Here is a 64,827-nt window from a genome sequence, read left to right on the forward strand (position 1 = left end):
GAGAGATGACGCTTTCTCTGCTCTGGCAGAGGGAAAATGTTTTTCTGTAACTTACCAGCTTTGAACTGTAAATAAAGTAGTATAGAGCATGTTGGCTCATACTTCTCATCATTCCGCTGTGCACTGGATACTGCTTATCAACAACATTTGGTTCCGGGCCCAGAAAAATGCAGTGTTTTGAGGATGCACTTCAGAAGTCGGGCTCCTGGCAAAGGAATAAAGGAGCAAAGAGGATCGGAACAGCGGCAGAGGCACGGATCGCAAGGTATCTGCTCTGCGCGTCAAAATGATTGATGAAGGTATGTGCTACTGCTCCGGGCAGCCTGCCAGCTTCTAATTAATGGCTTTATGGCTGGACTTTGAACTTTTATAGCCGGTTTTGCCGCGGCACAGGCAATTGGCTCAAAGGGACGCTATGCTGGGAAAACGAAAGTAAAGTGCTGTTGTTTCAAAGCAGCTGCAAATGTGACGCAGCAAAAATTAAAGGGCAACATTGAGAAAGCACTTGGGGACTATCACTTTTGAGCTTGCTTTTGGAATGCAGTTTGAAGCAGCTGCAGATAAGCAAAGCAAATAAACAGAAGAGCGGCGCAGGCTCAAAGGCAGAGGCTGTTTTGAAATTGCCTTTGGATTAAAGCAGCTTGATTTAAAGCAGTCATGATAGCTAGCTGCAGAAGGCTGGATGAAGCAAGTGGGGAATTTGATACCACTCATCAGCCAAATGCTCAACTCACAGTAGCTTGTGATACTGCCATGATTCAGAATGGAGCAGATCGGCGGGGTGCTGGCTGCATGGGAAATGGGGAGACTTCACAGTCATCATCCCATAGTGCAGTGGAACCACCAGATGGCGCCAAAGCTTTGAAGGCAGTGAAATGCTACTCATGTGGACGTCTAGGCCATATGAAGAGGGAATGCAAATATCCCAGAGCCAAGACAGAGCAGCGCAGCGGAAGCTCATCGCGTGGAAAAGGCCAGAGCAAAGGCAAAGGTCCGGTGTCCAGGACAACGCAGCACAAGGCAATGGTCTCACGCTACGCTCCAAAGGTTACAGAGGTTGCAGAGGTTGCAGAGGTCCAGAAGACGTCTAGATCTTTCTTCGTTGTTGATTCGGCTGCAACGCATCACATGTGCAACGATAAGCGACTGTTCGTGTCTTTTACACCGCAGGAAGGTGCGATTCACCAGGCGGATGACCACACAATCCCCAGTAAAGGCTACGGAACTGTTGTTCTTCACAGTTTGGACTTATCGATACAGGACGTGCTTTATGTGCCGGACGCGAAACATAATCTGCTTAGCGTTGGACAGCTGATGGAGCGGAAAATAGACGTTTCCTTTAAGAACAATAGATGCATCATCACCAAGAAAAATGATTATCAATTGTATGCTGAATTTGTTGATCGTTTGTTTGTTTTGTATTATGATGATGTTGTGCAGGATGACACTTGTTGCATTGCAGGTTCTAACAAAAGTTTGCATGCAGAATGTATTCATGATTTTCACAGGAAATTTGGACATTTGCATTTTGAGGCAGTATCTAAAATGCCTGCCTTGGTTGAAGGTATGACTATTAAACCCTGCAGGTACCACATGAAGTGCAAGGCATGCGCAGCAAACAAGGTGAAAATGGCTGCGAAAGGTAAGGTGTCTAGTAGGCAAGCTACAGAACCATACCAAATTATTCATGCTGATTTGGTTGGACCACTAGCGCCCTCTTTGGGTGGGAATAGGTACTTCATGGTTCTTATTGATGCATTTTCCAGGTATATTTTTGTGTATAATCTCAAGCAGAAATCAGAGGCTTTTCCTAGGTTCAAGGAATTCTGTGCTTGGTTGGGAAATGTGCATGGTAAGAAGATTAAGATTCTTTTCACCGACCGGGGGGGAGAATTCACTTCTCAGCAGTTTGAAGCTTTTCTGGCTGAGAAAGGAATTCAACACGATTTGTCTAGTCCTCGCTCGCCATGGCAGAATGGACTTGCGGAACGGGCAAATCAGACTTTGCTTCAAGGGTTAAAAACCTTGCTGCATGATGCAAATCTTCCAGAGAGTTATTGGGCCGAAGCTCTCTCATGTTTCACTTACAGTTATAATCGCAGGTTATCTTCAGCGATTGGTTGTACCCCCTATGAGAAGATGTTTGGCAAGAAGCCATACATCAAACACATGAAAATTTTTGGTTCTGACATGTGGGTTCACTCACCACAAAACTCCAAGTTAGACAAGCGTGGATTGCATGGTATCTTTCTAGGTTATCAGAAAGGGTCTTACAGAATAATGATGACTGAGTCTAAGGAGATTAAGCTCACAAGAAGTGTTGAGTACAATGCCAAGTGGGGGGAGAATGTGGGAATTTTCCAATGTTATCCTGATGACAGTGATGAGACTGAGGATAGTCAAAAGCAACCGCAACAACCCACACCCACTGATGAAGGTTCTGATTCTGAGTCTGAAACTGAATCAGATGATTCAGAGGATTTCAAGAGTGCGAAAGCCTCTATGCGACCCTCTGAAAGCTCTGATCAAGAATTGGAGGAACCATTGTTCACAATAGGTCGTTTTTCTCCTAAGAAGGAAGAGGAGAGTGTTGAAGACTTAAGGCTAATTCGCAGGTCACAGAGAGCCACAAAAGGCAGACCTCCAAAGAGATTTGCTGATGAGTTTGCTAAGATAGCAGTAACAGCTGTTAAAAGCTCCAAGAAGGTATTTGAACCTTCAAGTTTCCAAGAAATCCAGGATTTGGATTCAAAGGAAGCTGAGCCATGGTTAAATGCCATGAAGGCTGAGCTTGATTCCTTGGAAAGGAACAAAACATGGGAACTAGTTCCAGTGGTTCCAGGAATGAAACTGCTTGGAAGCAAATGGGTCTTCAAAGCGAAGACTGATCAAAATGGCAAGATAGTCAGACACAAAGCCAGGTTGGTAGCCAGAGGTTTTGCTCAGGTACCAGGTGAAGACTATCACGAGACCTACTCACCCACAGTGAGGTATGAGAGCATTAGGCTTATGCTCAAGCTAGCTGCAGAGGAAAATCTACACATTAGTCACCATGATGTGAATACAGCTTTTCTGTACGGATCTCTAGGTGAATCACTTTATATGCTTCCACCTGATGGCGTACAGGTAAAACAGGGATTTGTTTGTGCTCTGAAAAAGTCCCTTTATGGTCTCAAACAAAGTGCACGGTGTTGGCACACAAAACTCACTGAAGTATTGTTTTCTCTAGGTTTTAAGCAAGGGAAAGCTGATCCATGTGTATTTGTCAAAGAGGAGGGGCAAAAGAAACTGTATTGTTTGTTTTATGTTGATGATCTTTTACTCTTTTGGAAAGATGTCACAATGTACAATAACGCCCTAGCTCAACTGAAAGAGCACTTTGACATGAAAGATCTTGGTGAGGTAAACAACTACCTATCTCTGGAAATAGAGAGAGATCAAGATGGTAACATTCTAGTACACCAGTCACGGAAAATTGCTGATGTGTTAAGCAAGCTAAACCTGATGGATGCTAACCCTGTAGACACACCGATGATAACAAGTTATCAGGTAGATTACACTGAAGAAGCATTTTCTGACACTACACTGTACAGAAGTGTGCTAGGCAAGCTAAACTTCATTGCCAGATGTTCAAGACCAGACATTGCTGTTAGCTGTAATTTGCTAAACAGACAAGTCAACAATCCTACTGTTAAGGATTGGAAAGCTCTGAAACGCATAGCGCGGTATTTGAAAGGCACTATGCATTACAGACTGAGATTTAACAATCAGAAGTCTGGTGGTCTTGAGATATTTGCAGATGCAAGTTTTGGAAGTGACACTACAGACAGGAAAAGTACGTCTGGAGTTTGCTATAAGTACAATCAGGGTCTATTTGATTGGTCATGCAAGAAGCAAACAACAGTTAGCTTAAGTACTTGTGAAGCTGAACTGAATGCACTGTCTTATTCACTTAAAGATTGTGAATGGTTGTTACAATTGTGCAAAGATATGAAAATTCCTGTCAAATGTCCAATCCAGGTTTACCAGGACAACAAAGCATGTTTGGCTTTGCTGAATTCTGAAGGTTGTAAGCAAAGCACGAAGCACTTGCAATTGAAGGTGCAACATGCTAGGGAACGTATTCAGAAGGGACTCGTAACGGTGTCCTATATGCCAGGTAATGAAATTCCTGCTGATGTATTGTCCAAGATTGTATCAAGGGATCAACACTGTACCTATGTGCAGAAGTTGGGTTTGTACTGATATAGTACGAACACGCTGCCCAGTGATGTTCACAGAAAGGGGGAGGATGTTGGTTTCTGCTTCCCTCACTGAGCAGCAGAAGTGCTTGTCACGAGACAGGTTGTTTACATTCCACAGAGTCTGTACTGTTGGAGGTTTTCCCACGGGAACGGGAGACTGGATGTGACGTATACTGGTTTCCTGTTTTCCCCTGTTCTTTGCAGTTTCAGGTTTGTGATTCTCTCCGTGCTTTAGAGGAGAGATGACGCTTTCTCTGCTCTGGCAGAGGGAAAATGTTTTTCTGTAACTTACCAGCTTTGAACTGTAAATAAAGTAGTATAGAGCATGTTGGCTCATACTTCTCATCATTCCGCTGTGCACTGGATACTGCTTATCAACAACAACAACATCCTGAGTGCCAGCAGGAAGTCCCAGTATTCCCACCCCCCTGCCTTCTCTGTTCTAGGATGTGGAGGGACAGATGGGCCCGTAGAGATGGAGGATCCCCTATACTCTCCAGGGAGGTCTCTGCTGGTTGCGCTCTCCCCTCCCCCTCTCCCTCCACTATCTTGTAACTAGGCAATTCCTCCTCGAAAGATATAGCATCTCTCTCACACTTTCTCCTCCTAAAACTGGTGTAGACAAGGGGAGTGAAACTTCCCCCGCCTCCCCTTTGGATAGAAGCTGATCAGACTGAGTGTACACTTCCCAGTCTCCCTGTTCTGACTATTCACTGATGGTCTGCCTATTTTAAGAAAGTACATTTGTTCTTCTGTCTTCCCGATCAATTGATTTGTCCCAAGGCTTCATCTTCATTGCTAGGTGATGGCCAACTTTATTATGAAACCACACCACACATGAGGAATCTGAATAATCCCAGCACTTAGGACAGAAGATGTAGTAAACCCCTGAGGACACAGAAATTGGCTGTCTCTATACTGCAGCAATTAATCTAGACAATTTCCCAATCTTCACATTAAATAAGAGGCTACCATGCTGGCACTGCTGTCTGAAAACCCTGGCTACTAAGAACTATTGTGCAATCACAATTTCTTTGCCAAAAAAGCTGAAGGAAATCTTGGTTGCCATTTGTTGTGGTTTCTTTCCCTTCATTTTCTATTTCTACATAAACATAATCTGGAATAGTACTGTGGGACCAATCTGGTTTGTAAAGAGAAATCTTTTTTTCACCCTTTTAAGGGAGAATGTAGCCATTTTACAACTGTAGCCATCGAAATATAACAGATTGGGGGACACTTTCTTTTTAGTTAATGTGCATTTTAACAGGGTCAATTTTAAAGCATCATTATACTCTAAGTTGTATGAATGCAAAGAATGGAGAGGAGGAAAATGGCTCTGGGTTTCTCAGAACTGGAGATCAGCAACAAATTAAACCATCCCAACACATCCCAAGAGAACTGATCTGTAGCACAGCCCTATATTTCTCTGTTATTATGAAATATAATGTGATGAACTCTGCTCTTATTTTTAAAAATTGTGTAGCGGGGAAATGAGCTTTCCCCTCTAGACAACATTTTTCTGTCTTAGATGTAAGTCTTTGCACTTCCAAAATAAATACTACTGTCACACATTAATTTATAATCTTCAGTTAAATATTTAGTCAGGAGAGGGCGCTCATTGTTATGTTAAAATGTGAGCTGTAATTATAACAAAGGGGTGGAACTGGCTGCATTCATGTGTTTCTGTTTGTTGTTTTTTAAGCAAGAGGGAGAGGATGGTTTGTTTTATTTCTCAGAACAAAACCTATAGAAACTGGGGTCATCTGCTGTAATAATAATAATCACTACAATAAAGCTTTTCTAGGATAATTCCTATTGCAAGAACAGTGAAGCCAGGTTGTCTTCTTCTTCTTAAAAAATTCAATTTGTATGTTAATGGTTTTTTTTCTCAGGACTGCAAAGATAGATATTTTTTCCTGTGTCAATCGTGTCCTCTAAAGTAAACTTACTGTGTTATGCTAATGATATGGTGCTGCTGTCCTTGGCTTAGACAGGATTGAGATAGCTTTTGGATAACAAAATATTTTGGATAGCAAAATATTGTTGCGTAACACCCCAGTCTCTGAGCAGTGGAAGATTCCAGGGGTTCCAAATGCTGACCCAGGGTTCCTTTTCCTCAGAATGAGGACAGTGAAAACTGTAGTGTCCTTATGATATGTGGTATATTTATACATATATGCAACCTGAGCCTATAATGGAAGCGCTCACAGCATTAACACCCCAAGAGGGTCATGCTTCTCCCATAACCATAGTCTTGGAATCAGGCAGAAATCAAGCATGGCACTGATCCTTTGCTTTCACAGCCTTGCTTCCCGCTTTTACCTTATACACAAAGAGCTCTGGCTTTTGTCTTTCTAACTACCAGAAAGTTGATGGAGAGGCAGCACCCATTTGTTATCTGGCATAGAGCCACTTCCTTTGTTACCTTAATGGCCCCCCAAAAGCACTTTTTCAGGTCACGTGACTCACAGGGGAGCATCCCCCCGCCTACCAAAAGACGGTATCCTGGTTTTTTGCCTTGACATACTGGATCGTATGCTATTTCAGCTGAGGGGTGTGACAGAGGTTGTTTGGCAATGACTGAGCAGCATCGTGTACTTGAAAATATCGTGGGGGGGAATCAAGCCAACTGTGCACATGTTGTCTAAATATCTGTCTTATTAGTCAGCGTCTACAAAAGTAAATAAACCTCCAGGCAACTTACAACAGAGGCCAAAACAAAAGCCAAGAATGCAAGAAGCAAGCATGGGGGACAGTGGCTGGAAGAGAGGGAGTGGAGAGAGGTTCTGGTACTGGTTAGCATGAAGACTCCAGCTACCTCCAAGAGGCTGTCTTTTCTGGGAGGCATTTTCCTCTGGGCTAGGCTCCACTGAGTCTGTAGAGACCATCAACTTGCATGGCTGCAGCTACTCAGAGAACTCCCCAAACCAGCCCACTTTGCCTTGGTGCTAGAGGGAGGGAGGATAAAGGTCAGCCTGATGGGGATTACTGTCAGTGGTGGTGATCCCAGTCTTTTTGGGTTGTTTCTTAGGGATGCAACAAGGCTTGCCTTATTTTAATGTTTTGTGGGGCATGGTTTTTTGTGGGGCGTTGTTTGTCTGTCTCTCTTGGGGCGGGGAGGTGTTATATTTTTCTTCAGGCCATTTCTGGGGTTTGACATATTTTCATACCCAAAACAAATTAGGTACATATTACCTCGGCCGAGGAAAGTTAGGTGCACCGAAGTTTTAAGTCCTAGGAGAGACCACAATCTTCTCAGTGCCTTTGGACCACCACAGTTCAAAAAAGATGCTAAAAGCACCTCATGGGTTAGCATTTCCATACCTCTCTTGAAATCTTATCAAGATTTAGGATTATATGGCTATTCAGTCATCATCATTTTCATTTTATTACTCTGTTGTAAGGTACCCTGGAAGCATGGCACATGCAAATTTTAAAATTAACAAATTCCATATTGACCTAAAGGAGATTGCCCCATTTCAGAGATATCTGTGAGGCGGTATCTGCCCCTATACTATGGAATGCCCTTCAATACGTGAAGCAGCAACCATCAATTGCTTCCGATGTATTGTAGAGACATATCAGGATCCAGAAGACTGAGCCGTGTTTTTATTTATTTGAATTCTCTGGATTCCTGCTTTTATACTAGTTTTACTGGTTTTGCATTTTATGTTTAATGACATTGTTTATTGTATTCATGTTGGACACCACTTAGAGATTTATAAAATATTAAGCGGTATATAAGTCCTTTAAAATAAACCTATTTATTTGAGAAGTATTCAAGGAATATAGGATAGCTCATTCTTACTTCCTAGAAATACTATGCAGAAACATTATTGGTTTAAAAAGTAGCTAGATTTCCCCCCCTTCAGTTTCGATCAAAGGTGATTTGCGGAAAACACAGTATTTCATAAGAAAGAATAGAATAGTTATAGGATAGATAGGGATTATGAGTAACATTGTGTGTACACTGCTTCCCTAACCAGTGGGAATGCACCAGACAAAGTATAAATGTGTGAACACAGCTGAAATCAAGGTGTTTGGTCTTGCTGTCAATGCAAATACAGTATTTAATAATAATAATAATACCCCACCCCTCTGACTGGGTTGCCCCAGCCACTCTGGGTGCCTTCCCTTCCATACATATAAAAATATAATAAAACATCAAACATTAAAAACTTCCCAGTACAGGGCTGCCTTCAGATGTCTTCTGAAAGAGTACTTTTTGCTCCAAAAAACCTGTTCTGTTTTCTATTCTGAGCTGTGGAAAATAATGCAGTACAAGGAGAAAACGCTGGCTCTGTTGCTATAAAGTTGTTGGAACCAGTGAGATTGAAAACAGGTTTGACTGGTTATTGCATTCAAAGACATAATCCAATACTAAAGTCTTCCAATAAGTAGTGGGTGGAAATGCTTTTAATGAATGCAAGTGGGTTGGGTGCACACCAAGTACACACAAAAGTCCGAAGTATGTTATTACACAAGGGGACAGGAGAAACATGAGTGTGTCATTGACAGTAGTGGAGAACTATGTGTTACCACAATTCTCTTAGCTTTTATATTAAAAATGTTCTCAGACGAAGGGCTGTTTCCCGTAACATTATCAGCAATTGTAATGATAACAGTAAGCTGGAAGATTCTGGATTATTAATATGAAAGACTGTAAACATACGAGGTGGTATTCAACTAAGCTTTACTCAGAGTAGACCCATTGAAATGAAGAGACCTATTCCATAATTTAAATGAGAGTTGAATACCAGCCAAGCGGTAATAGCATTTAGGTCATCCAGGGATAATTTCTTGAAATGGTTGAAATTAAAAGTGGAAGCACTAGTTTGTACAAGGGGAGAGTTCATTACCTGTGGGTATGCTCAGAAGGCCTTCACTCGGCAAGGCTATGAATGGTGTTCCTATATGATCAGCTTAGAAATATTAATCCCCTGTGATTGCTATTAAATAGAAATTTTCTAGATTTTGGTAGAGAAAGCACTTCCACAAAACATTTGTTAGTACAGATCTAGATATGCATTGTCAGGCCAATTAAATATTATTTCGGAGTCATAAAGCAGTTGCTTTAACTACAGTTCATATTTCTTTATGACCCATTCAACTACTACATTACTATCAACTGAGCTTGAGGGTGGATGGATGGTACAACTTGGTGATAAAGGAAAACAACAACAAAAAAGTAAACATTTTAGTTTATTCCAGAGTATCTGCTATGTGACCAATGCAAATGTTGTTAGCAGGTGACATACACACAGGTAAGAAAAACAAAAATGGGCACATGATGCAAGCTACCCTTATTTCATCAAAATAAACAGGCACAGGCAGGTCACATATGTTTTTACTTATATTCCGCAGGACATGGAAATCACACAGAAATCAGAGACAGGTATCAAGTTAATTAAGGATAATTAAGCAAGATGATTAAGAGTTGCACAATTATGTGGATTCTGATTAAAATAGCGCTACTATTTCATTTAGACTTAGAAAATTTACACAGGCAGTGGAAAATCAAAGACAGGGCCCACATTCAACTAACTAATCTAACCAGTGGAAACCCATGCAAGGACTTCCGCAAGCACAACAGGGCTCCCCACCCCAATTTGCATTGCCCCTCCGAAATAGTGCGGGGTAGGGGGAGGAGAGAGTAGATCATTCCTTCAGGCAAGCTATGTGGAATTCCTCCCTGGATGTTTTCTCCCTCTCTTGCTCCTTTAACAAAATTTCAGGTCGGCCAGGCAATGGGTTGCCTCCAATGCTGCATGTGGAGTTTTACTCCTACAACAGGATTTCCCTTTCATGAATCTTAAAATTTGCTCTGCAGGGTCTGCCAACCCCATGGAGCCAATTTTGAGGGTGCACAGGGGGCTGCAAGGGACAGTAGAGGGGAAAGTTCCATTGTGTGAGTGGAAATCTGTTGCCGATCAGCAGCATTTAGTACAGCCCAATATATTTTATCACCAAGTCATCACAGGACAGGAGCTTTGATCCAGAGATGCCACTTTGCAAGAAGACGACACTTTCACAGTTTTTTGGGGGTTGGGGTGGAGAAGAGAACTGGTCTGAATTGTTAACATTTTGAATCAAGTTTGAAGGCCTGCTGATTGTGGGGCTGGAACTGGCCATGCTACCTAGTGGAATCTTTGGAGCCATGGAAATACCGTAATTTTTCCGTGTATAACACGCCCCCATGTATAACACAACCCCTATTTTGGGGGACTCCAAACTGAGGAAATGAGGGATTGCCCAGAGTTGTTGGCCACCGCTGCCAATTGCACGCATCGACAAAGCCAACAATCGTCTGTCCGCCAGTTGCATGCCCAATTGCCGCAACAGCCAATTGCCAGCAGACCTTGCTGCAGTCAACAATTGCACATCCAACATCTGAATCATCTGTGTATTAGACGACCCCCATATTTAAGCATTTTAAAAAAATTAAAACAACTCGTCTTATACACGGAAAAATACGGTGTTTTAAATTGAAAAAATATACATATGCCTTAAGTCTCATTTCCATACCAAAAGCTTACTATGACTTTTTAGGGGGGAGAAAATATACAAATTATACCTATGAAACTGATGGAAAGCGGGTCCTTGCAATAGAAAATTCTAAATGAAGGCAAAAAAATGGAAGGAATTTGCATAGACACAACCTCTGCTAATTTTTTTAGCAAAAGAAGTCCAAACAACTCATAGAAAACCCAGACAAGCCTTAAGCATTAGTGTCCTTGTATCATACTGATAACATAGATAAAATCAGTGGTCTTATTCCTAAGAAACGTTGTGATAATATCAGATAGTTAATTGATGAACATTATGATATAAAAGAGACCTCTGAATTTTTAGCACTTAAAAACAGTTACGTAAAAGGCAGAGTTAAAAAGTGCATTGCTGAAGCAACCTATTTTGGCTTTCTGGGAAAGAGTAGGATGGAATTTGAAAGTTGTTCTCAGATACTGTCTTGATGTGAAGATTCGGATGCATTTTTTGGTTCTCTTTCCCAAAACAGTCTGTTCCATTATAGCTTCTCAATATGTTGATTACTCCATCATGTAGAAACGGTACATAAGGGCCACAATAATTGCTGCTATAGCTGGAATCACCCAGTTGGACCATGTGCTAGAAGAAACAAAAAGTTACTTTGATACATTCTGATATATCAGAATGCAGACAAACCAAAAACTTAAGACTAGAATGGCAATGCTTTAAAAAATACATGGTCAAATATTGTTCCATAAAGAATATGTTGTTATGTTTAGATTAAAGGAGTAAAGTAGAAAGAACAACATTATCTAGGAATGTTATAAAGAGATAAAAATCCAAAATATAAAGAGTGCAATGATTATATCGAACTTAAACAATAAGGGAGTCGTGGGGTGGGGTGGTGGGAAGAGCTTTTATGTTTCCAAGGGCTAAATCAGAATGCGAGCCAATTGGGGGCGGGAAGGATTTATGTTTGTGTAAATAATAGTGCATTTTTGTGTGTTTTCGTTTGGGTAGGATGTACATTGTTTTGTTTTTTTTGCTCTTTCTTTTTGTATTAAAAAAACTTAATAAATATAAATAAAACAGAATAAAGTTACTTTGATACAACTATCCATTAGCTTTTATATGATGGACTTCAGAAAAACTGAACTTTTGGTTAAGGCTTTATCCTAGGTCTGACAGCAGCAGATCATAAACACTTTGAAGTGAAATACAATGGATAATATAGTCAAGCCAACTAAGTAAAGGTTGTATATGATTTTTGGCAAACTATAATGAAGTCACATTGAGCTAAGAGAGAGATGAGGAATTTGTGGCCCTCCATTTGTTGCTGGATTCCTAACTCCCATCAGCACAAGCCAATATGGTCAACTTATCAAGGATGTTGGCAGCTGGAGGCCACAGATTTCCTCATATTCATGACCTGGACAAAGGAATATTTTTCTGAACTACTGGTGGAAGTGCAAGCAAATATATAGCTGGATTGAAGACTTTAGGACAAAAGCCTGAGACCAAAATGAACTTTTTATCCAGAAGGTTGACTGAATTAGTTAGCTACACAAGTTTTTTTAAAACATTTGTTAGGAAATGTAATCCTGAAGTAAGAGTGAAAAAAGCAAATATAATGTAAATATTTTCAAAATATGTGGCCTTCCAAATGCAACCTAAGATTCCCAAGACCCAAGCACTGGAAAGTTTCTACGAGTCTGTTAGAGACAGTGGGCTTGAAGCAATGAAGCAGGCACCAGAAGGCAAGCTACACATTTTATATAAACAAATAAATATGTGCCAGATGCAGAGTTAGGGTGCTCTTTCAATAAACACAATGTGGCCTAGTCCTGTTAAATAAACAATTACACACATGCAAGCATTAGACTTCAAATATGACCCCATTTCCAATTGTCTTCAGATTTCTAATGTACCGTAGATTCCGGCGTATTAGGTGACTGGGCGTATTAGACGCCCCCCAAAAAATTGGCAGCTGCAATTTGGGGTTTCGTCTTATAATCCCAGTTGCCTAATACACTGGGCAACTCCACGCCGGGAGAAGGCCGTCCGGCATGGAGCGGAGCCCGCTGCCCCTGCTGCTGCTTCGGAGCCACCGCAGCAGCAGCGGGGGGCAGATATCCGGCGTATAAGGCGACCTCCGACTTTTTAACCTCTTTTTTGGGGTTAAAAAGTCCCCTTATATGCCGGAATTTACGGTATATATTAATGTTTTCTTATGATTTTTTTCTATGTTTTTAGCTATTCTTGTTTTTATCTGTGAGCCAAAAAAGCAGGGTAATAAAAATAACAATAGCATCATGAAAGTGTAACACAATTACTTAGTAAAGGTGAAAGCCAACATGGAGTGAGTAAACCTCCACTTGCATAACATGGCCTCTCTTTCCTCACCCCCTTGCTCCTCAAAAGCTTGTCAGGAGGGTTGGGTGACACCACCTCCAAGCAAATTTTGTGGGTTCATGGGAAACGGCGGGGGGGGGGAGAGAGAAACCAGAAATCCACTGAGTGAATTTATTTTTCACAAGCAATGAACGTCACCGGATGTCAACCTATCTGAATACCCAGTGCTTTTTTTTTTCAGGGGGAACTCAAGGGTACACAGTACCGGCACCTCTTTTTGTTTTGTTTTGTTAAAAAGTGTGACACCTACTGTAACAATTTCATGGTGAGTACCGGCACATATTTTCCTAGAAAAAAAGCACTGTGAATACCATTTTTAAAATGAAAAACAGTATTGGCTTGTTAAATGAAGACCATACAATACCTGGAATTAGAATCAAGAGTGGTAATGTAAGGTTCCTGAAAAACAAAGCAATACATTAGTTAGACTTAACTGGTCTCTCCTGACTATCCTTCTTGTCACAAAGCTAACTCATGCCAATTACTGACATGGAGTGTTCACCTATTGTTTCCTCAGATTTCCTCTGATATGGTGTAACCTTTCACATCTAACCTTTCATCATGATCATTAGCCCTCTGTGCTCACTTGCTGCTACGGCAGTATATGCTACATTCCCTGAATTTTGGAAATGACTTCTTGTTGCCATGCAAAAAACCCACCATGTTCTGGTTTAAAATACAGCAGCTAGACAATAAATGGCTGGGCTCATTGCAACATCTTACAACCCACAAGGACCCTTCTCAGCCTTGGGAATATATCAGTGTGTCCCTCACTTAAATCTTGCCACACAATTTATCCACAATTAAACTTCATACGATTAACCTTCTAGCTCCATTCTGTTATTCTTGCAGCATTTGTGGAAGATAAGCTAATTGCAATCTCCATGTTCAGAGACAGAAATGCCTATGGAAAACACATGCTGCACAAATGGGAGGGAATTAATCGCCACCATCATCCCCAGTTTCTTAGAGTCTCTTGAGTATTTGACTGCCAGCACTCAGGGGGGTAATGATGGACTTGGTGGCTCTTCAAGCCTGATTCAGGAGGGCAGTTCTTGCATCCTCTTAACAGTTTCTGCGATACAGAAAGATTTGGAGAGAGACTTTCCACTCAGCTCACATTTGAACTGCTTATCTGTCAAGGCCTGACAAAGTACTCTGATAGCAGAACAGAACTGCTAAAAAATCTTCAGGTGTAAACCATATCAGCATTCTCTTTCATGGACCTTTCATGGACCATAGGAAGCTCCCTTATTATATACAGTCAAAATCATGGTCTACCTAACTCAATTTTAACCAAACTGATTAGAAGGGTTTCTCCACAATTTCAGATTCCAGTCCTCATGATTCTGAATAAAGGGGCTGACATAACGGTGAGATACGAGACTGCCCGTGTACCACGTCAGACTAGCTCAGGGTTTCAAGGCAGGGGACATTCCCTGGAGAGCCACTGCCATTCAATGTGAACAATACTGAGTTAGATGGCATCTACTTTTTTCTTCTTCAGTGTGCTCAACACAGCACTTGAGTCTCATGGGTCAGACCTCTACTTTTGAAGAATGTCAGCTGTTGTTCAGTATTGGTAAGCATTAGAATACTTTGCAATATTGAACAGTATTATTTTCATATCTGAAAAAGCTTTCGAGTAAGAATTCCTGACTCAAACTCCTTTTTCAGTACTAAAAGCTGGACCAGATGTGCCAGATGTGCCTTTCTGTGCACAGAAGGGGTTATATTAAAAGCATCACTAAGGGAAGGGTGTTCCATCAGCACAATTGTTTATCCTTGTGCAGCAAAAAAGTTCTTCTCCTCTTCTTCCCCCACATGCCCCCCTATATCTGCCCTGAGGGTTTGCCCAACCCTTCGAAGTAGAATTGGGGGTGGCAGGGGCATGGAGGAGGGAAAGCCCTGAGTTATCTAGTTGAATACCACCGAAGGTGCCTTCTTGTTCAAGGAAGGATTGCTGTATGCCTTGTGGTAGAATGTTGCTTGAGGAGAGTGAAATCAGATGTTCTTCCACTTCTACTTGTGCAAAGACTTCTACTAGTGCATAGCCTTTTTGCACAATCAGAAACATGAGAATGCCTTCCTAGCACACACTGTGTGAAGCCTTACATCAGCTGGTTCTAGGCCACTTAGCATGCTTAAGATTTTGTAGAACTGTTCCCCATAAACATAAGACCACCCTCGCATAAAGTCCAGTCTCATATTTCCCACTATAGCACAGTAGATGCTGCTGGGAATCCCACAAGCAGGACACAAGAGCAACAGCACCCTGCTTGCTGTTCTTCCCAAGCTGATACAGGAAGGAGCAACAGATGTTTAACATTAGTTAAAGTTCCTGCCAGCACTGCACGTAATACAGATCACTGCTGCCAAACATTAACATGGTGGGATGGCTTTAAAGTGGAATGCTTACCGTTGGTTTCTGAACTTTTTTCCAGTCATCCTGCAACACAAAAACAGTAATAAGCAACACAATGTAGAATGCCCCAAAATACCAAAAGTTATTTATACATGTAAAACTAGTACAGTAAATTTCACCCTGTTGATTAGTGAATATATGGATACACATACATTCTAAAAGCATTTCACAACCTATCTTCTTTGTAGTATTTGCTGATAATTATCAACATGCTTCCTTATCCAATTCTATTCTACCAAACTTATTTTGAGTTTGCCTCCAGAAAAGTTGCTCCACATTATCTCCACATGAGATAAACATTACTGTAGCTTGATTAAATGCTCCCTGGTAGCACACAAGCTACTTTCAAGTCCTTCAGCATAACAGATCTTTTAGCATAACAGAACAGTTAAGTGAAGACTTTTAAAAAAGCAAAGGAAACAAAATTATTAAAAATAAATCTTGCAGCAATGTTTTGATGCCAAGATCAGTTTTCTACAAAGCTTCCAATGCCTTTTAGACACAGGGGTGTTATGAAACAGGAGGAACTGTTTGGCTCTTTTTAAAAAGCGGACTTTGTAACTGCATCTTGATTCCAGTACTAAAGTCATGAAGGTACTTTTGCATGGAACACAGCAAGTATCAGTGCACTTTGAACACCCATTACAGTAGTTTATCACATGCTAAACAGAAGCAAATTTCTTCATGTACCAGCTCCAGAAATATCAAACGCACCAGTCTAAACTTTAGTCTGGTAACTGCATGAAGGGGCTTGATTTAGAGACGTAACCTCAAAACCCTATACCGCTGTGTATCCTACTAAATATGATGAAAGGGAAGAATGCAGGAAGTGCCATGCAGACATACCTGGCAGAAATAGCTTGGCAACACTACTGATTCTCTGTTAAGTGTCAGAGGACTTGGGTAGAGTTTGTCGTTTACCCAACCAAAAGAGACAGCACCTTTGTGCGTGCATGTATGCATGCATATGCATACACACACACACACACTGGCAAGTTCTCTGATGTGCAGAGAATTTTGGAAACTGAAGACTGTTTCAGTTAGTGCTAGAATTTAATTAACAGCCATCAGGATAAGTCCCGTGGTTAGCTACGGGAACTGCATTGGTGGGATCTTAGCAAAGAGTAATTGGTTCAGATATAACATTAAGTGTTGTTGAAGGGCCTACATTTGTTGTCCTGGACTCAAATGTCTTGCAGTGCAGCAAATGTGTGTTCAGATCAGTCTCTTCTAAATCACAAGCTTGTTTTTAAACTTCTACTGCCACTGCCAATTTATTGCTATGTTTTATTTATTTTGCTTCTTAACTGTTATTTATTTCTCACTTTCCCAATCCATCCTGAACACAGGAACCAACTATTTTAAAACAAAAACCCTAAACCTAAAAAATAGCTTAGAACTTGCAGAGAAGCACTAATAAACTATACACTGAAGAAAGTCATCAACTGATTGGAGGAGGTACTGATAACCTGCTTTACTGCACAAACATTTTTAATCCCAAATTACAAAGTTACAACTTGACACAGAACACTGCATCACCGCATCCAATTTGATATGTTCATTAAGGTTTTAAAAATATGGAGAAATATACAGGTAAAAGAAAGCACACGTTCTGTACATGGGAAGTGCACTTACTGGATGAAGTTCTCCTATAATGAATGTATCTGACAATGTTCTGGCATCTGTGGAATGGCCAACATCTTCAAAACTTTCTGTAGCATCTCCTCCCGCTTGTTCCCTTAGAACCTCTTCACCACCTGGGTGCTGTAAGAAAACAACATATGAATAAGTATCCATGAACTTTACAAATAGTTTTTAAAGCTTTCTATCCCAATAGGTATCAGTACATGTTAAAGCTGTCAATTTCACAAATGGAACTGCGACAGATTGCATGCTCAACAAGGAATCTGGTAGTACCTTAAAAACTAACAAATGTATTATGGCATGAGTTTTCATGCATTGTCCACTTCATTAGATGCACAAAATGCTGACCTGTGCTGCTGAAAGTACACTTCTAAGCCAAACTGGCTGCCAATCACTATCAATGAATGACCCTAAATTCTAATATTAGATGCATAACAAGTGTGCATATGATTCTTGTTTTTTGGAAAAGTTGAGCACACAGAAGAACACTATTTTGCCCAGCAACTACCATCAGTATTGTAGATATTGTAGACATAAAGATATTGTAGACACAAGGAAAATACCACTAGAATATATCTGTGCCTGTGATTAAAACAAAGTTCAATCATCCAGCTTTATACTGTCCTTCATGAAAATGTATTTTTAATTGTTGGCTGGTTTATGTCTTACAACTGCAATATTTGCAGCAGCTTCTGATCAAGTCCCCCAAAGATGTGTCTTGTTCCTTTGAAACACAGGTTGGGACTGGCTACCTTGAAGCCTCACTTTCGCCCATATCAGTCTAAAGGCACTTTAAGAAGAGTTTTCACAGCCCTGCTGCCATCAGCATGCTTGTCAGTAAAACCAAACCAAATAGGCTGGCAAGCCACCATATCTGTGTAACTCCATTCCAGTTGGGAACAGGCAGGCCCCAACTGTGTAGGTGCTTCTGTGGGCATTAAAACTGATTTGTAACTGCATTTTCATAATCTGAAGAATTTAAAAGATCAAGCTGCAGTTTCTGTAGTGCTACTCTGTCATTTTATAGTTTTATTAGGCTGTTATGTTTTAAATGTCTTAAAATTAACTTACCTAGTGATGATTGTTGTTGATTGATTGTGCTGCGGTTGTGAATGTTGTGTGTGTGTGTGTGTGTGTGTGTATACACACACACACACACAAAGAGCCATGTGTAGGGGAAAGCTTTCCTAAAAGGCAGGGTTTAAAAAACACACCATTAAATAAATATGCACTCTCTTTCTCTCTGGCACTCCCACTGTGAAGTTTGACCCAGCCTCCCCCACTGGCAGTGGGCCCTCTGCCAGTGCAGAAGTCCAATCTGCCTGTGTTTAACTCATTCTTATTGCATAAAAGGGGATGAGTGAAGTTCTTAATCCACGTTATATGATCCTGTAAATGCTGCTCCACCTAAGTACTATAACATTCATTATATAAAAATAAAGATGTTTTTAACCCCGAGAGCACTTCATACGAGTCAGGCATTTGAAGCACTTGTTTAGCCAAGATCTTATTCCAGAATTAATTTCACACATAACTGACACTGCAGCTCTTAAATCAAAGAGCAATTGAAAACACTAACAAAACAAAACCACATTTCTAGTCTTGTCATTTCAGGACTTCGAGAGAAATGGGAAGGAAAGCAGATCTGCAAGGCAGTGAACATGTAGGCAACTTTCTCAATTTCCCCATATCAAACCATTCAAAAGAAACCACTCCTGTCTAGAGATGCTCTGGCAACATTCTAAACACACACACGTAGGTATTATTTATTGCCTAAAAGTGATAAACTTGTAAAAGTTTCCAAGTTTCTTTGTGTAAAAAAAATCATTGGGTGAAGAAAGTGCACAGTGCTTATGCACAGTGACTAAGCAAAATGGGGCAAAAAGTTACACAAGTGTGTAGAGCAAAGATTACATGTGGCCGTCAATCCCCAAAAGGTTAAGGAAGTGCATGCTGGAGAGAGATTATGCAAGTCAAAGCGAACGTGCAAATATGAATGACAAAATCCTGCCCTTGAATCAGTACTGATAACTATCCAAGCAAAGGAGTAGAGCAAAGGTCTTGAACGACGCTGAAGCTGATTGCTGTGAGATTTACAGAGCATTCAGCAAACTGAATCCAGAAAACAGGTTGAACAACAAATCGTAATTTACACAACTCTTCAGAGATGATGAGGCCAAACTCCTATTAGCACATCTATACTGATAAAAAGGTGAATAGCTGCCATGAAATGTCATTTCATGAAGTTACCCATTTTTTAATGGAGCAGGAACTGAAGAGAGAAAGCTTCCTGTTCTGAATTGTAAGGCACAGAGCAATATTAAAAATACTGAAAAGGAGAAATATGGTCAGATTTAAAACAGTTTTCCCTTTGACAGCACAAGACGCATTCACCTGGGTAATCTTTAAGTCAGTCCACAAGTAAAGATGCAAAAATATACTGTGTTGTCAAATGCTACTGGCTGGCCACTGTAAGAACAGAATGTCGGAATCTGTGGCCCATGGGCCTGATCCAGTGGCCTCTTTATATGTTCTTCTGAACCGAGAAAAGATATCAAAGTCACAAACCAAGACCCCAACATTCTTTAGTACAAAGAACTGTACTAAGGTTTGGACCTGTGTCTCCTTAGATGATTTGTACTGATAAAGATTATATATATTGTAGATAACCTGCGGAATAGCTACATATTTTCCATGGAGAAAAAGCAGTGAAGTAAAAGCAAAAACACCCCACCAGACTCTTGTATGTGTAAATCTTTCCAGGTGTAGAAACGATGTTTTGGTTTCTTATCTCTTCAAAATATTCACATACCTGCTACACCTTGGAATTCAAAGTACGGTATTCACTAGATACTCATGGAAAGATAAGAAACTTATTTCTGTTTGGATGATAAATGGCTTCTTTCAGCAATTAACACAAATGTGAGCTCTGTTCACTTCATTCCACACTAGACAATAGCACCACTGGAAGCAACAGTGGAAAAAGCAGGTGAAGGAAATAGCAGCACAAAGACACTCCCTTGACACACAAATACCACGTTCTCAAAAATACCACCATTCTACACATTTTAAACCCAAGCAGAAGCAGCCTCTAGGGCACAGGTAGCCAACTTGGTGCCCTCCAGCAGTTGTGGATTACAACTCCCTTTGGGCCCAGCCAGCATGGTCAATCATCAGGGATGAAGGGGGTTGTAGGCAACCTTTTGAAGGCCACAGGTTAGCCATCTTAATTCTTGTGGTTGCCTAATACAGATTATTCAAAAAGCAGCTGTGTATGTGGGACAATTCACAAATAAAAGATTGTAAAATATCTTAAGCACAGTGATACCTTGGTTCTCAAACAGCTTAGTTGTCGAACAAATAGGCTCCTGAACACTGCAAACTGAGAAGTAAGTGTTCTGGGAAGCTGAACATCCGACGCGGCTTCCACTTGAGTGCAGGAAGCTCCTGCAGCCGATCAGAAGCTGCACCTTGGTTTTCGAACAGTTTCGGGAGTCGGACTCCCAGAATGGATTAAGTTCAAGAACCAAGGTACCACTGTATAAAACTAAAATATCAAGGGTGTAAGTGTAACAAATGAGTGACTTTCGCAAAGTCTTATTACTACACAAACAGTTTTCCCTTCTCTTTCTTTCTTCAAAGCATACTAGATACTCTTCTCCCAAAACATACAAACTATCTTTTAACGCATTAAACTTGTGAGGAGAGGGAAAAGTCTGATACATAGCTCTTAAAATCCTGGCTGCATACACACAAGTACCTTTTATGAGAGCCACAAGTGCAAAAAAATGCAATGATGGTGCACAAGTCTGCAAGCCAGCACTCATACTTTACAACACTGCTGTAGCAGCTGTTTTTAAATGTTAGATCTTAGCCTACAAGTTCATATGTCAGAGCAGTGAGAGATCACAGTCCCCTGCTCCTGTTTCCCAAAAGCAGAATAGTTCCCCAAAAGCTGGAGTTTTTCCATCGGCATCATAGACACCAGTTGACTTTCACAGGCTTTAATGACAACCTAATTTCTTTTTATTTGCTTTCTGTATCTGTGCAAAATTTTCTGAGTTTATCCAAGAGTGCTAATGTACATCCAATGGGTTTACACTTCCCACAAGAATTGGGAGTGGTCTTGTAAGTCATACCCAGGTCAAAGACCAAATTTGTAAAGTGGGACCGCAGTAAAGTGGGTACCTTAAATAAATAAAAAAAGACACATTAATAGGAGGAACCATGAAGCACTTGCACAGTTTGCAAGTATTGACTGCAGCCTGCACGGACTTCTAGAGTTGTTTGAGTATGAACTGAGAGCTGCCTTTCAAATGTAGCAACCAGCCGTGTGACATCAGGGTAATTTCAGTTTCATATAAACTTTGCTCAAGTTGAACCTGCCTGTCTCAGCTTGTTCACTTTCTTTGTGAAATATAAATATGTTCCTTACATCACAAATGAAGATCTTATGTTGCTGAAATACAGTGTAATGGGCTGTCTGATTCAGGTGGAGGATTGGCCAAGGGACCCAGGAAAAGGCTCCAGCGGGATGTGGAAGCCTCTGCCAGATGCTGAAGAGTCTGCTAGTGAGGATTGGCGGGTGGAGTGGGGTGGGGTGGGGTGGGGTGGCAGCTTCCTCAATCTTCTCACTTCTTCTCCGTCCCCAAGCTGTGAATTCTGCCTCCCTCTCTGTCCCTGCCTCCTTTTCCTAGCTTGACAGAGCCTCTCTGTGGTGCATCCCCCTGAGGGGGATGTTTTAGGAGTCCTGGCCACCTCTCAGGAGGCAGAGGCACCTTCCCCATCACCTAAGTAAAGGAGCAATCAAAAGAGAAGGGAACAAAGGGTTCCACCTACCAGGCATAGATAAAGACTGCAGAAACACTTACAGCCTTCAGAGGAGTCCACCCCATTCCTATATACAGGATAGCAAAGGGGTGCAACAGTGACAGCGATGGATCGACTTCCAAAGCTTTGCCAGTAACAGCACCTACCTTTCTTGTACAGTGGTACCTCAGGTTAAGTACTTAATTCGTTCTGAAGGTCCATACTTAACCTGAAACTGTTCTTAGCACCACTTTAGTTAATAGGCCCTCCTGCTGCTGCCACACCGCCGGAGCACGATTTCTGTTCTTAACCTGAAGCAAAGTTATTAACCCGAAGTTATATTTCTGGGTTAGCGGAGTCTGTAACCTGAAGCGTATGTAACCTGAAGCGTATGTAACCTGAGGTACCACTGTAGCTCTATTTAGGATTAACCATGTGTATTGACTGAAGTGCCTTAAGGCATCAACTTGCATATGTATTGCAGTAATCTAAGCAAGTCTGCAAAGCACCCGAGCCACATGTCTGGGAGAGATGCACCCATAGGGGCTTGGGTGCACAGAGACTCCACACTGCCCACACGGTCTGCCCGCTGCCTCTCCCCCCTCCCAGCTGTAGGGCAACTGAGTGGGAGGAGGCAGGCAGACTCTGGAGGCCTGTGGTGCACCCTGCCCCTATGGGTGACTCGCCCCGACCCTGGGCACGCCACCTCAGGCGCCCGAGCGGCTTCCTCTGCAGCTGCACAGATCTAAAGCATTCTGTTAGATGCCATCATTAAAAATGAATTCTGCATGCAAGCTGAAATAAAAATGCTTGCTCCAATGGTTTTCAAAGTTCATACTATCAAGAAGCTTTGTGTTCCATATTGAGTAGTCTGGAAGTCTACTTTAGCTTGGGAAACTCTATACAGTCTCAGTTTATACAGGTCTGAAGCCTTTGCTTACCACGCCTAGTTGCTGTCCCATGCACACTAGATGCACCCTAAAACAAAGCATTCATCTGTGGTTACACAATGCAGACCAAGATTAGTCATCTGGAACTGTTGTTTCTGAAGCAAGTTGTCTTCTAATGCCTAATTTCTCAATGAAGAACCTCAAATAAGCTTCTGGGAGAACCAGTTTTTGTAGGAACTGTTTGAGAGTGGCGTATCAGTTAAATCCAACAAAAGAAAACCAATCCCATGGCGGAATGATATTGGGGAATGGCAGAAGCTCAGTGGTAGAGCATCTGCTTTGCACGAAGAAGCTCCCAAATTAAATCACTGCCACTCAGTGAGGACAATCAAGACTTCGATGGACTAATGCTCAGTGTAAGGCAGCTTCCTATGTTCCCCACCCTGTAAAGTCAAAATGTAATATTTATTTTTAAGCAGGTGTACAGATACAATGTCATCAAACTCTCTATATAGAGTTATGGGATCCTAGATCTTTCGGAGCCATCTAGGCCAAACCCTTGCTCAAAAGGAGGGCAACCCATCCAGTATCACCCACCCCCCAAGTTTGCAGTAATTCAGACCACAGTGGATAAAAAGCACAAAGAACCTGAACATAACCACGTGCAGCAGTTAGTTCTAACTCAGAAGAAAGCATTATGAGTTCCTGCAACACATGTAGAATTGAAGGGAGAAAGGCAGATTAAGACAATGCCTATTAAATGCAGATTATCTGTGCCCAGCACACCCTAAATCCTGTTTGTTCCCAAAAATGAACTGGGAGGCTTGTACTGGATGTTGCCAGTTATCTGTGACCAATTAACAATATTAAATCTGCAGGTGCCTAGTGTTGGTACTGAAGTTATGAAACAGGCTAACCAGGGGACATCCTTGGAAAAGATTTGTTAATATCACTACCTTTTAAATATAGCTAATTTGAGATGGGGTGGGGGTGGTCTAACCATTTTAGTTTCTTTTTTAAGACTCTTGCTCTCCTATTATTTTATGTGTTTGGTTATGATAGAGAAAAAAGTTTATCCACATATTTAACTATAAGTTTTAATGGCGGTGGGGGCAGCTGCCAGATTTCCTACTTCAAAAATTCAACCTTTCACTCTTCAACCCTTCTGTCAGTATAGGAACATTAAAATAAAATGTGGTCAGTTTCAACTCAAATATGAAACATAAATAGTCAAGATTAGGTTCTTGCAAGAGGGTGCACATTTTGTAATTATTGGTGCTGGTGGCTTATTGATCACAGGTGTCAGAAGAGTTCCTGGTATTGCAACCTGGTAGGTGAAAGGGTGAGCAAACAAGTTTGTCCTCATTTATATTTGAGACTTGAAACAGTATTCCCCCCCCCCCACTAAAACAGGAGCTCTCACAGGCCTATCACATGCCTTGGGACAATGACCCAACTAGACTATCATTCCACAGCAAATTTCAGTGGTGAGCACTGACAGGAATGGACTCAAAAGGGCCCCAATGAGAAACAAGGAGGTGCCAGCATGCTTAGGGGGCAGAAGCACACCAAATAGTTTTCACCCTTCACTTTTAAAAACTATATTAAAAAAACTAAGAATGCTAAATGGAGAATAAGCTCAGTCAGTAGACACACAATGTTGACTGCCAGCTGTAAAATAAAATTGATAACAGCAGGTGCGAAGAAATGAATGGGGATCTTGCATTGAAGAGCCCGACATTGAGCATTGGGACACATTTTCAAATGTAAGAAAGTGTTATGGGCACCACAAAATACTCATTTCACTGAAGAAAAATGGGTATTGGAATCCCCTCCGCAAGACAAAATACCTACGTACCCCAAAACATAAAATACAACCCCAAACAAGGAACCCCACATTATGTAACAAAAGAGAAGTCAAAACCCCTTGTTTTTCTTAACAATTAAAAAACTGGAAGGGGCAGTGGGCCCTGGCAGATCCATCTATGGTGCCCATGGGTGCCATGTTGGGGACCTTTGGCCTATAATGCTCTGGAGAAGGGTAGAACTGGAACAGGCTAAGACCCTGAACAGGAGCATACCAGTCAGAAGGTGAAGAAACAATGCAGTATTTTGTTACAGGTCCCAATAGTTTACCTACTACTGTAAACAATTTGAACTATAAAGGAAGTTTGCTACAGTTTTCTCAAACCTGAAAAGCTTCCTCATGTTTAGCACAAGTTATCTGCACACAATGTCTGAGGGATGCAATTATGTTTATCTGTTATGTTTATCTGTAGCAAAAAATAATAATCTTGAAACAACTTTTTTCCTTTTTTGTGATTGAAGTAAGTTTTGTGAGAATATATCTAAAAAGGAGAAAGTGTCTTCATAGCATACTATCTTCAATCAGTTTCTCAGAATAAGCTGATGAAATAAATGGCTACATAAAATCAATTTCACAGGCGAAAGAGCCACCGGTGGCTTTCATGCAATATTGAAACCAAGATATTGCTGTCAGAGAACAAGATCAGAAATTAGCAAAAAGTTTGCTAGAAGGTTTAAACCATATTCTTATCAGTGCACATGGGTGTACCAAGAAATACAGTCAGCAGATGTCACACAGCAGCTCAGTTATTTATAGAATTAAATTTAAATCAACAGTGACAACTGAAAGATCCTAAGCTTCCTTAAGAGCTCCCCAATCCCCTGACTCGCAGTCATTTTTTGGGCTGTAATAGTTGCATGGCATGAACCTTAACATCTTCCCTAGCTACAACTAGTAAGCAGGTCTCTGTCAAGGGTGGCTAACTTGTGGCCCTTCAGATGTTATTGGGCTCCAATTCCCAGCAGCTCCAACCAGCCTAGACAACAGCCAAGGATGATCAGAGCTGCTGTTCAGCAACATCTGAAGGCCCAAAAGTTGGTGACCCCTGGTGTATATCAATGCAACGGTTCTGTATGTTTGATGAATGGACCAAGGTACATAAGCTGTACCTCCTTGCTATTTAAAACCCACCCAAGATGTGCAGGACTGCAGTGCTGCAGATACTCTTGACACAATCCTTCACTGCAGCCCCCAACATGAATCCTTTGCTTAACATAACTATGCTAGGAAAGTGAAAAAGTGGAGACAGCACTAGCAAAGGGATTCCAATTCAATTCCCACGTTGATGCAACATGATCTTTTCCTCCTTTGGAGAAACAACCCACCCTGTGATATGGTAACATTCCACAAGTGACAACTTCTGGCTACAGATACGTAGCCGTGTTGGTCTGCCATAGTCAAAACAAAAAAAATTCCTTCTAGTAGCACCTTAAAGACCAACTAAGTTAGTTCTTGGTACAGTATGAGCTTTCATGTGCATGCACACATCTTCAGATACATGTAGTTGGTCTTTAAGGTCTACTGGAAGGAATTTTTTTTGTTTTAATTTCTGGCTAGTCATCCAACCATACTTCTTTCTAAGAAGGCAATGCAAACCACTGGGCAGCAGCAGCAGGACTTAATGGGATGGCAGACACATCTGCAGCCCTGGCGGTTGCACCAGTCAGAGCGGATGTCGGGCCCCTTGCTGTGCCAGTTATCAAGACTGGTGTAGTGAAGAGGCCCAGATTGGGCCCACTGCTGTCACGTGATGGGAAGACAGGCTCAAGATACAGCAGATCTTGTGCCCACCTCTCTCTGCCCCCACAATACCCTGAAGGGTTCTACTGGCTAAAAGATCCAAAACCACTGGGGTTCCCCCAAATTTGTGCAAAATTTATATGTGCTCAGGAGTATAGCTCACTTTCTCTCTCCCATTATTTCTAGTGGGAAGGAAAATATAGGAAAGGTTGGGGGAAATGTTAACAGAAGGACAAATGCATTCTCTGCATTTGGATTCTCCCCACCTTAGGGGAGCAGGAGCATTATGGATTTCAGAAATAGCACTGTACAGATACACAAGTTCTAAATACAGCATCTTAGAATATACAATAGTTCAGCTCCTTGATGAATAAAGGAGAAAGTGAAGTGAACGTGGGCTGTTTCTAATCAGCTAATTAGTACAAAGATGACATTACTCAACCCTTTATACCTGAACAACTGGTGGATGAACCGTGTCATATTGCTTGCAAGAAATGGCCTGTAAGCATCTGGTTACAACAGTTTCATTGCAAAGCTTGCCATAAATTTGGCAACCTTGCTTTTCCAAGCTATTCCAGTTCCATCTAGCTCCCACAATGATAGTGCCTCTTACAAAATTGCGTTGCTATACAATAAAATATTACTTTGCAACAAACGATACAGATGGAATATGTGGTATGTGAGCTGAACTTTCTCATCTTCAAAAGCACTACAGGACCAGAAAGTCACTTCGACGAACAGCAAAAATAACAAAACGCCTACGAGGAAGCACTTTAACGGAAGCACCTCCTTGCTCTCTGAACGGTCCCCATCTATCTATCCCTCGTCTCAAAACACCCAGAGGAGGAGCTTTTCGCTGAGAGCAAGTTGCCAGCGTGCATGATCGTGCAGAACTACTCGAGCCCCCTTCGCCTCTTCTACGGGACTGAAATCGCCTGCAAGCTCAGCAGCCCCACCTTTCCAGCCCCTTATACTTGCCTCCTCCAGAAACTTTGTGAGGTCATACACACGGTGGTGCAGGATGATCCAGGTGCTTTGGCTGTGATTGTGCTTCTGGATCTCTTCGAGGGTATAATAGCAACCCCGCCACGGCTCCTTTCCAGCCTTGCTGTCGCCGCTAGCATTCACCTTCGCCATCGCCCCAACTCTGAGCTTCGCTTCTCAACCTGGCAGATACTGACCCTCGGGCGCAGCAGCGTAGGGAGATCTCCAACTGGGAACTCTGACCCAGGACAGCCTCGCCTGCTCGCGCACGCGCAGATCGAACCTTTACGCCGCCAGCTCCGTAATGACGAAGCACCGCCCACTTCTCGGCAGGAAGGCGGGGAAAGCTGCCCTAGCTGGCTGCCCATTGGTTGGGATGCGGGACTTAAGAAGCTCGTAGGTTTGTTTGTTTATGTGTTTGTCCTTTCCGCAGATTCCAAGAACTCAATGCGGCGGCTTTCTTTTCTGATAGAAAAGGAGAGCTAGGAAGGGGGAAACCAAAGCACAACATCCACGCTGACATAGCGAAGTACTGTAGAGCCAGTCACGCAATGCTGCGAATTGAAAACTAGACTGTTGCTACCTGGATTTCAGCCTTATATAACAAACAACAAAAAATCAATAAACAAAAACATTATATAACAAAAACAAAAAGGAGCCCCTTAGCATCTTACAAAACGTTTCTTATTACCGTATTGCTTTTTTTGTTTAATTTATTTTATTTCATACAAATTATCATAGAATTTTAAAGTAAGAAGGGACCAAGAGGGTCATCTAGTTCAACCTCCTGCAATGCAGGTATCTTTCGCCCAGCAAATTGTTACGCTTGATTGTAAAAGTAACCCTCAAAGCAGTTTATAAAACAGATAAAACTAAATAATAACATCAACAAGAAACATTAACATTAAAAGAAGAATCAAACAGAATGAAAATAAATAGATTCAAACTCTCATCAACATCAGGGCAGGCTTGCTGAAACTGAAACGCTTTTAGGAAGTGCCTAAAACAGTACAGTGAGGCGCCTATGAGATGTCAGTAAGGCAAGTGCAGCTGCTGCAACAATAAAAGATTGAATTCTTTGAAATGCAGAACCGGTATTATGTGGCACCTGTAAGAAGCAGTTGAGTTGTTATCTGCTTTGGACACCTTATGGAGTTGCAAGATATGGATTCTCTACATCATTGTTTCTCAAACAGTGAGTCAGCCAGGAACCCACCATGGGCCACTTTCAGGTGGGCCACAGTGCCACAGACTGCCCTGCCCCTAACCCTGGCATAGCCTTTTGATTGGACTGATGCCAGTACCAGCAACACTTTACATTTATGGAAGACAATCTTACTTGGCTACAAGTGATCACCAAAGAAGAAGAGCATGCTGAGTAGAGGGAGACAAAGAAGGGAAGGAAGTGCTTCCTCTGAGGGGAAAGGGCCAGAAGAGATGTTGAAGGAAATTAGAAAGTGAGATAAGAAGTTCATATTTATTATGAACAAACAAAGTGGGAATAGAAAGGTAAGGGATAAAAGAGGAAAGCTGTTATAGGAGAAAGAAGTGAAAAGGACGAGGGAGGAGGGATGAAAGAAACTTCCAGAGTGGAATTTGAGGAGCAGGGAGAATAGGGTACAAATTGGAGAACGGGAGAATAAATTACCAGACATTTGGTTTAAAAAAATAATAATACACCGAGAGGTATGTGGAGGTAGGAAGAGATAATATAAAATAATCCATTTAGAAACTCTGGATCAGCAAATTCTTCCTAAATTGGAGAGTCCCAATACCTCACAGCAAATGTTTGCACTTAGACTGAAAAAAGCTGGGCTATGGAACTCCTTGCTACAAAAAAAAAAGACTATGGCAAAGAATTTACCAATTTCCAAAGATGTATTAGGTATCAGTTGACAGTAGTGTAAGTAATTGCCAGCATATAATGCCAAATTTTATCTCCAACTGCCACCATATTGACTGGCTCAGTCCCAGTATCACATTTTGTAACTAGTGGGCCTCATTAATATGCAACCATCTGAAGTGGTTGAATACCCAGGGTATTAAGCCTGAGAATCTATGTTCTCAATAGATACATATGTATTAAGTCCACTTGGGAAACAATGGTGTAACTCAAACACTATTTTAAAGACTTGTTTTCCCTCAGCCAGACTTAGGTTGGCTTTAGACAGTAGCACCTCTGCTGCTGAAGAGTTTGGATCTAGTATAAATTTACATCAGCTTAATTTACACCAGTTTGCTTTACATCAGCTTCTTGTACGTAAAATTGCTCACTAGCACTGTTTCAGCAGTTGCAATTGAATTAAATAGGCTCCGGTTTATAAAGGTTTCTAACTTTATATGGTAGCCATTTGTTTTTAAAGTGCTGCAAGATTCTTGGCAGTTTTTCTATTCTAGAGCCTTATTTACCTATTCAATACTATGTCAGTTCAAAACTGTTAAATATTTCACAATTGAGCAGGTGTGAAATCTGATGTGAACTCTATTAGTCTCTAACAAAGTTCCCTTGGATTAAAAACTGCTTCAGTAACAGTATAATGCTATATAGGTCTACTGTTTTCAAAGGGGCTTATTCCCAGTTGAGTGGATACAGTATATGATTGCTGTCTAAACCATTCAGGTGTTTAGTTTAAAAACCAAAAACAAGTTTGGCTGAAAAACCAAAAGGAAGATGATTTTCTAAAATACATAGAGATCTGTATGCTTACCATAGTGTTCACACATTACAAAATGCCAGTTGTTCCTAAAATTTGGGTGGCTGTAATGCTGAGTCCCCATCCCCTTGAGACAGAAAAATATATTATTATACTTTAGGAGTAATATGTCAACTTGTGCACTTCTACATGGATGCTTTAGATTAGATTCCTGCATTGCAGGAGGTTGAACTAGATTGATCCTTGTGATCCCTTCCAACTCTACAAATTCTAGGATTCTATACATACACAGTGCAGTTTTCTTGGATCCAAACAAGAATTCTTGTTATGATTCTCTGCCATGGTCATTAAGGAAATCACCCCCTGGAGCTATCAGAAATAAGCTAATGGGACTTTGTTCAAAATAAACCCTCTCAAAATCGCACCACAATATAGCAGGGAACTCAGTGAACTTTGAAAGTCCAGCACTGTATGTGGTCTGAGGCTCAGTAAAAAAGAATGTAATTTTTTTTAACCAATTGCGAAGACCTTCACACACAGAGAGAGAGATAAGGAAAGAGTCCTCGATTCAAGGAGAAGAACACTTGTGCTTCCTGGCAGGCAGGCCCCGGGAATATTACAGCATAGGTTATCTGCAGGAGATGAGAAGTCGCATTGCTGCTGGGCTGTTCCTCATTCCGACGCCGCCTCCTTCCAGGACTAAAGGTTGCCTTTTGCGGAACCGGGCGCCTCTCCTGAACTTTGGACGCGGGGCCCGTCGCCACATCCAAGGCTTCCTTGCAAGAAGCGGGGGCTTGTTCCGCATACCACCCCCCCCAAAAAAGTACTTAGTCATTATCCCCCTCACACTATCTCCCTCCTAAACCCCGCGGGAGAGTTGCGAGGGGAAAGTTGAGACGTTTGTGAGGAGGAGCCGGGGAGCCGGTTTCCTTCTCTTCTCAGCAGAAAAGTCGAAGAGGCGACTGACACCCCTCCCCCCTCCATATATCGTGTTCCTTCTCCTTCTCCTCCCTCATGACTCCATTTTCTCCAACTTTCTGTCATCGTGATTGCTCCCCTCACAGAGGGCGCTTCCAGGGGACTCTGCCTGTGTAACGTTCTTCCCCACCTCACGTTTCCCGCGCTTTTCTTGCTAGGTGGCTTCTATGCTCGGCTTCTCACTGGGGCGCTTCCCCTCACGATTGCTTCCCCTCTGCTTTTCGAGGTAGCCCTCCCAGTAAGAGGAGAGATCTACCTCAGGACGCACAGATCTTTGGAACAGATTCAAAGGCTGCCCTGCAAAACTCTTCGCAGCTCGACCATCAGAGCCAAATTAGACTTTCTGGGCAAATGGCGGCTGGCAGCAGGAATGTGGCATACATACAGCAATAGGCATCCATAAGCCACAGGGGCCTGCTTCACACACGCACCTGAATCCCTCGATTTCTCTGCACTTTGTGACAGGCAGCTGAATGTGTGAATGGGCACAACTGAGCATCGCTGAATATATTATTATTACCATTTTATTTATATGCCACCCTTCCTCTTGACGAGGCAGGGAGCCATGTGATAATAAGCACACCAGCTGTACGCAGTAATTACAAACAGTGCGGCTTTGAACATAACATTATACAGCAGCGCAATAGCAACATTGTTAAAAACTGAGGAAAAAATCATCCCTAAAGCCCAAGTGAGCAAAAGTGTTTGTAGTTGACATCTGAAACTTAACAGCCTCGGTGCCCATTGTATTTCCTCAGTCAAGGTGCTGCCTCCAAGAAGGTTGTGTCTTGAGTCACCACGCCATGGGTCTTGCCCATTGGCAGGATTACGGAATATCTGTGATTGTCCATTCACATATAAGAACCACCACTGGATATTGTGAACAAGTAATATATGAACAAACAGATTGCCCCAAAATCAACTTCTGTAAGAGAAAGGTTGCATGATTTAGTTCCCGTTTTTCAAGTTTTTCATCTTTCTGCTAATATTAGGCCTGAAGGGTGGAAAGTAAGGGAAGAACTGCAAGAAAAGTAGAACTACTAGTGTCGTCATGTCGTAATAGCATAACTGTCAACAGTAAAATAAGGATGAGGGATTTTCAACAGTCTTCCCTACCCTAGCCTCAAGAGAAAGCTTTCCTTCAGACTTCTGATGCGCTCCCACGTTAGTTTTTTAGGTAGAAATATGTACCTAGGCAGTTGTTTTTAGGAAACAATTTGAATTTAGTTTAAACTACACAAAGCTCCTTTTTTCTGTACAATCAACTCCCCTCAGTAAATCCAAGTTCTAATCTCTTACTGGTCATCACTACAATCAGCTTGAATACATAACCAAATAATACCAGTGATATACAATTACTTAAATTTTGAGGGTTATTTGGTCATATATTTGGGTATTCAGTTTTCAGAATGATGTTTGGTGAATGAAAAGTTGGGCTGAAAAGCAGCTTGTGTACTGCTCCTGGCTCTGTTTGATATGACTGAATAAAGAAGGCACTACTGATGTTCACAAAACTGCTTTCTGTTCTACTATGTGCCATGCTCTATAGTCAGAAGTCCCATATGCCATTATTTTATTATTTATCATGATAATTTATTAAATTTGTATACTGCCCTCCATCCGAAGATTACAACATAAAAATACAAAATGAAAAGAAAAACCAATCACACACACACATTTCAAAGACCATAGAATGTTTAATCAGCCAAAGACATGGTTATAGAAATACGTTTTCGCCTGGTGCCTAAAGCTATGTAATGAAGGTGTCAGATGAGCCTTCCTGCTGAGAGCATTGCACAAATAAAGAACTGCCACAGAAAAGGCAGCACACAAAGAAGGGCCTCAAATGATCATCACAGGGTCTGTGTCAGTTCATATGGGGAGAGGTGATCCTTGAGGTATTGCTATCCTGGACCATTTAAGGCTTTATAGTCAAAACCAGTACTTTGAATTGGGCCCGAAACTAAATGGCAGCCAGTGCAGTCAGGCCAGTATTGGTGTTATATGCTCAAACCGTTTTGCCCTGGTGATCAACCTGGTCGGCAAATTCTGCACCAGCATAAGTTTCCATACTGTCTTCAGAGGCAGCTCCCCGTATAATGCAGTACAGTAATCCTCCCCCAGTAATGTGCTACTGAAAAACCTAACTTCTTCTCACCTACCCCATCTTTCTTATATTAATTTGCATTTTTTATATGTACCCTTTCTGATAATCATTTCCCATCCTCCACTTTGTTATAGGTCAGAGGTTACACAGTTCTTGCAGCTAGCAAAGCAATATGAATGACGTTACGTGCCAGTCTTTGTTTTTCATCAGTCTGCCTGAGCTGCGAAAACTCTGTGCCGTGAAGGTTACACTCAATTCTCAGTTGGCAGCAACAGAAATTAGAACAGCACAAAGGAAGATGTGCAGGTAAAGGAAATTTGCTTATTGTATTTTTTTGCACCTTTGCTATTCTAATGAAATTCATAGTGGACACATGGTGGAAGGGGGAATGATGATGCTGGGGGGAAGCATGCATTGATGTTTTTACATATAGGTTGCTTATCATGGTTAGATCACAGGCACTGAAACTATCTGCAGAGGGTCCAACAACCCTATTGCAGCTTGCTGAGCCAAGGAACACTCTGTTGTGACTGTGAGAGTTGCTGTAACTCAAGTTCTGATATTCTTTCTTCACAATTCAGGTGCTTTGTATACTAATAAATGCCAAAATGATAAGAACAAGCTGAGTGTATAAAGCACTTGCTGCCCCTGATTAAAGCCAGTTTAGGCACCCAGTCAATAATGAATACACATTATTAAATATTTAAGATTCAATAAAGATTTTGTTACAATATTACAAAACTTGATGTTACTATGGCACTAACACAATATGCATCACTTCAAATGATTTCAAAAGTAAAGGAACCCTGACTTAGTCTGCCTCTAAAAATTGTAGCCTAGCCTCAAACCACGTGGACCTGTGCTTGCTGGCACATCAGGTCTTAAGAATGGGCCAGTAGAATTTACATATAGAACTGGGTATTGCATCCATACATATGAAATTGCATTTGCTAGGATTTTTGTTTTCTGCTAATTGATCAACTGTGCTTCACTTCCATGAGTAATATCTATGGTAAGATACATGGAATTAAAGAATATACATAGTTAATGGCCAGTTATTCTGAGGACACTTAGACGACTGTAAAGCAACATCTTAAAGAATGCTGACTAAAAGAAAAGAAATTGTAGAGTGCAATGTACTTTGCGTTGTAGCTTTACTAGTATGGAATCGTGGAGGTTAGTGACAAGTTTTGAATGCTTTACCTAGGCAACTCTTGCATCTGCATCAAGATGTGCTTTCTTCACCTGTTCCTGGAACATTGAATCAAATTTCAGTGGTTATGACGGTCAGTAATAATATTTCTGGTCACTTGTATATAAATTAAGAGTATAGATGGTCCAAGATCCCCTGGACAAGATATTGAGCACACTTATGTCTGAGCTTATGAAGTCAGGGTTTGCCAGGACAAGATTTCCCCAGGGAATAAACTGCCACTCCCCATCCAGGATCTGGAGGACTGAAACCAAGTTGCCAAGCAACAGTGAACTGGTGAGGCTGTACAAGCAGAAAAGTATAGAGGCCTGGTTGCCCTGGCAATTGGAATGACATGGCTCTTTCCTAAAGACCCCAAAGTCTTATAGGACTCCAGGCAACCACAGAAAGCATGAGAGGCCTCCCATCTTTAATTTAAATGTTGATCATATGGCTGAGGAACAAACATTCTGGCTACAATGGTTGGTTAGGTTGGAGGCCAAGAACAAGGAGGAAAAACTGGTAGACATTCAGTGGTAGGCCTGGGGGTCTCAAATTTCAACTGCATCTTGTGTTCAGCAAGCCACCACCCCCCCCCCTCACCTTTCATTCTATATCATAGTTGCAAAAACCCCAAGCTCTGTACCCAAAGTGACTGAACCAGTAGCACTCCCCTAGATCCCTAAATCTGTGACATTAACCCCCTATTCTTTCTATCTCATATTATACCAGAGAACAAGCCAGTGATGAGGCTCCTTAGCAGGGCTGCAAATGTACATGCTTACAAAGATAAAGATTATTAGCTGAATTCATGTGATCAATACCTTGATCTTAAGATTAGACTATTACTCTCCAGTCCATAGAAGCTTGTCATACAACCGTAGCATTTGACAGAGTTGCCTTTATCAGCCACCCTCTGGAAAGGTCTTATCCTGAAGTCACAAGGGGACTAAACATAGTGCCTTCCCATTTTCTCTTTCCCTTAAATACATGAGTTTAGAAAGATTCTAAAGACAAACAACTGTCATGAACAATGTAAGATTATCTTCATTAAGTCATAGAATCATAGAATCATAGAGTTGGAAGAGACCACAAGGGCCATCGAGTCCAACCCCCTGCCAAGCAGGAAACGATGTACCCAAACAATATTTATCTGTGATATATTTGTTTGTTTTGCTTGTTTTAGATACTCTTCTATAAGTCAGGAAAATTTCAAGCTTATATAGAGAAAAACAGATCTATAGTAAGTAATAAAAATGTTTTTTCTAAGCCTGGTTACATTGTTTAGCAATTACATATACTTATTTGTTTTGTTTATTTGCTAAATGTATATACCTCCCATAAAACCTAGCTCTCTGAAAAGTTTGAAAACTTTCTTTATAATGCCCAGTCCAGTGGCTGGTGGCAGTATACCTAGGACTACCTGTAGTAACACAAGTTGATTTTTTTTTAATCACCAGTTCAATGCCTCACCAGTTCACACAAGGTTGTTGTTTTGGCTGTATAAGAATCCACACTTGGATAATGAGTTTGCTATTAGTATAAATCAACAGAAAACTGTTTTTGTAGGTTTGCTGCTCCCTGACCTGCTATCTATCAATACAGAACTAATTTTCTGTAGGAAAAGTGAAAAGGAAAAGGGCGAATTTCAGGAGTGAGCCAGCGGTAAATCACATGGTGAAAGTTGGAGCTATCTCTATTAGCAAAAATGCAATCGACACAGAGGTGTTAAGGCCTAGTGAGCACAGCAACTTATCTCCAGTAGGTCTTGTTCCCATGAATCAGTTGCTGATACGGAAGGTCCCTGCCTTTCTACAGCTGTCTAAGTCCCCTTTTCTCCAGGGTTTGTTTTCCAAGCAATCGGAGACTGTGACTTGTGCATCGCCAATCGCTCTTCCACCCTTTTCCTGCCTTTGTTTCCGGGAGACAAGAGGGAGGGGAGCTTGTTGCAGCAGCAGGAGAAGACGTCCATGACACTTCACCAGCCTGACTCATCTCTGCCTCTTGGCCTCTCTCCTTCCACCTCCTACTTCAGCTTCTGCCTCTGATTTGGAACTTCTCTCTGTTACACACTTCCCCAGCTCACTGAGGCCTGTTACCTCCTCAGCTTCCAATACCTCCCCTTCTCAGTCTTCTCCCTCTGACCACTCATCATTGTCCCACCACCACTCTCTGGGCTCTGAGTCTTCTTCCCATGGTGGTTCCCCAGCTGGTTTCTCCCTCCTCTCCAACCAGGAAAATTAGAAAACATGAAAATTTGTGCCTGTTGAAGGACTGTACCTCAGTACAGAGCTTACATTTTCACTTCATTTTTTTAGCACAGATGTTATACAATTGTAATAGTATACAACACTTATGTTGTGCCAAGAAAAATAACTTGTGTAATTTACTGCACACTGGGAAGCTGTGTTAGCACTTTCCAAGGCAAAACTAGATATTTCAATCACATCACTGGGAACTGAATGATTGCTTTTTTTGTTTAGTAGATAACAACTCAGATTGGAACCAACATTGTGGGAGATAAGATTTTACCCTTTGCCCCCACCATGGGTCACCTGCCCAGCTGTTATCTGCCCCAAGAGGGTGTCAATGGCAGCTTCCCTCCTGCAAATAACAGCTCCTCCCTCCCTGGTGGAGACAATCAAGATAAAAACCATGGCAGAGGCAGTGGGTTACATTCCTTCTCTCCACACACTGTGGTCCAGATCTGTATCCTGCCCTTCAAACCATCTGTTTTACTAAACAGAAAACTATCCCACAACTGCCAATTGCAATTGTTGGTCACCCCATTTAGTTTGGCCCTTTGGTAAGGAAGAGCTGCGGCTAGACAGAGTGGAATGTACTGAGCTGCATGGATCAATCAACTTCATATAGTGTCAGTATCCTGTATGATTAGAATATTTTGAAAGAGAAAGCATGTATTCTTTTATTGCTTTTTGGTTTATCACGCTAGATGGCAATGCCAGAGAGAGTTGTCCCAGCTGTCTTTCAAACCTGCCTGTCCTATACACTTATAGCCAAACTTGCTCCTAATTGGAACCAAGCTGGTCATCTCTTGATACAAGGTATTTATTCTGAACCTTTGACAATCACAGTCCTATGTAGTGTTATATATTTGCTCTATTCTGCATACATTGTCAATTTGCTAGCTTTAGATCTTCTTTTGTCAAGTGATCCTAAGGAAATTTTAAGTGTTACTTTAGAAAATGCTTATAATACCCATGCATATTTGCATATTCCTTCTGATCTAGGCAGTCACCTCCCCTAGTATTAACTAGTTTGGGAGAGTTGAGAAAAAGGAATAAAGGTCCCATGGGACCCTGACTGAAAAGCACTGAGCTAAACTGCATAGCATTACTAGGACAATAATTTTTGTTCATATTTCATCAGACCACACACTGCTTGTTCACTACTGGAACTCCTGCCAAATGGTATTTGACATGACAGTTGTGCATTTACAGGTTCTAAGAGGATAAAGCACAAAACATATTCACTTCCATACAAAATCCTATGTAAGAAAAGCCTAGATAAGTATGTCAGCTTGTTTGAATTGCCATGACTCCATTCGAGACACTGTGTTTTTCATTCAGTGAGGCTCAATTGCACAGTCTAGCCAGTGCCTCCTCAACTGCCTGCCCCACTCCCTAGCCATGCCATAGCCTTTTGGTGGGACCAATGCCTGCACCAACTCCTTGTATGCTGAATAAAGATGGCCAGGAGACAGAGTAAAGGTAAGGATAGTTTCCACACACCCCCCCCAAAGGACCAGAGGAGGTGCTGAAGGTAATTAAAGAGTGAGATAAAAGGTTTTGTGATTGGTGCCCTCAGCACCTCTCTGAAAATAAAATAAAATGTGTCCCTTGATCCAAAAGGTTTGACAACCCCTGATTTATTAGACGCTCTGGATCAGCAAATTCTGTCTAAAATTGGGATGTTGAGTCATAGTACCTCCAGATCAAGTGTCTGTGCTTAGCTTGGGGAAAGCTAAGTTATGGAACTCCTTGTCACAAGGAAAATGCTGTGACAAAGAATTTCCTAAAATGGATTAGATATCAGTGGAAAATGATATCCATCATTGCCAACGGATTATGTCAAACTCTGCTTCCATTTAACACCATTTTCTTTCTGGCTTTGTCCCTGCACCACCATTCTGTGTCTTGTGGGTCTTAGTAACTTCTAGTCATCTCAAGTGGACCCTGGGGGTGAAATGTTTGAGAACCCAAGCTTCATACTGCATAAGGAATCTATTTTGAAGCAGCCTTAGACTAGAGAAACCAGATCCTTTCCAAAATACTGATTTGTAAAGGCTTTGTAAAGGCAGCAGGCATATTTGTTTTATAATATGTACCAATTCCATTTGTTAAGGGAAAGATTTTCTGTCACAAAGGGGAAAGCAAAATGCAGTTGGTAAGTACAATATTGATTGAAGAAAATATATGTTGCCCTCTCAGGACCTGAAATTATTTTGGTGATATGTGTACTCATGTCAGTGTGGTTGAAAAATAATGGAATCATTTGTGCATCAAATGCAGGTACAGAGGATCACCAGCTGAACCTCTACTATGTTTGCTTTGTTGGAACCTGATGAAGATACCTTTTGGTGGAATGTTATGTCAGGCTATTACAAATGTTTAGGCTGCACAAGCATATCAGCTTGCCAGATGGAACAATCCCTCTCCTCTCCCCCCCCCCCACAATGGGGGTTCTTTCAAATCCCCCCGCCAATTTTGGGGGGCTGAGGAGGGGAGAAAGCCCCAGTAGGCACAATGAAGCCCTTGCTGATGGGTTTTATTACGTGAATCCTGTCATGTATCTTTAAAAGCCTGGTATATCAGTCATCATGAAGGCAGATTATGCATATACTTCCCATTGTCAAGTGGCAATCAGAGGCCAATAAGATGACTGCACATAACGTGTGCATGAAAGGCAGTTGTCAACATACAGTGATGATAGGAATGCCTATATTATGTCACTCCCCAATACAAGGTACAAGTAAACTACCAGGAAAAACCTAGAATGCCCCTTTACTGTTACTAATTCTGTGACCTTTAGGAGATCAACAATTCATGTCTGGAACCATAAGCACTATGGTTTTCCCTTATAGCTCAAACAACTGTAGCTGCTGCAAACCCTTTTGCCAGGAAAAGTGCTAGGGCTATGTGCTTAAGCTCTTGGATTTGCCAGATTCCTATAGTGTACATTGTTGGTTGGAAACTTTGCTTAAAATTAAGCACAATGTTTTTGCCTATATGTACATGTGATGAAAAGACATAATTATCTGAATATTACAAATTTTATTTTAGTTATGGACATCAATGTATCAGAGACTCAGCTCTGCATTAGTATTGAAGTTTTCACAGTACGTCTGCCACCACCTGAGGTACAGGAGTAAATCAATGTTTTCTACTTGCATTTTAACTAGGCCTGCAAGTCTGCATCCTATTGGGGGTTTATTTATTATTCATGACACTTTCCCCTTCCTTACCCTGCGCCTTCTCCAAATCTGCTCCAGAGGGTTGGGGAATCTGCAGAACAAATTTAGTGAGTGTGCAGGATGGGGAGTCCCATTCTGCAAAGAGAAATATTTGTACTGGTGAGATTGTTGCTTAGTGCTGTGTTGGTTATAAGCCAATGTACTCATGAAGTTTTGATTTCATAATAAGTAGATTAATGTCGTATAGGTTTTTATGGTACCTTAATTATTTTAATGCATAATACTTACTTGCCGTATATGTTTGCAGATACTTTGAAAAATTACTTTATTGATTTTTTTTTCTATTCTCAGCTTGAAGAATTTAATATTTCAGCAAACATCTTAAAGAAATTTGACAGTGATAATAATGCTATCATTCAAAAATACTCTATTTTAAGTAACTGGTGCTATGTTTTGCCAAGGTATGTTTTTATATTTCAACAAGAAATGCTAATGAGATGAACAACACATCTCCTGCAATATGTATTATTAATTATGACTAGTTTGGAAATTGATTACTCAAGGAGAAAAAACATTTCATGACCAATGTCGACTTTTCAGAAGTGTTCATACAAATTCAATTGGCATATTCATTATTTTTTAAAAAAAGGAATTTTTCAAAGTCTATATTTTTATTGCATACTATTTTTAATCTTTACACATTTCCATAGGAAAATTCATTCTATCTATTTTTGCTGTATCAAACTGTAGGTGATATCTGCAGATAAATTTGCATTACCAGCTTTTTCTGTATGAGAGACTGTCGAAAATGTCACAGCTTTGTAGCAGATAAAATTTTACTGTTAAATTATGAACAAAGAGTGACAGTTCAGTTTCTGATCTACTTCCTGTAAAATAGGCAAATTGTTTCACTAGCCAAGTTAAGTTACAATGCTGTAAATCACTCACTGGTGTGGGTAGACTGTAGGATCATCCAGCACAATTCATATCCATCATGAAAATAACTATGTCCTATTTCATTATATGGCATGGAATTGTTATTTTTTAGTTTTCTTTCCTTACTTCTGCACAGCATGAAAATGGGTCAGATCATAAGCATTAGCCACATAATTCCACCCGATACGCCATTCCAGTCATATAGTGATTTGCAGCTGCACTGGGAAAATCTGGTAAGTGAATGCAAATACATAATTTGTTCAATGTTGACTATTTTATATAGCAAGTTCTTAACCTCCTTGTATTTATGTATATATTTTATCTTCAGTATGGCTATATTCTTCCAGAGGATCCTGGGATTTATTGCAACGTTTACTTCAAACTGATAGGGGAGCAACTCTTCACATATCTTTTATAAACTTTAAATTTATGTATTAATTTGTTTCTCCTTTTTGGCACCTACCTAAGATTATGGCCCAAACCTGCTATACACAAAGTTTCATAAAATAATCATGCTCAGTAGTTAAAATGATCAAGTAGTTCCATAGTAAATGAAAGTGTCATAATATAAACCCTTTTTAAGTCTCTGATTTCAGTGAGAACATAAAACTCTCTTAAAAAGGCTATTTCCCATTCAGCATTTGTTAAGTGCAAATAATACTTATCACCACTCTGAATACACATAATTTCATCTTTCTTCTTTCAGTTATAAATCATTTTTTAAACCGTCACATAAACACACAATCAAAATTCTACACCAAAAAGCTAAATCCTGCAACCTAAATTCTGTACAAATTTAGATATTTTTTTCTTGTTTTGCATCATTTATCCTGGTTTTTATATTCATTGGAAGGGGGAAGGAGGTATGAAGGACACTGAAGTATTATCCTGACTATTAGAACGTTTTACCCGGCTTCTGATATTTCAGTGGCAGACGTTATACAACTGTAAAAACATACTTGAAAAAAGCATAATGGCCCAAAATTTATTTTTTAAAGTAAGTAAAGGGTGGGTTTTTCAGAAACAGAATTCTTTGTGCTGCACTGTAATGTTCTATGTAGAATCGTAGCAGCTGCAGAGCACTGCATGACATAGAACCACTATTCTTTAGATAACTGAAATACATATGAACATAACTTATTTTGTTTTGTTAAATCTTGATTCATATTGTCTTCACTTTATTTGTGCTCCATTTCAGTTTTAAGTTGAATCAGCACAGATGCATCAGTTGGTACCACAGATGCATCAATTGCATCAATTGCTATGAAAGTTTAAAGGGTCATTGTCAACAGTTATGTGTTTGCCTTTTTTGCAGTCTGCACACACTTTTGAGCGTCATTGGTGCTAACTGCCAAGTGATTCCATTCTTCACAATTCTTGCTAAGGTGTAGATATATCATGGCCTTAATCAAGGAAAATTTCCCAGTGAAAGCCTTGTTGCAATAAACAGGAGCTGGAAAGGGGCACTTGTATGCAGCTTCCATTCATTTCAGTAGACCTTGTGCTGGAGATTGTACCCCCTGTCTTTATCATACACATTGCACAAGGAACAAAGCAACAACTTCTCTGTGTATATTTCTCAAACAATTTCTTTCAGTCCTTAACACCAACTCAGATATCCTTTCAGTTGCATACGAAGTCAGCCAGTGCAGTACTTTCCTAGAGTAGATTTAGAAGGTGTTTTAAGTGCTTTTGCTGCTGATCTGAAGACTGTCATTCCACACATTTGTGGGCTTCCTGTTAAAATGATAAGTAAAGCATTATATGCCACCAAAGATCTTACCCAATCATCTGTACAGGTAAAGGCTATTTAAATATTCCTGTTGAAATTCCTGGATGTATTGTTAATGGGTCTTGGGAATAGTTTTAGAAACTTTGGAAGACAGCTACTGTACTTTGGTTTTTGCCATTGTGGCACATAGAAGCCATCTCTTTCTGCTCTTATAACAGTGGGCTAATATATGAAGTGGCTGAAGTAAGAGGGCAAACAACTAAAGCAGACACAGCAGTCACGTGGAAACCAAAGCAGCCCACATAATTTTTACTGTGACAACCAGAGATGTGATGGTTCCTCTTGTTGCTGGCATGATAACTGCAAATAGTTATGTGCCTAAAATGATTCTAGGTCTTCCTAGGTCTTCTCTGATTATTAAGAGCAGTTTTCCACTGATTTGTGGGAAAACTAGTAATAACTTCAGAAACTAGTAATAACTTCAGAAACTAATCATTGTGCTATTTATATGGTATCCTCCCCCAAAATGACAGGACACCCAGCAGTCTTAAACTATGCAGTTTATTTGATTTGATGCCTTGCATGCTTGCTTGTTTTTTTACTTCATCCACATGATGTTGTCCTCATTCAAGTAGCAGCCCACACTTCCTGTCCCAAGTAATTCAGATTTCGCCCCAAAATTGTTATATACAAAACCTGCTAATGGTACATAATGTATTTCAAATTACTCTGTGGTTTCTCGGTTTTTAGAAAGTTAGCTCCAAACCAGCCAATCTCACTGGAAAAAGGAACTGCAGGGTAACTTTGACTCAAGTACCGGTAATTCCAAGAAAAGGCATGCTCAGTCCTTCAGCATGTGCTATAGAAAATAGCCACAAGATGGAGCTTAAAGCCAACCAACCAAAAACAGATATTTTTAGTAATCTCAGTTTACTAGCAGAAGACAAGAACATTGAGTTTCCAGGGAGAAAAGTGTATAGCAGGAAACAAGAAAAAACTTCAGAAGAATCTGCAGGAATGCTAAACTCAAATGTATCTTTTAAAACGTCAAATAATACTTTAAGAAATTATTCTACCAGAATCATACCCATCTTTAAAGGAAAGCTATTGCAGATGGATAAGCAGGCCACAAAGGCCACCCATGAAAAGAAAAGGCAGAATGCTTCTAAAGTAATGAACACAGCTGCTAAATTGGCTGTATTCAAGCCTAGTACAGATCAAGTTAACAAATTGTTACGTGATGCATCATTAAAAAATACTACAAACGGAAGTGCTCTTCAGATACAGACTGGAAAAGCCAATGTTAAGTCTACTAAACTTGCATTAAAGGAGAAAAATGAGAATTATGGACACTTGGCAAATTATGCTTTAGCTAATGGAGCAGTTTTAGACAGGGATTCAAGTAAATTCAAATCCATAAGACTAAATTCCTCTTTGAAATCACCTAGTGACCTTGCAGTGCATCATGTATCAGTTGTCCACCAGCATCTGAATACACCTTCAAATTTCACAACAAGCCAGAATACCTTAACCACTGAGTCAAAGAAATCCCATCCCTGCATGTCTCACTCAGATGTGGATGAGGGAAATCCCAGAATATTTCACAATCAAATACAAAGCTCAGCTGAAGAAGAGAAAATGAATGCTTACAGTTTATGCAGCTCAGTACACAGAAGGGCCAAACAAGGAGATCACAAAGAATCACTAGGAATATCCCAGCAAGATACCATTAAGACTACTAGTCATCATCTGCAGGTCAACTGCCTACAGGTATACCAAGTAATAAAGGTATTTAATCCATTTCAGCATAGGAGTTTCCTCATACTGCTGATTCAAACAAAGACAGAATAGAAAGAGGGGGGGTCATTTTGTGTCAAATTTCAGGTATATGTATTAGGTATTGATTGTACCACCCATGCTTAGCCAGCAGTTTCTTACAAATACCTTCCTTCCCTATCTGAATATCAGGTGCTTAGCTCGGGCTGTGTGTACCTGCTGTATGGCCTGTGGAAATCATATGGGCTTAATTAGCGCTGCTGAGCCCATCAGAAAATAAAACAAATCTGTGCAGATGTGTCCTTAGAAAAGGATGTGGAACTTGTCCTTCAGATGTTTCTAGACCACAAACCACATCATCCTTGACTGTTACCTATGCTTGCTGGGATGATGGGAGTTGGAATCAATAACATCTGGAGGGCAACACAGTTTAGCTACTTCTGCCTTAGAAAAGAATTTGAACACCATACTGATACTGCCTGGTTAAAACTAAGGCCTCAACCTGATCAGTGCCTAGATGAGAAAGTGCCTGGGAGTTTTTCACTATGTGCTTTTTGAAGGGTAAGTGAGACTATCCTTTTGATTTTGATGCTGGTCTTTTTCTACCAGACAAATGAATAACATTTTTTCATTAACTTCAGTAAGAGTATTATTGGGTTGCACTGCATAGATTACACTTTAACCACTTGTTTCCTTAGATGGCAAACCAAGGTCAGCTCATATTGTCTTTGACATTAGCATGACACTCTTAAAAGAGAATTAAATGTATTACAAAATGTACATTTAAAATGTATATTAAATGGCATGATCAGACTTTCAGTGGAGTGCTGTAAAATTCAAAGCTTTCTTATACTTGGGGCTAGCACTAAACATGTAAACTACCTTGCCAAAGGCATCTGCTTTCTTTCCAGTTTATTTATTTTAACAAAATTTATATATGGCACCACTTTGTAGTAAAACTTGGAGCTGTTTACAAGAAATATGATCAATAAGAGCAGTTAAAAACAAGTAAAAAGAATTAAAATTAACAGTAAAAAGATTAAAAGTTTTCCACAGAATGTACTGTAATGATAAGACACATCACACTATACGTATTTTTTAAAGTTCCATTTCCAAGGACATTTGTAACCATGTATGATTGTAAATTAATGGCGGAATATTATTTATTTTTTAAAGATACCTAAGACAAACAAGTCATCCCATTGCAAAGATACAAACTCAACTCAGATTTTGTCAAAGATGGAAACACACTTGGCATCTGCATCAAACAGAAGTGGAAAAAGACAGCAGTTAAAGGTTTAGTAATAGTATTTATAGGCATGTTAGTGCAAGAACAAGGAAAGGGAAATTTGCCGTATTGACTCATACATAAAACAGATAATGGAAAGCACCACATTAAGAACAAGATCTTATTCAGAAATGTTTATAAGAGGTTTTTGATTTTTTTTTAGCAAATTAATTAATTCTAGAATATCATTCATACTTCCCAGTCCCATATTCTGATTCTCCATTACGTGGTAATTTTGACTGAAATTGTCAGAGCTGCCCGAGGTCCCAGCTCACAAAGGACCAACGCCAGTTCGTTACTATTTACAAAAGTCTTTATTGAAGTTCAGTTTCTATTTCAAAGCTGCGGCGCGCAGCTCTACGTCTCAAACTCTAGACCGCTGAAGCTCCATCTGAATCTCCTCCCCCCAGACACCAGTTTAAGACTCTAGCCTTGCTCCACCTCTTCCTTTGCTCTTTCCTCCTCTGGGTCCGCCTGTCCGCTGGGGTCTTGCCCTTTCTAGACTCTTCTGACACTGAGTCCCCCGAGTCTTCCCCCTGCCTCCGGCGGGCTTTAGGACCTGGTTCCCAATCCGGGTTTTCTGCTGTCCCGCGCGCCTGTACATTTGAACTTGGCGCGCGCGCCCAGCCGGCAACCTTCCTCCTGACCGTTACACTGCTCCTGTCACTGCTTCCCCCTTCGGGGAGGCTAGCTGGACCTGACTTCCCCTCCATTCCCTCACTCTCCGATGGAGGCGTGGCCAGCCCTGACTCATCTTCTCTCCCTGCTGGAGGAGACGCTGGCCCTGATACATGGGATTCTTCCCCCCCACTACGCTCTGGTGGAGGAGCTGGTCCTGATCTCCCGCTGCTGCTTTGGGAGTCCCCGCTGGCCCCTTGCTTCTGGTGCGTCCCCCCTGGGACCCCCCTTGCCCTGGCCATCGGCGCCCCCCTCTGGGAATCTTCTGATTCGCTGGAGAAGCTCATGGAATCTCTCGGGCCACTGTCATACTCCCCTACGCTGCCCTCAGATTCTTCCCCTTCGCTCTCCATTTCCTCTCTCTCCTGTGCCTCTGCTCCTGAGCCCCTGACAGAAATATTTGCTTGTTTATAGTAAAACCTTTCAATTCCATGGCCTAAAACAATGTGGCTAGTTTTGATTTTAAGTTAACCAAAACGTTTAGAATGATATCTTAGATATTTTGCTAGTCAAATGTAGTATGCTCATTACTTCAACATTTCAGCATAAAAATATGTAATAGGTAGGAATGACATTTGTTAGGGTAGCTCTTGGCTGAATGCAACTCAGTTCAAAGTATTTTGATTTTCTTAATTGTAAATGTAATTTGCTTTAATGCTTTAACATGTTGGCAGGAAAAACAAGTGAGTTACTCAAAGCCAAAGAAACTAAGAACCAGTAAGCTATCAAACTAGAATAAGTATTTAGAGATGAAAGAAAGAAAAAACTGGTATGTAAGCACTAAATTGTACTTTCTTTTATTATAACCCTTCCTATGATCATAGCTGTTGATGAAATAAATATCACATAAGGTTTTTTTATTTGCAACTAGATTTCTACTTATATGGTGCTTCTCAGCTATTTTGCACTTCTTGCCACAAGCCAGGAATTGTATTCCCTTGTTTTCAAGCATTCCTAGTACTTTTATTTTGTTAGAGTGCGAAGACCCATCTCTACGCAGATGTGCAAATAAATCTAATATGATAAAAGCCCAGAAATACAAAAAGGCCTCCTGTGCAGCACATGAATTTACCTTCTTTCCACTGGAAAGTTCATAGTAAGAGATTTGGGGTGGGGGGCAGGGAGAGATCTGGGTTGCTTACACAAAGCCATGGGCAGGATATTCAAAATGGCAATGTTATACAAAATGCAAAACAAAAGTAAACAGATGTGTGGTCCTTGTAAAACAGTATGTGTTGGTTATAAGGAAAATCTAGATATACAAAAGGAGAATCCCTGTGTGTCAAGATCCAAGGTTGGGGCAACTATTCTTTGGTGAGAGAACCCCAGCAGAAGTTTAAAATCACAAAATATGCAGCAAAGTAAAGCATGGAAATATAAGCTATTAGACCTTTAAAATATGACTTTCTAAGTTCCTTCCAAAGTTCCCATCTTCCTCTAGCTTAGAAAAAGTAAGTTTAAAAATGGTTTACTTATAAATTCTCCAAAGGTCAGTTTCATGTGCATTTCCATGCATCAGCCAGAAAACAAAGGCAGTAAAACTTGGATTAGTTACAGTGGTGAAATTATTGGCATAGGAACACAAAAATGGTTTGTAAGAGCCATGTAGTCTGAGTTGCAGCAACCAGCTCAAAACCTCTTCACAATTTGAGCTTCTCAGGTAGACTGAAGGGGAACAATAGGTTTGATTACCCTCCTCCCAATGTAAGGAGGAGTGGCCTAGCTAAACCTGACAGGAGAGCTTACTCTATGGCATTAATCCCTTCATACTTTAATTAGATTTATGTGAGGCTGCTTATCCCACAATATGTGGGAACAGCAACCAAACCAGAGGGCTAGAGTATGGTGCAGATGAGCCCTCTCACCCTCAGAGGCTCATGAGGTATATTGGAATTGGGTTAGCTGTATTTTAACTCCTAAACTCTCTTTGTTTTTTGCAAACTGCAGTTTTTGTGTATGTATTGTGCAATGTGAAGCATTGTATGGCTATGTGAGAATATGTTTAGAAATAGTGTTGGCTTAGGGGTAGTACGAAACACACAAAACATTCTTGGACCTGGCTAATTAGTTGTTATTTTGATTGTTTTACTCAACTTTTGAATATTTTTTTCTCTTTGCCACCATATCTTTATGATAGTTCTAAATTGCAAAGAGCAGGACAACATAGTTATATTATGTATTTTATTTTTCCACAGCTGTGAAAGCAAGGCCATGTGATTGTATAAAAATTGCAAAAGACTTTGTTCAGAAGATGTGGAATAGTCCACCTAGTTGATTTTTACCAGTTTTAAAACTGTTCCATTAATAAGGTTTGTTTCATCTGAAAAAGTGTTTTTTTTAAAAAAAAATTGTCTGCATTGTGATATTTTTTCCTTTTGTATCACATGTAAGTCTCATATGTGTCTAATCTTGATTGATATATGTGGTAATAAATGTTGCAGTGCACATTTTGAAATGATTTTACAGTATATTGTATAAATGCATTTTCTCATGTATACGTTGCTTTTAATTACACAGAGGCAGCGTAACATTGCATATTAAGGCTCATTCTCATTAAATAAATAAATGTAAAAGACAGCTTTCATCATTGTTATAAATGGTCAGGATTCAAACGCCACTATGTATCTGCATGCATATGGGGAGGTGGCAGTGTCTCACACCTCTCAGAATACTGCTTTGGACCCCCAACCTTAAGAGGTGATGACATTTCAGGGGGTTTGAAAAGCTCTCCTGTGTGAGTGGAAGCCCAGTATATATTTCTGTGAGTAGTTACAAATGGATGATACTGACTGAAATAGAGTAGGGGCTCTGTGCTGCCACCTGCTGCTTATGCAATCAAATGTTTATAGACGGACTGAAATGTCTCCTGGAGTCCTTCTCGTCACCAAGCGGTGAGAAGCTTGAATTATTAATCCTTCACTTGTTAATTCAGTCAGAGTTCTTAGTCTGATTTGAAGCATTTAACTTATTAAACAACTTAATTTTCATTCCAGTCAAAGTTCATTCCAAGTATAGCTATATACATGCATATGCTATACTTTTTTAAAAAATTGAATATGTGAAAAGAGTAAAACATTGTTTTAAGGCAAACAATTCACAGTGGCTAGTAACTTTGGGGTCATACTTCGTTGCCAAATTACAAAGTGCTGATGTATGAAGTATTTTCATTTTGTATCTTGGGTTCCCATGTCATAATCTATCACAGAAAGACCCATTTACGCTTATGTGAAGAGGCTGCCAAAATTTAATTGGCTTTAATTGTCTACTGTAATTAAGTACTGAATATTCCACTAATTAAACAATTGTCTTCTGTTTTAAAAGGATTGGAACCCTGTCTTGTGAACTTTCAATTTAGTGGGCAAAAGGAAGGTGGCACAATGCCTTAATAAATCAGAAGTTGGCACAACTTCTGATTTGGCTGTAATATAACCAAAAAGCACACTGAATGTTTTAACAAAATCTGACCCATTATTTAAAAACATTAATGTAAAGAACTCAATTGAATCATACAAGAAGATTAATATGAGACAGGATGCAGACATGATTAGTAGTACCATCCTTACCTGCTAAAAAGCATCAAGCTACATGTTAATTTGTGTTAGAATCTTGGGTGTAGGATCTCCACATCTATGTCTGTGTTTTTAAAAGGTAGCTATGGGTACCTCAATCTGGTCTAGTTTTTGTGGTTGCAATCAAATGAGGGGGCAGTGCAACTGCTTTTTTTTTTTTGTAAAGAAAATACTGTGGGGACTCTCAAGCATGGGATTCGAACATGCCTTTAATATAGTTTAACCCTTACCCACATTGAATGCAGTGGGGCTTCCAAGTAAACACACAACACCTATGGGTCCACAGTTTCATAAATGAGCAGTATAAGAGAGCTGTGCTGGATCAAGTCACAGGCTTATACAGTGGTACCTCAGGTTACATACGCTTCAGGTTACATACACTTCAGGTTACAGACTCTGCTAACCCAGAAATAGTAAAGGACCCCTGACCATTAGGTCCAGTTGTGACCGACTTTGGGGTTGCGGCGCTCATCTCGCTTTATTGGCTGAGGGAGCTGGCGTACAGCTTCCGGGTCATGTGGCCAGCATGACTAAGCCGCTTCTGGTGAACCACAGCAGTGCACGGAAACGCCGTTTACCTTCCCGCCAGAGTGGTACCTATTTATCTACTTGCACTTTAACGTGCTTTCGAAGTGCTAGGTTGGCAGGAGCTGGGACCGAGCAACGAGAAATCACCCCGTGGCAGGGATTTGAACCGCCAACCTTCTGATTGGCAAGTCCTAGGCTCTGTGGTTTAACCCGAACCCAGAAATAGTACCTCGGGTTAAAAACTTTGCTTCAGGATGAGAACAGAAATCGTGCTCCGGCGGGGCGGCGGCAGCAGGAGGCCCCTTTAGCTAAAATGGTGCTTCAGGTTAAGAACAGTTTTAGGTTAAGAACAGACCTCCGGAACAAATTAACTACTTAACCCGAGGTACCACTGTATTTTCTTCTCTCCCAGAGTGGTCAACCAGATGTCTATAGGGCTAGAAACTAAACATGAAGACAATAGTTCCCTCCCATGTTTTTCACATTTTCCACACAATGTCCTCATTCAAGTGGCAGCCCACAATTTGCCCTCATTTAATTCAGATTTCCCCCAATATGTGGGCAACAAAGTGAGGAAAAAACAACTTTAAATTGCATGTTACCCACCTGTAGATGTACTGAAGTGCATTGTGTGATCAGGGTTTTCTTACAGAAGTACCAATGTTTTGCTGGGTGCATTCTGTACTTCTATTAGCAAGGCAGTCCTCAGTGGGCTGATGGAATAGACTTACTAGATTGTATCCAACACTAGTCATACTCAAAGCAGACCCATTGAAAGTTCATCATGTCCATTAATAAGGTCCATTTATTTCAATGGGTCTACTCAGTGTAGAACTTAATTGGATACAACCTGTGGAGTCTATGCAACTGAAGCAACCATTTTATGTTACAAATACTCAACTGACAGCCAATAGCATTCACGCAGAATAATAGAGATATGATATAGAATCTCATCTCCTGTGATTTCTTCTCCCTGTTTCCTTTCACACATAACGTCAAACCTCTTGGTTTATCTGAGCGGTAAACTTTTCAGGGCTGAGGCCTGCTCTGCAATAATATTGTCAGTGGCAAGCTTTCTCCTGGATTCAGTTGTATCATCATCAGGAGTTCGTCTTCCTAAGTGTCAGGTTTGTCGAATAACCTATTTCAGACTTCCCAAACCTGGTGTCCTTCAGATGTTTTATTAACATTAAAATGCCCATTAACATTTAAATTAAATTCTGTCTCCACTGTGTCTTTATTTCCATTTGGGATGGGTTTTGGGGCTCGAAGCACAACTCCTTCAACCCTAACCATTAGCCATTCCTGGGGCTGTTGGGAGTTGTAGTCCAAAATATCTGGAGAGCATCAAATTGGGGAAGGCTGACCTACAAAAAACAGATTTATACCAGGGAATTAGAGTAAAACTTTGTAACTCCAATGCAGTTGTTAATCTGTTCCACTATAGATAATCAACCAGAAATTTAAAGTCATGCCACTTGAACAAACTGACCTTTCTCATTTAGCAATTCTGCACTAGTCTTTGTAAAAAGAGATTTCCGGGAAGCTATAATTCATATCCAAATATGCAGGTTATTGGGTAGGGGAAGCCTAATGTAGGCTAATGGCAACATTTGACTTTTTTCTTTTTATTAAGCCTCAGAGCTGCTTGAGGACACGTGTTGTCCTTTCTGCCAGATACACACCTTGTTTTGCCCTATCGATTAAACTTCATCTGATTGAATTTTGGGTTTATAGGACTAATGAGATAGTCAGCCTCCAAGGGGTTTTAAAATAAGAAAGAGGAGCAATAAACTTCAGAGTCTACAGGTTTGTTTTTAAAAAATGCAAGTCAATGCACTGCAATAATGGGAAATGTGTGGCTCATTACATGTGGGCATCTCTCCAAGCTATGCCAAATGAAACACATTTGTCTCCATTAATCCTAGAGCTGCAGACCTAACAGTAGCATTATTTCAAAACTCTATCTAAAAAAAGAAAAATTCCCAAGGCATTGTTGATTTGGGGTATTCACTAACCACACTCAAGATGATTAACCAATTTATAATTACACCCCAATCTTTCCCTCTTGTCATTAGCAATGACATTAAACCTGGGGATGGGTGTTATTTCCCATAAGTCTTTTTAACAAGGCAACATTTTCATTCCCTAATCCACAACATCTATGTCAAGATCCTCAACATGGCAACAAAGACTATCATCTCCCTTCTGTAACTAGGAAAGCTTGGGAAATGATTTTGCTGTTACATTCTCCTATGTTTGGGTACCTCTATTAGACAGCTGATTGTGCTGATCTTTTTAATATGCCATGATTACAGAGCTTATACCTTATAGGTATAATTATAGGGTGTTTCTCTCTCTCTCTCTCTCTCTCTCTCTCTCTCTCTCTCTCTCTCTCTCTCGTGTGTGTGTGTTACACAGGGCTCTTCCAGTGACTGATCTATCAGAATACTGGCTGCCCTAGCCCCATCTAAGTTTTTTATTTCTCCTAAGTCCTTGGACAGCCAACTGCCTGATGCAGGACTTGAACAAGCAAAGCATGTCCAGATTCCTTCTTATATCTAAGCTCTTAAAATTACAGATGCTCTAGACTTGCAGGGTCATGAAATGGTCCAATCTTCCTTGCTCTGTTGAAGTGTGGAATAACACATATAGACATTTAACTCATTGAATCAGCAGACAGGGTTATCATCTGAAGATGCTACCATGTATTTTTAAGGCATAGAAATGTTCGCTGTGGTAACATAAGTGGGCTTAGCTTCAATCAAGGGACCAAAATTGTAACTTTGAGAAAATGTCGATAACTTCAGGTGTAACAACTCCTAAGTTCCTCATGTCTTGAAAGAAGCTTTAGCAACTGAACAGGTCTGAGTACCTAGTGTAGATACCAGTACAATGTTCAGTAACTTCAGTCTCACACTGCTCAAGGAAATTCTAAAGTAAATCCTATTTCATTCTGAGTAACAGAAAGGCAAATTTGTTTGCACTGAAATGCAGTTTAACAAAGACATTTGCATATATTTATATAAATTCTGTAGACACATCCTACATATTAATTTGCAAAGTGGTTTGATTATCTCCTATTACTTGTGAAGCCCAACATTCAATGACTTCTGTGGAATTCTCATGAATATTCTAGCTGTTGGTGGGAAAGAGTCTTGTCATGGAATATTGGAAAGCTATGCAGCTGCTGTCAGGGAAAAGGAATCTCAACAAGACTGTGGCAAAAATTCACACAAAAGCTGGGAGCAAGAGTGACTGTGCTGTTGTAAGGACACTGAAGGTCAAAACAGAATAGCAAAAGGGGAGCAGAAAAGTGTGGGACTAAAATTTAATGCCCTGCTTTGTCTAAACTTAAATATAATCTAAACAAAACAGTTAATGGTGACATGTTTCTCATCTCAAAATGACATTTTACAACAGGAACCACACCAGTCCAGGGTGTGTCCAGGGAAAACACAGTTGAAATATTATCTAGCAATAGTATAGTGTTAGTGGAATGCAAAAAAAGATATGAACACTTTTGTGAAACAGACCTGTTCTGCTCTCAAGGTGACAGTGGCCTCTTTCTTCATGCTTAAACATTAAACCCCATAATGCTCCCCTTCCAAACCGTTTAAGGTTCTCCTTGCTGGTGCTTAATCATTCTAACAGAAATAAGTTGACATTAGGAATATACATCGTTAAGTTTTAAGACCAGCAACATTAAAACAAAACAAAACACACAGCTGACCTTTGGCTCATCCAACTAGATCATCCAGGGCAAAATTTTAACAACACAGTTCTATAAGGGAGTCTCTGAACACCCAGTGTCTTTTTAAGATGCACGATTGTTAACATATTACAGTGCTCTGAATGTTGCCCATGGGAAAGATGAAACAAAGCTCATCTCATTTAGAGCCATTGAGAATGCTTAATGCCACGTATTAGAGAAGTGGATTCTCAGCACAGCTTCCTTTTTAATAATATGTGTGTATGGGGGGGGGGGTCTCATCCTCTTTCCCCCTGCCACTTCCGAGTTGTTGGGGAAGGGGAAAGCACATTAGTCATTATTTGTTATTGCATACAGAAAGGATGAAATATTTATATAATAACTATGTATGAATTATTAATATTGTTTATTTTCTTAATTAAAAAAGGCTCCCCCATCTTGGTGGCTCAGTGAAAGTAAGTGTTGTGGTGCATTGCACAATATATGATGTATGAAGTTTGCAAGTGGTTTTGAACGGGGTAGAGGTTTGCCTAAAAAGCTAAGCATAGAGTCTGGGAGTCTTCTTCTGGATTCAGCATTATCTATGGAGGTATATGACTGTCTGTTTCCCGCTTGGGTTGTGGTCCTATCTGAAGAAAGCAGATCTTGCATCAACTATACACATTGTTGCTATGTCTACATATGAGTGCAGCAACATCAATTGGTACAGAATGCACCTGCTAGAATGCTTGTAGGAGGCATTGTTGCTACTTGCACTGCTTGCCTATTCATTTATGAGATCACTTTCAAGGGAAGATTATAACATTTGAAGTTCTAAGGCCAAGCTATCAGTTGCTTGAAGGCCTTCCTGCACTGATACAAACCCATCCTATCCTTAAGCTTTCCTTTCTGCCTTTCTGATAAGGTTCATCCTTTATTAAACAAGTACCATAGACAGCGCCTTTTTGGTGGTAGCCTCACACGTATGGAATTCTTTCTCTAGAGAGTACGCATGGCCCAATCTGCATTGGCCATATGCCTAAATAGATTCTTGTTTCACTCTTCCTTGGGTTAAAGCTGTGTTGTGCTGGTGTGTTAATGTATTTCATTATTTAGTTCTGTTTTAATTTTCTTAACTGCCTTGGGAGGGCTAAATGCTAAAAGGTGAGAGAGAGAGAGAGAGAGAGAGAGAGAGAGAGAGAGAGAAAGAAAGAGAGAGAGAGAATATTTTTACAGAATTCATCTAGACTTAATTTAGGTAATTCTCATAACACCTGATAGTTTTGGGAACACAGGAATTCCTGCCATGTCTCCTCTTAAAGTCATTAACAAAGGCCAGTAGGGCTATACTAAAATTTTCCACAGCCATGTTGAGTCTTAGGAATCCATTCCTGTTCATCTGTTTTGGGGCCTTTGCTGAGTTTGAGAGGATATGCTGGAAGAGATGTTCTAAGGTAATTTGAACTGGCCTGACATTTCAACAAAGCAGAGATTCTTATTAAGAGTCATTGTTATTTAGATTACCAATGGCTGAAGCTGCTTTCTTAGTGGAATTAAAACCAGGAACCTTTAACCTAACAGGTTTCTAAACTGGGATATGGAACAGCCAGGCTACAACAGCTTATGTAAACACAAATATGGCCAGTTACAGATAGTGTTGGTCTGCCATAGTCAAAACAAAAAAAATTCCTTCCAGTAGCACCTTAAAGACCAACTAAGTTAGTTCTTGGTATGAGCTTTCATGTGCATGCACACTTCTTCAGATACACTATGGCCAGTTCTTATGTCCTTTTGGTTTCACAAACCATCACCTGTTTTATCTTCCTCTGCATCCTTTAGGAAACTTCTGTCAAGAGTATTTAATGCAACCAGCATTCCAAGAAAGGGAGTGAAATGAAGGTCATTCTGTGTTTTCACAGAACCTAAAGAGCTAATTTTATCACGCAAGATAGCCATGACAATGAGCAATTGCACTCTCAAAAAGAAGTGCAATTCTTTTATTAACATACAAATTGCTTCTTTCCAGCCCCTGGCTCTTTAAAATCTGGGTCTTTTATACACACCTAGGATTGCCATCTATCAACCTGGAGGTGGTGCTTGTCTTTCTAATACAGTACCTGTGTTGAAACTAGAGAAGCTACAGAACCTTCTGTGCCACTTATCAGTTTTCACCCACTGGTCATCCTTTTGTTATTGTTACTACCCACCTTTCACCAGAAGGCCCCAGAGTGGGTTACAGCAATATAAAACACAGCATTAAAAACAGTCTAAAGCAAATTACAGCAAATTATTTTAAATCTGCTTCTGAATCTGTGGCCCTGGCTCTTTCTACACATTTCCTCTACTCCAGTGGTTCCCAACTAGTGGTCCCTGGCCCCAGGAAGTTCGTGAAACCATTCACAAAGCAAAAATAACCATAGAGATATCAAAATGTCAAAAGTAGGGGGTCTAGCAGTATGTAGCTAATTGGGAACCACCGCTCTAGACCCACCACAGGCCTCCCCCCAATTTTCTGGGGACAGTCTCGGATCTACAGAAGCAATCCTGGTTTCTGATTTGATCCTGGAATGTTCCGCTTTTTCTCAGGACGTCCCTATTTTCATCGGAAAAATGTTGGAGGGTATGGAGCTATGTGACCCTGAACCAAGGAGATAAGTAACTATACAACCTTTAGAAGACATTTGAAGGCAGCCCTGTATAGGGAAGTTTTTAATCTTTAATGCTGTGTTATGTTTCAATTGTTATAAGAATTTAAATATCATATTTAAAAAAAATTTCATAACTGTACAGTGGTACCTCAGGTTAAGTACTTAATTTGTTCCGGAGGTCCGTACTTAACCTGAAACTGTTCTTAACCTGAAACACCACTTTAGCCTATGGGGCCTCCTGCTGCTGCCACGCCGCCGGAGCACGCTTTCTGTTCTCATCCTGAAGCAAAGTTCTTAACCTGAAGCACTATTTCTGGGTTAGCGGAGTCTGTAACCTGAAGCGTGTGTAATCCGAGGTACCTCTGTATATATAAACCACATGTCTGAAACCCCATAGAAAAGGTCCTGAACAAATTGACCTCAAATATTTCTCTGCAAGGTCAAAGTGGGAAACCTCCCATTGTCTCTTTCCTCACAAATCCTGTCCTCACAAATCCTGTCTTAAGGGCACAGTCAAGATATGAACAGGGTGTAAGCCTGTGACCTGTGACCTAGATTCAGGAATTAAGTAGTTATAATAACAAAAGAGTGGTCAAAACCAAGATAATGCAATCAGGTAACTTGCCAGACAGGAGATAAACAACGCACTCAGATTTCTGTTGTAGACCGCCTTTTCTGTGATGTAGGTATGATGAAACTGGGGGGTGGTCTTGGGCTACACCCCTTCTGTGATGTATGTATGATATTTCTGGGAATGGTCTTGGACTCCAGCGTGGGCAATTTAAAATGTTTATATAAGGCTGGGCACACCTTTGTTCTGGGTCCTCCTCCTCTCTCCTGCGTGTGGGGGAGCACCCTGTTTCAACAGTTAATAAAGATCAGGATTACTAGCTGCTTTGCTTCTCAATATTTTCTGGTTGATCTCCGTTATTTTTTCCTACCAACAGAGAACTTACAAAAGGATTCTATATGGGCTCTTGGGTACCCCATAAGGGAAAAGGAGCAGTTTTTTTTTCTTATATCACTATATATGTTGGAAGCCGCCCAGAGTGGCTGAGGCCACCCGATCAGATGGACGGGGTATTATTATTATTATTATTATTATTATTATTATTATTGACTAGGATGTCCCTATTTTCATTGGAGAAATGTTGGCGCGTTTGCCATCACCTGCACCACACGTGGTCTGATCCTCATTACTGCAGGTAGTTGAAGAGAGGACTACATACCCAGGCTTCCATTGCCCTACACACTTTAACCTCTGGCACCACTCATCTCTGGAATATTGCCCCCCCCCCAGGGGTTGTCTATGAGTGAATGTGGTCCTTCTCCATCCTTGAATTAAAAGAATCTCAGTGTGCAGGCTAGGCAAGATTCCTTCCAGAAGCTCTAAAAAAAATGTTCATCCACAGGTAGGTGGCCTGATTCAGGATGAAGTAAAGGTAGTAGATATGTCCTTTGTTCTCTCTATAAAGAAAGTAGGGTTGTCTGACCATGCATACATAATTTTTTGCATGTTTTTGCCAGGAAATTGTAATTAGGAGCCTCGCTTAAATTTTCCACACGTCATGATCGCATAGGTTCCTGAAGTGCTCTGGCGTCAAGAGGGAAATTGTATATCAAGTACAAATCGTTAAGATCTTGCAAAATATTATTTTTTAATAATGTTTGGAGGACAGGGGAGCAATAAAAAGATACTTGGGGTTTTTTTTTTAAAAAAAAGATGTAGTATTTATGAACAATAAGTGTTTCAACTTTCCCGTACTGCTCAAGTAGTGTGCGTGCGCCACAAAAACCAGTTCTTCCAATGAAAAATGAGTCGAGGTTTGGAGTTAGTAATTAGTTCATTTAGTTATTGGGGTCTCTGTTGTAACAGCCAAAAGCAGTGTCAGTATTTAGAGAAAAAAGCTCTTGGCCAAGAGGAAAAAAGGGCCGAGACACCAAATTATGGCTTAAAGGTTGGATGGCAATGAACTCTACTAGCATTAGCAAGCATTAACATTTCTCAATGGGAAATCTCATTCCATTTCCCGGGACTGATAAGCCTTCTTAAAGCAATGCAAGTATGATTTAATCTCTCAAAAGTCCATTTCGAAAAGCTAAAGGTGCTCCCACAATAAAAAGGGGCTAAACTCCTTCTAAATGCTATGATTTTAACTGATTAAGTAAAATAAAAATAAAGTTGGCTTTGGTAGCAGGCTGCCTTTAAAAAAAAACTGTTCTTAACTTCTCTCTTAAATTGCTAGATTTTCCTTGCGTCTTTTAAAATGTCCATTGCATTGGAAGACCGCATTGCTGTGGCTTCTCCTAGCCAGGCTTTATACTTGAGTCCTAGTGCACTCTGTGGATCCCTCCTATAACCTCTCCCCCACCGAGTGGAGGCCACTATTTAAATTTTCCCATAATGCCCCAGTGTGTTCCAGGATGGGCTGCCATTAAAATGCACAGGAATCATACTATTCCAAGGCATTGCGGGAAGATTTAAATGGTTCATTGTTGCCAGCCATCTGTCAAGGTGCACAGGGTGGGGCAATTATCAATGCCAGTGGTCGCCGTCAGGGTCCTGGGTCCTGGCAGATGCCTAAGGATGCCAAGTAATGATGCTAGCATCTCTCCTGCTCTCCAGCCCAGTATATCTGAAGGAGCGTCTCCTCCCCCATTGTTCTGCCCAGACACTGAGGTCCAGCGCCAAGGGCCTTCTGGCGGTTCCCTCACTGTGAGAAGCAAAGTTACAGGGAACCAGGCAGAGGGCCTTCTTGGTAGTGGCGCCCGCCCTGCGGTACGCCCTCCCATCAGATGTCAAAGGAATAAACAACTATCTGACATCTGAAGGCAGCCCTGTTCATAGCTGTCAAATTTCCCTTTTCTTGTGAGGAATCGTATTCGGAATAAGAGAATTTCCCTTAAAAAAAGCGAAACGTTGACAGCAATGGCTCTGTTTAGGGAAGTCTTTAATGACTGATGTTTTAATGTTTTTTAATATTTTGCTGCAAGCTGCCCAGAGTGGCTGGAGAAACCCAGCCAGATGGGCAGGGTATAAATAACAAATTATTGTTGTTGTTGTTGTTACTACTACTACCACTACTACTACTCTTGCTGGGGGTGGGGGGGAATTCTCATAACTACGTGTCGTACTGTTATCCCTCGAGCCTGGGCTTCTACATTAACATTAGTGGAGTGTTATGCTATGCTACCTCTTTAGCAGGTCTAATATTCTGCCAGTGTCAGGGTGAGAACCAAGCACAAAACCTGCACTTCGCTCCATTGCACTCCTGCAACACTCACAACCTCACCCAGATTTTCTCCTGGCATTTGTGGCGCAAAGTCAGTATATCTTTACTGTGCCACTGCGACGTTATTCTGTTAACAAAGCAGACGTTATATGTGTTCCTACCCTGCCTAGTGACCATAAACCCAGAGACAGGATTATGCTGCAGGTAATCTGATACCATAAATTGATTTTCTGAGTCCCTTCGTGGCCCAGACTGTCAAGAGATACATTTACTCAACAAAGTACCCTTTAATTCAGTAATGAGCAGTTCTTCCAAGATATATCTCTTTTAGAACACTTTTTTTTTTAGTCCCAAGGGTTGCTGTTCAATCCTGAAATGCAAAGTTTAAAAACATGATACAGCAAGATAAATAAATAAATAAATGAGGAATTGATTTCTTGCTAAGATTTTTACAGTATTGTATTCTGGCAAGTCAGTAAAGAAACTTGATACTTAAAAAAAAAAAATTGAAGTCAGTAAGCACTGGCCAAATGCATCATTCCTGAGTATTAGTTTAGAATCTGAACTTCTCAAATTATCAAGGTTGTCAGCCATTTAAAGGAAGAAGAAGAGTTTGGATTTGATATCCCGCTTTATCAATACCCGAAGGAGTCTCAAAGTGGCTAACATTCTTCTTTCCCTTCCTCCCCCACAACAAACACTCTGTGAGGTGAGTGGGGCTGAGAGACTTTAAAGAAGTGTGACTAGCCCAAGGTCACCCAGCAGCTGCATGTGGAGGAGCCGAGACGCAAACTCGGTTCCCCAGATTATGAGTCCACCGCTCCTGCTCCTAACCACTACACCACACTGGCTTATTATGAGTGTAGTAATCTGTGTATGGAGATTGTGCTATTATTATTATTATTATTATTATTATTATTATTATTATTATACCCTGCCCATCTGGCTGGGTTTCCCCATCCACTCTGGGCAGCTTCCAGCACATATAAAAACATAAAAAAAAGTCAAACATTAAAGACTTCCCAACACAGGGCTGCCTTCAGATGTCTTCTAAAAGTTGTGTAGTTTTTTATCTCCTTGACATCTGATGGGAGGGAGTTTCACAAGGAGGGCGCCACTGCCAAAAAGGCCCTCTGCCTGGTTCCCTGTAACTTCACTCCTTGTGGTGAGGGAACCGCCAGAAGGCCCTCGGACGTGGACCTCAGCAGATGTTTTGACAGCAGGCCTTCCTGTGAGGTAGCAAGTCCAAAGCAAACATTCAAAATATGCAGCAAGGTTCTTTGCACATAATAACATGGTTTTACTGAGAGAGTCAATACCCTCAGTTGAGGAACTAAGATACAAATTACAGTTGAAAGCACAGGATTCCCTTGCAGGAGTAGCTGTATAGATAAAACAGCTGACTTTTCCTGCCTCCTGTCATTAGTCATAATAGGACAGGGACCGCCAACCATTTGGGGCTAGTGGGACCAGTCACAAAATGGCTGTCATGTGCCGTGATACAAAATGGCAGCCACTTCTAAAAGAGCAGAGGACCACAAAAAGCTGCAAGCATGCAGCACATCAGACCCCTTCCTGAATCAATAGGAAAAGGCACCAGCACTGTGTTCACTCATGGAGAAAAGTTGCTTGCACCTCTCATCTGTTCAGAACAGAAGAAAAGGTGGATGTCTGATCCTGGCATCCCATGAATGTGGGCACATTTGAGGGCACATGTTCAATGTGGCAGAGCATGCTTGTTTGCAGGAAGAGGAAATAGTCTTCCTACATAGTGGATAGTTACTGAGGCCTTTCTCAGATACCATAGAAGGTACTGGTAGACACACTTGCCTCCATGGACATCATGCTGGTGATTCCTGATAGTATAGGATAGGATAGTTTTTCTCAAAACTTTCTAAGTTTGAGCATGGTGTTCAGGCAATAGCAGTCACTAAAAGCTTTGTGAATTTGTACTGCACTGCAATAAATTGGTTTGTTTTCTCCTCATCCCCCTCTATCAATAACACTTGTCTGAATTTCCCCCTCATAGCATCAGGCTCTTCCTGCCTTCTCATAAGGAAGAGAAGCATAAGTATCAGGGGTTGCCGGGGGGGGGGCAGGGGAAATCCCTTCTTTCTGGTGGTATGCATCCTGAAAAGATGGAAAAGAAACCTAGTTTCTGAAACAATATGTATATGTGAACCAAAACACAGCTATCCTTCAAAAGTCAAACTTCTTTGACTTTTACACTGCAGTTCTCCTACCCCCAGACATGTGTAAAAATGCATATGTTAGGAGAAAGAGTGCATACAAATTTAAGTGTGAGTGAAAGTAACACACACACAAATGTAAAATAGCACGCAAGAATTTCTTAGTTTGTAGGGATTTCCACCCTCTTGTGTGTTGGTTATTTCTGTGCTGTTAAGCATATGAGTTTTTCTCCTCTTTACTGGAAAAACACACACACACACACACACATTATATTAGGGAAAATACTGATGAATTTTCATGAGGAGCTTTTAAAAGGAATTTGCAAACTGATGTGGGAATGTGGGGAACTTAATTTAGGACTGGGAAAAATGAGAACCCCAAATTGACAGCTTTCTCTGGCTACTGATGAGGTTACCTGTAATTTGACAAAATACAGACCTGGAAAACAAGACAGGAAACCCTAGAAATAATCGGAAGCACATTTCTCCCCTTTTCTGCTGGCACATTTGCAGCAAGGAACCCCATATTGATTCTATTACCAGATACGGTACCAGAGAGACTGTGTGAGGGATTTGAGACTTATTAGAGGAAAACTTTAAAGGAAGCCAGTATGGGAGTTGTCAGAGCAGATTATTCAAAGGCATGGAAAGATGCCAAGGAAAACACAATGAAGAGAAACCAGAGCAGGTTCCTTGAGATTTATTGCTTCAAAAAGTTCAGCACTCTTTTCATATTGGTGTTTAAATGTTGTCGTTGGGCTTTATGGCACAGTAATCACACAGCAGTGAAAATCGCTGATATCACAATAAATAGCAGCCTTTGCAAACACGTAATAGCAGAATCTTCCCCCCACTCTTGCCTCTTAATAAAATGTAACACTCTTTGGCAAGAATTTTATGGAGAGAAACACCCCTGTAAAAATCAATGTCTGTTTTATATTAACATTTTGAGCATTGGCACAAGCCAACTCCATTGGCCAGGGGCTGCTTTTAGTTACTCGCTGTGTGTTGAGCTACATTAGTAAAGAAAAAGCATTTTAAAAGCATTATAATACTGTGACACCAGATGGCGCTGTTGGTGTCCTTCGTTTGCCAACATGATTTCCCACTTTGAGGTTTACAACAGGTTTTTCTGAAATGTCCCCCCCCCCCCCGATCCAGCCTCTGCAGTGATCCAGCCTCTGGAGTGAGGGCATCAGTTCCACTGGGGATGGAGTGGAAATCTGCTTTTCAGCATGGGAAATCCATTCAAACAAATGCCTCGCTATATCCTGGCAACCACAATTTATTGGCCATTTGTTTCTTTGAGGTTGCTATTTAGGGATGACCAGAGGAACAAGTGTCACTTTTTCTTCTTCAGGAACTTCTTTGCCTCCAATTATTATGGATTCTAGAAAGCAACAACAAGCAGTCTCAAAGAACAAGTTTTTGCCATTAAACACACAAGCTGTAGATGCAGGGGGAAACAAGGCCAGCTGGAGTAATCAAACTGATGTGTGTTGTACATGCAGGAGGGTAGCTTTTGATTAGAAGGAACATATTGAAGGAAAGAGCAGTCTCCTGTTTGCTGGAGGTCTTCAAGCAAAGGATGTTAGAGATGTAGAAGAAATTTGATTTGGTTCACATTATTACTATTAGTATGTTTTTTGTTTGTTTCTTTCTTTGTTTTTAATAATAATGCCTTTCACCATGAGATCTCAGGGCAGTTCACAGAATAAAATACAGGATAAAAACAAGTAAATAAGTAAAACAAAACAGAAAAACGATAACCTCCCTTATTCCCACAGACACATTTAAAAGTAGGATATTAATCAGCCAAAGGCCTGGTTGAAGAGGAACTTTTTCACCTGGCTCCTAAAATATATACAATGAAGGCGCCGGGTGAACATACACAAATCACACTTTCTGGAAAAAAATAATAACATGGGAAGCAAAACATAGCCATCCTTCAAAATTTACACTTCTCCATATTTTGGAATGCCATTCTCTAGCCTAAGTTGCACATACAAAAATGCATACAAAAGTGCAAAGTGTATATATTTGTGGAAAAATAACATAGAACTATATTGTAGTAGGGGAAAGTGCATACAAAAATGTGTGTATCAGGAGAAATTCACACTACAACGCAGATGAATTTTCACAAGGACTGGCATGGACATTGGCAGATTTGGCCACCCTTAGAGGCTGTGCAGAGATCTATTGTGGGCTCTCTTGCTCTGGATTTGCTGCTTGGACCAGCATATTGGACTGTTGTTGTTGTTGTTTAGTCGTTTAGTCGTGTCCGACTCTTCGTGACCCCATGGACCAGAGCATGCCAGGCACTCCTGTCTTCCACTGCCTCCCGCAGTTTGGTCAGACTCATGTTTGTAGCTTCGAGAACACCGTCCAACCATCTCGTCCTCTGCCGTCCCCTTCTCCTTGTGACCTCAATCTTTCCCAGCATCAGGGTCTTTTCCAGGGAGTCTTCTCTTCTCATGAGGTGGCCAAAGTATTGGAGTCTCAGCTTCAGGATCTGTCCTTCCAGTGAGAACTCAGGGCTGATCAGAGCACTGTTGTGGGCTCTCTTGCTCTAGATTTGCTGCTTGGACCAGCATATTGGACTAGGTGGTTGCGAATAATCCTTCAAAGCAATGGTTCTAGAGTGCTACAGCAAGTCACAGGATCATTGGACAGGTGAAAAGGGCACCACCTGC

At 40.8% G+C, this 64,827-nt stretch overlaps 2 protein-coding genes across 7 annotated transcripts; one reads left to right on the forward strand and one right to left on the reverse strand.

The window, feature by feature from the left end:
- Positions 1–9,433: 9,433 nt before the first annotated feature.
- On the reverse strand, positions 9,434–27,782 carry CYB5A (cytochrome b5 type A). The gene is made up of 6 exons (XM_081919506.1): positions 27,496–27,782; positions 17,203–17,331; positions 15,562–15,591; positions 13,507–13,541; positions 10,546–11,369; positions 9,434–10,515 (listed from the first exon to the last, which is right to left on the reverse strand). The coding sequence occupies exons 1-5, from the start codon at positions 27,652–27,654 to the stop codon at positions 11,291–11,293; spliced, it is 432 nt and encodes a 143-aa protein (XP_081775632.1). The 5' UTR covers positions 27,655–27,782; the 3' UTR covers positions 9,434–10,515; positions 10,546–11,290.
- Positions 27,783–29,540: 1,758 nt separating this feature from the next.
- LOC309374498 (uncharacterized protein C18orf63) lies at positions 29,541–48,504 on the forward strand. Of its 6 annotated transcripts, none has more exons than XM_081919448.1 (15): positions 29,542–32,310; positions 33,375–33,546; positions 34,448–34,526; positions 35,619–35,675; positions 37,386–37,497; positions 38,798–38,839; positions 39,736–39,812; positions 40,218–40,327; positions 40,939–41,035; positions 41,131–41,207; positions 42,418–42,601; positions 43,285–44,322; positions 45,487–45,606; positions 46,951–47,045; positions 48,472–48,504. In XM_081919448.1, the coding sequence occupies exons 2-14, from the start codon at positions 33,413–33,415 to the stop codon at positions 47,008–47,010; spliced, it is 2,187 nt and encodes a 728-aa protein (XP_081775574.1). In that variant the 5' UTR covers positions 29,542–32,310; positions 33,375–33,412; the 3' UTR covers positions 47,011–47,045; positions 48,472–48,504. The 6 variants fall into 6 exon arrangements, with proteins under 6 accessions (XP_081775579.1, XP_081775574.1, XP_081775575.1 ...); XM_081919449.1 differs by having other exon boundaries at positions 29,542–31,824; XM_081919450.1 differs by having other exon boundaries at positions 29,542–30,860.
- Positions 48,505–64,827: the final 16,323 nt, after the last annotated feature.

This window comes from Podarcis melisellensis (assembly GCF_964234715.1).
Source record: "Podarcis melisellensis genome assembly, chromosome: 7".
Taxonomy (NCBI): Eukaryota; Metazoa; Chordata; class Lepidosauria; order Squamata; family Lacertidae; genus Podarcis; species Podarcis melisellensis.

What these genes read in the sequence shown, in the direction of transcription:
- LOC309374498 (XM_081919451.1), top strand. Translation starts at nt 33,413, where the DNA reads ATGAATGACGTTACGTGCCAGTCTTTGTTTTTCATCAGTCTGCCTGAG. An exon ending in AAATTTCAGTGGTTATGACG is followed by an intron (nt 34,527 to 35,618) that starts GTCAGTAATAAT and finishes TGCTTGTTTTAG; the next exon opens with ATACTCTTCTATAAGTCAGG. An exon ending in TGGTCATCTCTTGATACAAG is followed by an intron (nt 37,498 to 38,797) that starts GTATTTATTCTG and finishes CCATTTGTTAAG; the next exon opens with GGAAAGATTTTCTGTCACAA.
- CYB5A (XM_081919506.1), bottom strand. Translation starts at nt 27,654, where the DNA reads ATGGCGAAGGTGAATGCTAGCGGCGACAGCAAGGCTGGAAAGGAGCCG. An exon ending in TCACAAAGTTTCTGGAGGAG is followed by an intron (nt 17,332 to 27,495) that starts GCAAGTATAAGG and finishes GTTTTCTTACAG; the next exon opens with CACCCAGGTGGTGAAGAGGT. An exon ending in AAAAAGTTCAGAAACCAACG is followed by an intron (nt 13,542 to 15,561) that starts GTAAGCATTCCA and finishes TTTGTTTTTCAG; the next exon opens with GAACCTTACATTACCACTCT.